The sequence below is a fragment of the Triticum aestivum genome, chromosome 6A (assembly GCF_018294505.1).
Source record: "Triticum aestivum cultivar Chinese Spring chromosome 6A, IWGSC CS RefSeq v2.1, whole genome shotgun sequence".
Lineage (NCBI taxonomy): Eukaryota > Viridiplantae > Streptophyta > Magnoliopsida > Poales > Poaceae > Triticum > Triticum aestivum.
The window spans coordinates 303,287,423-303,359,511 of record NC_057809.1 but is presented as its reverse complement, the minus strand read 5'-3'; positions in this window follow the sequence as shown (position 1 = coordinate 303,359,511).

The window sequence follows — 72,089 nt, the reverse complement described above, 5'->3', positions numbered from 1 at the left end:
TTTTTATGGCAAGCCTAGGAAGGATCACAATTCCATGGCTAACATGTACAAGCCAATCCCTGACAAAGCTTTGGAGACTCAAAAACTTGGATCTATATATTATCTGCTTGCTGGCTTGACCACGATGAACACCATCTTGAGGCACACTCTATTACCCAAGTCTGGATATCACAGGATGATACGTGATCACTCCATCAATTCTCTCCATTTTTTGATGTCCCACAAAAATTTAAAGTCATGAGTTTGATTTTTGAGACAGTGAAGAGGACAACAGCCGACCAGAAGAGGTCTTTTGGATATGCCCCACACATCCAGACATTGATCAATTCCAAGATGGGAACTGGGACATATCTGCTAGACAAAGAGCATCTACCCTTAAGGCCAGACTTTGAGGACAACTAGGTTGTCATGGATGCTTCACATCCTACTTGTCTTGATGCCCAGGAGAAGATTGAGAGAGCTAAGGCTGCAAAAGTAGCAAAGGCAGCAAGTGCCCCAGATGCTTCAGTTTTGAACCTCAAGACCAAGCAAGATCAACTTAGTTATCTGCTTGAGGCTACCGTGAGAATTGAGAAGAGGTTGGCCACCTTGTCTCAAAATCATAAAAGTCTTGAAAGGATCATTGAGACAAACATACATGACCTAGATGTGAAGGTCACTAAGATTTAGACAATTGTGGAGAAGCTTAGGGATGATGCTGAGGATCGTGATGATAGAGCCACAATGAATACATTCTAGAGAGTGCCAAGGGCACAAAAATCATTAGTTGTGTCAGTTGCTAGAGACTCCAGGACTACCATCTCAGCACCTGCAGCCACTACCGCAGTTGCCATTCCAGTGTCAACTCCTCCAGCTCCACAGACTTCCTCAGAGCAATTTGCAGATGGACTCCTCTCCATGTCGTCTATGCACACCGGAGCAGCAAACTAGAAGACCCCTTCAGGAGATCCCGGAGATCGTGCTTAGAGTGTCGTATAGCAGTATTCATTTTCGAACTTTTTGGTAACTTGTGGCCAAAGGGGGAGAAAGTGTATGGATCATAGGCTTCAAGAGAGAGTGCCTCTTGATCTTTTGTTGGTTTCATTTGCCTTGCTACTCTTGCTAATTTGGTTGTTTGGTTGTCTTCCTATGCTACAATTCGTGTTATGCTCGTGAGATACTTATGTGATCATGTGTTTGATCATATTATGCTTAATGTGTGCTTTCATGACTATATCCATAAATGTTTGTGTATGATCAATCACTTGTATCCTTGGTGATGAGTACATGTTATTCAATTCTTATCATTTTGAGCGCTCCACCAAGATGTATGTGACATGGAAGAGTGACCCATGTTCCTAATTGATTGTGCGTTTGCATTCAAAAACAAATTTTAAATAATGCACAAATTTATGGGGATATCTTGCTTATCACATACTTCTCAAAGCAACGATGTATTTCATTCATATTATAATTTGTCTAAGCTTTGATCTATATGTTGTCATCAATTACAAAAAAAGTAGGAGACTGAAAGTGCAACTAATCCCCGGGTAGTTTTGGTAATTCATAACAACATATAGATCATTAAAATAAAATCCATTCAAGTCTAATATTTTAGAAAGTTCAGTGAATGGCATGGCATGGACTGGAGATGTGGACCCCTCAAAATGCTAAGGACACATATTGGCAAAAGCTCAAGACTCTTCATTTATATTTTAGTGATCCAAGATCCCATTGCGTCCATAGGAAAGCCAATACTATTAAAAGGGGATGAGGTGTTGCTTAATGGTCTACTTGCTCAAAATGCTTAGCGATATTGCTCCAAAGCCCTCAACCACTTTCTCATTCCAAATATGTCCAAAACCCAAAGTCAAGCTTGGCCCCACCAAAATCTTCTATCCAGCGCCAATGAGTTCATTTGACATAGCCATTGCCAGAAACGCTAACACTTCGGTCACACCGATACAAATCTCGGTCTCACCAAGATGGCCTTGCAAACTCGCTGTTGCATGTTGCATTTATTTTGATCTCACAGAATTTGCGATCGGTCACACCAAGTTGGCTTGACAACTTCTCTGTTGCACTATTGCTTCACTTCGGTCTCGCTCAGTTGATGCAATCGGTGCCACCAAGTTGGTGTTTTCCCTAAGCCCTTGCACATCGGTCCCACTGAGTTGTTCCAATTGGTCCCACCGAGATTCCTCACGTTCACATTTTGAACTGAATTGGTCTCACCGAGTTCTTCTATTCGATTTGACCGAGTTGGGTCAAATGTGTGTAACGGTTGGATTTTGTATGGAGGCTATATATACCCCTCCACCCCCTTCTCCATATGTGAGAGAGCCATCAGAACATGCCTACACTTAATCATCTGCCCAAGCATACGCGAAGAAGGAGAAGGCAAGGAAGGAGAAAGCTGCCAAGATGCCAACTCAAGAGGAGGCATATGAATACTTCTTGAAGACCAAACAAGAGCAGCTTGGTTACTTGATTGCATCCACGCTGAGGATTGAGCAAAGTCTGGCCACCCTCACTCAGAATCAGCAGAGCCTAGTGAGAATCATGGAACAGAAGTTCTATGACTTGGATGTCAAAGTAACGGAAGTTCAGTCTGCAGTGGAGCAGCTCCAGGAGGACATGCAGGAGAGGAGAGGCAGGACTACCACTCATGCCTTTGCCAGAGTGCCAAGAGGTCCGAGGTCGTCTGCCGTGCCAGTTGCTGACACAAGAGCCACCACCTCAGCACCAGCCACAGCCTCAGTTCCACCAGCTCCAGCATCTACTTCAGCTCCAACTCCAGCGTCTACTTCAGCATCTACCGAAGCCTTCGTCCTTGGAGTGATCCAGACTCCACCACCACCTGAAGATCAAGCCTGAGCGTCGATTTAGCACTATGCATTTTCTAGGAACTTTTTGGTAACTTGTTGCCAAAGGGGGAGAAGATGTATAGATCATAGGCTTCGAGAGAGAGAGTGTTGCTTTTTCTCTCTTGCTTTATTTGGTGGTTTTTTCGAACTTGTTTGCTTTTGAGTGCTTGAGATACTATGCTTGTGAGACATTGATGATCATGTGTTTGATCATAAGCTACACTTTATGCTTGCTTATTGCTATTATCCTATCTATCTTGTGTGATCATTCACTATTGGTGATGAGTGCATGTATTTCATTCTTATCATTTTAAGCGCTCCACCAAGATGTATGTGACATGGAAGAGTAACCCATGACTCTAACTCTTTGTGCATTTGCAGTCCAAAGAAAATTTTAAATATGCACAAATTTAGGGGGAGCTCTTACTTATCACATACTTCTCAAAGCGACAGTATATTTCATGCTTATTATCATTTGTCAAAGCTTTGATCTATATGTTGTCATCAATTACCAAAAAGGGGGAGATTGAAAGTGCAACTATCCCTAGGTGGTTTTGGTAATTCATAACAACATATAGCTCATTGAGCTAATGCTATTCCAAGATAATTATTTCAGGAAAGCTCAATGATTGGCATGGCATGGATGTGAAAGTGGAACCCTCAAAATGCTAAGGACAAAGGATTGGCTCAAGCTCAAAAGCTCAAGACTCTTCATTTTATATTTTAGTGATCCAAGATCACATTGAGTCTTTAGGAAAAGCCAATACTATCAAGGAGGGATGAGGTGTTGCTTAATGAGCCTCTTGCTTCATGTGCTTAGTGATATGCTCCAAAACCCTCAACTACTTTCCCATATCCACATTTGACCTAAACCCTAAGCCAAACTCGGTCCTACCGATTCTTCCTATTCGGTGCCACCGAGTTTCACTTGTCATTAGCCACTGCCAAACCCTAGCAATTCGGTCCTACTGATAGGGATCTCGGTCTCACCGAGATGGGGTTGCAAACTCTCTGTTTCCCTTTCGTAACTTTTCGGTCTCACCGAAAGAGCAAATCGGTCCCACTGAGATTGCAATGTAAACTCAGTGTTTCCCCTTTGTAACTTTTCGGTCTCACCGAGTTCCACTCGGTCTCACCGAAAGAGCAAATCGGTCCCATCGAGTTTGCCTGACCAACTCTCTGGTTAGCTAATTACCAAATTTGGCCTCACCGAGTTTGTGTAATCGGTCTCACTGAGATTACGTTATGCCCAAACCCTAACCATATCGGTCCTACCGAGTTGCATGTCAGTCCCACCGAAAATCTCTAACGGTCACTAGGTTTACATTTTCGGTCCGACCAAGTTTATTGATTCGGTCCCACTGAGATTGGAAAACTGTGTAACGGTTGGATTTTGTGTGGAGGCTATATATACCCATCCACCTCCTTCTCATTTGAAGAGAGAGCCATCAGAACACATACACCATTCCAACTCATATGTTCTGAGAGAGAACCACCTACTCATGTGTTGAGACCAAGACATTCCATTCCTACCATATGAATCTTGATCTCTAGCCTTCCCAAGTTGCTTTCCACTCAAATCTTCTTTCCACCAAATCCAAATCCTATGAGAGAGAGTTGAGTGTTGGGGAGACTATCATTTGAAGCACAAGAGCAAGGAGTTCATTACCTACACACCATTTGTTACTTCTTGGAGAGTGGTGTCTCCTAGATTGGCTAGGTGTCACTTGGGAGCCTCCGACAAGATTGTGGAGTTGAACCAAGGAGTTTGTAAGGGCAAGGAGATCGCCTACTTCGTGAAGATCTACCGCTAGTGAGGCAAGTCCTGTGTGGGCGATGGCCATGGTGGGATAGACAAGGTTGCTTCTTCATGGACCCTTTGTGGGTGGTTGCTTCTTCGTGGACCCTTCGTGGGTGGAGCCCTGTGTGGACTCGCGTAACCGTTACCCTTGGGTGGAGCCCTGTGTGGACTCGCGCAACCGTTACCCTTCGTGGGTTGAAGTCTCCATCAACGTGGATGTAGGATAGCACCACCTATCCGAACCATGGGAAAAACATCCGTGTCTCCAATTGCGTTTGAATTCTCCAAACCCTTCCCTTTACATTCTTGCAAGTTGCATGCTTTACTTTCCGCTGCCTATATACTCTTTGCATGCTTGCTTGAATTATGTGATGATTGCTTGACTTGTCCTAAATTAGCTAAAATCTGCCAAGAACTAAAATTGGGAAAAGGTCAAGTTTTTATTTGGTCAAGTAGTCTAATCACCCCCCTCTAGACATACTTTCGATCCTACACTTGCATGCTGCTTGAAATATTAATGCAATTTTACTTTGCTATCTGATTGTGCATGTGTTGTCGAAAATAAGGTTGTCATGGGATTCTGAACGTATGATAATATTGTTTTGCATATGTATTATAGTTCAGTAGTTCATCTATTCCTTGCTTCAGTTCTATAGACATAGTCATCAGCCATCGTCATCTTGTACCACTTGTACTGAACATTCAGGAATTCAATTTATAATGTTAATTACTGTCCTAATTTTTTGGTACCAGTAACCTTCCTATATACATGTGCAGCAGCAGTTTAGCCGCTGTTATGGTAATAAGTAGTTTAGTAACTAGAAAAACAACAAAAAGTTGGTTCATTTTTTTCTGAGAAGCTTTTCCGGTTCACCTTGTATATGCCTTTTCAGTTCATCGTACATGTTTCAAAAGGAGCTCCCTTAGTTTCAGTAGATGTGGAGATGGGTAAAATCTAAAGTTCAACTTTTCTGATGGGGTACTTCATAAAGCAAAGGAAAAAAGAAAAGCAGAGCAGAAGTGAAGAAAAAGAAAAACAAAACCAAAGTGGTTTGAGAAGAAAATGCCTACCATCCAGTAATACATTCTCTTGTTAGTCTATGGTTATTTGTTCATGAGAACAATACATATTACGTGAGCTGTTCACATATTATGGTTATTTGTTCGTTAGCCGCATGCAGGAAGTTCAGTGGCACAATCCCCGGCCGTTCAGTCTCGCTGTTGTGGGCGTGCCCCGCCACTACAAAAAACCCACTTCCGTGATGATACGTGTTTGTCATAGTAGGTCACATTTTTTGTCATGCATGTATATCCATGACGATTTTATGACAGAATCAGGATAGTCATACCTGTGATGTCGTAGAAGATTTCCATGACATTACCAAAATTATCATCACGGTAGTGTCCACTTCCATGAAAATAAATCACGCGTCATAGAATTACTTTCGTCAAGGGTAACCGACATGTGGCATCCACCGTAACGGGTCACCGTTAAGCTATCGGGTTCCGGTTTCGATCCGATAACCCGATAATAGCCCGGACCAGTGGGATTTTCTATGTGTAAAATTCTGAATGGCTAGAGGAACCATGTGTCGGATCACCGTTGCGACATATGTCATCCACTCATTGGACAGAAGGCGCCTATGATACGTCGACAGATGGCACGGCCCAACAGGGGCCCATTCTAGTGAAAAGGCCAACCCGTTTGACTTGGTTAAAAGGTAGCGGGCCGGCCCACGGAAAGCCTGTTAACGGTATGTTCGCATATATCCCATTTACAGCCCGCTGAGTCACGACCGGTTATGGCTTGTCCGAATTAGGCCCAGTAGTGTCATCTGGGCTGTCCAATATGATTCCAGCTTGTTGTAACTTCCGGCACATGTATGGCCCATGACGTCTTTCGGCCCATATGAGGCCCTTTGTAACTCATGGCCCATTAATGGCCCATGGTGAAATGGCCCGTAATGAACCGCGTATCGCTTTATACCCATTAACGGACCATTAGTCCGTCGGCCGTTTCCAGCCCGTGTTAACTTTTGGCCTTCTAAGGGCCCATTTATTCTTGGGCTCATTCCTAGAATTCGATTACTTACGGTCCGTTACTGGCATGTTCCACTTGTGGGCCAAATTCAGCCTGTGGTGACAGTCGGCCTGTTTGTGGCCCGTTAACTAGTTGGGCTGTTTTCATAGCATCATCAAATACGGCCTATTAACGACCCGTTATGGTTGGGCCATAAAACAAACTATTTACACTCTAGCCCGTTTACGGCCCATTTTGTGCTCCTTTATTGGTCCACGAATAGTACGGCCCATGGTTTACGAAACGATTATACGGCTCATACAAGGCTCGTAGCAGGCCCATGGATCCTACGGCCCGTAGAAGGCCCATGGATCCTATGGCCCATAGAAGGCCCATGGATCGTACAACACGTGGAGGGTCATGGTCACTACAGCAGGTAGCAGGACCATGGTCACAATAGTTCGTGTGTTGCCATGGTTATTGTGGCCACTAGAAAAACGCAGAAAAGAACTACAATGACTACAAGGAAACAACTAAACAAGACAATAGGGAAATAAATAAGCAAGCAACTAACACTAGGCTATTACGGCTATTACACATATTACATCCACTGGGCATCAAAGTTCGCCACCAGTGCAAATATAGGGAACAAAGGAGCATATTACATACACTGGCCGTCTAAATTGGCCACCAGTGCAAAACAAGTCTGTAGCTGAAACAACTTCAGAAGAGCTCAAGAAACACTATCTTGGGTATCCACCATGCTGGCAATAAGATTAGCAATCTTATTAGCTATGTCCTGTTTGGTGCTAAAATCCTCCAACGCTTGTTGTTGCACTAGAAAGTATGCATTTGAATGCTCCAAGCACTTCCGCATTCCTTCGGCTTCTTGTCGGAGCACAGCTGCTCAATGTCTTTTAGCTTGTAGCTGGGACTCAAGAAACTGAACTGATTTAGACAGTGAGTTTGAATAGCTTGTGCAAGCGATAGTGGCCAGTAACTCGAACACTAAACCAAGACAGGACTTTGGGGTTGTCTCACTGTCTTCAAGATAGTTTTCTTTAGCTGTTTTATCAACTTTGTTGGAGACCAACAAGGATGTCTCACTATCTTGAACCTTATCTGCATTACTTCCTTTAGCATTGCTTAATAAGGCACTCTTCCCCAATATTCTTCCAGCATTCTAAAAGAAGAAACAAGCATACACATAATAGGTTTAGCATGTACTAGTATATGAAACTAATTTTGGTGAACCAGTTCATTAGTAAGGTGGACAGGATTAAACTACCAAGTCTTCTATTGCCTAGTAGTACATAATAAAAGCATCGGACAAACATATATCTATGTCCTATAGTCACTGCATTGTCTTGCCAAATGAAAATAGAGACAAGGTTCAAATCATATCAGTTCAAGACAAAGCAGCACTGAAAGAATACAAAGCGTGGGAAACTACACGGCACAACAAGATTTCAGATGGGTACCACAGGTCTACATGTACAACAACACTATTGGCTCTGTTGTGATGCTAGTAATGTGCATGATATGAGAAGTCAACTGTATACACAATTGAGATTGAAATCAACAGAGCTATTTATAAGAGCAAACCTGTTAAAGAAACGTGTGTAAACATACCGATTGTGCCATTGGAGTTTCGGTTGGATCCTTTAATTTAAAAATAAGTTTGTATGAGTAAATACAGTGATACAAGAGCAAAGTAGTATGTACGATAGCAATGGAATCTTAAATGAGAACATTTGTTATTCAGGTTTAAGCACTTGTTCTACATGAACAAAGTACAGTAAAACTCAAGAATATAGTACTAAAAAATAGAAAATGAGCTCATAGACCTTACCACATTGTTGGTTCGGGACCAGTACAGACCAAGGCGTTCCCAGTCATCATCCAGCAAATGTGTCTCAGGAGAACGTAGGGGAATTTGATGAGTTTCTTTGCCAGTGAAGTACATTTTATTCAGGTAATTCGAATACTATCACCAAGCATTCTCGAAGATAGCAGAGGTATTGGCACATGTTACCTCATCCTGAGTTTCCAAATCGGTCCTTCTCAATAGAAAAAATGGGAAAATTTGTTGTATTATAACCATCATTGAGGTAGAATGTATGGGACAAAGCAAAGTACCTGCCATGAATAACATTACTTACACATAACTCCTGGACAAACACCTACAACTAGCATTTTCCTTCATCTTCAATATAATATTTCCATGATGGGAAGATACGCACATAGGATTTAACAACATCAAATGTGATAGATGCTAAACTATGACTGGTTGGTTGTGCTTCCTCCACAGGAATAGGCGTACTAACTGGCGGAGTTGGGGTTCACCGTGGTAGTACTGGCGCTTTAGGTGTAACATCCCAAAATTCTAAATTTTGGAATGTTATAATAAATAAATATATTGATTGTTTGTTTGATTGTGTGAAATTGAGTGACATTGGAAAACTTTTTGAAAGTTAAATGAGAGGGAATAAAAGGACTTTCCCAAACCTTCATTTTGCATTTATGATCTCCATGAATTCAAATTATTTTCAAATACAAAGCCCTAGAGAGAAGATGATATGACTTCTTCCGTTTAATTAAATAAAAAGGGTTTTTGAAAATATTTGAATTCTATTTGGAAATATTTCAAATTCAGAAACTCTAAGCAACTCAATGATTTTCATGAGAGAAGATCAAATGACTTCTTCAAAACATATGAAATATGAGTTGGGAGTTTCAAAGAGTCAAATTTAGAGTCCCTTTGGGGATTATTTTCAATTTGGAGTTATTTGGGTTTTATTCAAATTATTTTTCTCCAAAAATAAAATATATGGAAAATAGGGTAAAATGATTCCCTACATCATAAAATTGGAGAGAAATAAATTTGAAAGTATTTTGGTATTTTTAAAAATGATTTTTTACTAGGTTTTATTGTAGATGTAGCACTCTTTGTTTTATTGAAATTTTTGTTGATTTGATTTGACATTAGAAAAATGTTCCAGTTATAGGCAATCTTTTTTTGAAAATTTTGATATATTATATGCCTATATAATGTTCTTGTTTTTTTTCTTTGTCTAGAAAAATGTCTTTCATAAAAAAAATAGGACCGACCGGACCGGGCCGGCCCAGTTCGCCAGGCCGCGGCCCAGCCGGCCCAGCGCCGCGCCACCGCCCCCATCTCCGGCTCAGGACAAAGTCCCGAGCGAAACCGCCGTCGCTGGCGACTCATGCCGCCGCCGGACTTCTCCTCTCTTGCCCCCTCCTCCACGCACCCAAGGCTGACCCCCCCATATAAGTCGGAGCCCCGCCTCCCTCTCTCTCTCTCCCTCCCGCATCTCGCCGCATCTAAGCCACCACCGCCACCGTCGAAAGTTGCCGCTGCCGCCGCCCGCCACCGACTCCACCTCCAGACGCGCCTCGCCGAGCCGCCCCACCCTGTCTACTCCGCCGGTGTCGCCGAGCCCCGGAGCCATCACCCCGTCCCCGTCTGAAGCCGCCGCCGCCGTCTTCCTGAACTCCGGCGATCGCCGCGGTAACCGCCGCCTCCCTCGCTGTCGGATCTGGATCCAACGATCCAGATCGTTTTGTTTTTTTCCACGAAAAGTTTTCTTTAATTAGTAAACGTCCGCAAAGTTAGTTTCTGTAATGAAGGAGTTCGCTGGTTACGTTTAGAAAACAAGCATTCATTATATAGATATTTTTCTTTTTCTTTTTAATTTCGGCCAGGGACCCGTACATGAATATTTTATTTACAAATTAGTCCATGATCTTCAAACGGTCACAACTTTTTACCCGTTTGTCCAAATCCAACGAAACCAACGCCCACTTCTTCGTTACGATCTCCCCTACCCAGTAAAATAAATTGAACATGTTTTTGAAAGTTTTAAAATTTGAATTCAAACAGATTTGTTTTGAATCTTCTTTTGTTCGTAACTTGAGTTTTATAACTCCATTTGAGTTGATTCTTTTTGCAAATCGAAGCTCTTGACCTAAACTTTTTGTTAAGGCCAAATTCACTTAATTTGGTACTGTTAGAAATTGTTTTATGTTGCAAGAGTTATTTGCTTGGTTTAGATGTTTTCCGAATTGTTTTTCTTCGTTCTTTCCATTCTTTGGAGTGATTGCTTATGTGTGGTTACTATTGCTTGCTCGCGATAGATTGACCGGAGTGTGTCGAGTAGAACTATCAGGAGTTATGAGTGCGAACCATCTTCATCATCAGTACAAGGAAAGTTCACACTTTGATCATATTCTTTCATTACCCAGTTTTTTGTGCATTAGTTTCAACCCTCAAACATTGCATGAGTAGGATTGATAACATATGGGGGTATTGGGAAGTAGTTGATGAGGTAGGAACCTATTGTCCTGCATTCAAACCTTGGGAGTTACTTTTACGTTATGCTCATACTGCTATGCTATGCTCGTAGACGTGGATTGGTTTGAGACAATTCATGAAAGATGTGAGAGATTATTGTTAACTAAGGTTTAACTTAAGGTGGCTACTTTAATACACATTTGGGTGGATTGGTTGGGGCACCCTACGGATTTACTAGTGTTGTCCTAGGAGATCCCAGGGTTACCGTGTGATCATCCTATGGTTTTCCACCCAGGCTCAAAGGGATCATAAGATTATTCATGCTAGAAACTTTAGTGTGCAGCCACAAGCTATTATGGCTCTAGCATAGTTGAGTAAGTTGCATGACCTCTTCAAGTGGTAGGCTAGCAGATGTAGGTGATGTAGGTTGGTACGGTCTACCCGGGGTTAGAGTTAATGCTTCTAAAAAACTGTGTCTCGGTCATCCGTTTCTCAAACACCATGTAGTGCGAGAAATCCAAAGGAGGAGATCGAGTCTTGTGGGGAAAAGTGCGCAAACCTCTGCAGAGTGTTCACACTAATCATGGCTAGTCATGTCAACGGTTATGGACATCTTGAGTATCTGGTTCTTGAATTATCGTGTTGATCTCATCACTCTAATCTAATTAATTTGTTGGGTTGATGATTATTTTAATTTGGGATTCAGATCGGGTTACCATTCTCAATGTTTTAAACCAACTTGGTAGTTAAATAAAATATATTCATTTGCTGTAGGAAAAAATTAGCTTTTCTACAAAAATAACCATAGAGCCTCCACCAGCCAAATATACATGTACTGATAGCTATTATTTCCTCATTGTCCTATGGTGTGAATTTTCCAGTACATTCAATGTACTGACCCTTTGTGGCTGCAACATCTCATTTTACAGGATTTCTTACGACAAGTAAGTGATACGTTAGGGTTACGATTTCTACACTCAACTTTGCCGTTGGTGTTGATGGGAATCCCCAACCTTCTTGTTACTTCTGCTACTTGGATTGAGGTAATAGTATTTATGTTACTTTGTACATGTGATTTACCTCTATTATAAATCCTTGAGTACTGTGTGTGTCAGCATACCAATCCAATGATGACACTTAAGCACAGAGACTTGACCGTCTGAGGCCCGGTCGCTACAAGATGGTATCAGAGCACATGTTGACTATAGGACGTGACCCCTAGAAACTGGCAAGCTCATAGGAAAGATTTTCTCTACAACTTCATTTTCAAAAGGATCTTTTACCTCTCCTCTTTTCTGATCTTTGTCAAATATTTCCTTTTAGTGAGACTATACCCCTTTCCCCTCTTGACCACACGATGATTCGACTGATGAGACCACTTCAAGAAGTACAAGATATCGGACAACAAAGACCACTTCTGAATGAAGAGGATTTTACGGAGCATTATAATAATGGAAACTACAATGGTTGATGACTCCGAAGACTAGGAGAATTTGAAGGCTTTGTAGAATTTCCAGATTTGTATGACCTAGGAAAGCTACCCTTATGGAACTTGTCACACTATTGAAGTTGTCAATACCCGAGATCAAGGTGTCGGAGAGAGATCGGAACATGGAGAGTTAAAGACTCAAAGTTTTGCTCAAGAAAACCCTAAGGCAGGAGATATCAATTATGGAATGATAGCTCATGGCAATGACAAGAGCAGAAACACGGTTATCTGTGATGTCATCGCCACTGATGTTATGGTCACCATGCTGAGTTAAACATATGTTTCTTTAGAATGATTGGATAGTAGAAGGCTGATGGAGCATTTGTCAGCAAAGGATGTAGATTTAGCCTTAGCCGGCGTATCACCAGGGTCTAGAGTATTACATCAAGAGTTTTAAGATGGACCTACAGGAAGCCGTATTTTGACAAGAAAGCAGTTCGTGGAGAACACGGGACCCAGAAGCTGAAAGTAGCCCAGCTGGAGGAGCAAAACCTCGAGATAGCAGAGATTCGTTAGGAACTGAAGGACAGTAGGATCATGGTTTGTGCCAAGGATGTTGAAATCCAGAAATTTGGGACGCAACTCCATAAATGTTAAAGGACGTCACGAGACACTTCGCGTCAACAGAGATGATCTGGAAAAAGGACTTGAGAAAGACAAGCATGATCGGAAGAACCCATTGGAGGCATGAACAAGACATGAAGATTTTGATGACTTTGAATATATGTTGACCTTTATAAGACCAAACCCCTATTATATACCTACGTTAGATGCGACGTTTGTGAGCTGTCATTTGTTTGATGTTTTTCCGACAGACACAAATAAAATCTGTCTTTTCAAAATTATTGCTTGTATTGTGTGTATCCCTCTCTGTCTATCTTATCTCACCCCAAAACCCGTGGACCCAATAGAGGATGAATGGAGAAGAACTCATGTTTCCTGGACCAATAAGTCAATTGGAGACGGACCGATGGATTCAGAACATGGAGGATCACATCAAGAATAACCCTATAGTCGGAAAGGATATGACCCAGCATGCTCTTCAGTGCTTTGAAAGAGGTTCTGCTACTTGGTGGAGGATGTACCAAACCATCAATGTATGGAAGGGAGTAACCACTTGGAAAGAATTTAAGTTAACTCTGCAAAAGTCTCGGCCTGTGTCCCAGAAATTGAAGCCTTATGGAAATTATATGAAGGAACCCTGTGCCTGCAAGCTTTGTGGAGAAATAGGACACACCCATAAGGAACACAAGGATGAATGCCCTAATTGTGAATAAAGTCACTCGGCTGAAGAATGCCAAACTAGGCAGATTACTTGTTTCTTGTGTGAAGGAACTACCCACTACCCTGCTCAGTGTCACATTTACCCCATGTTAGAAAGAACTGTACATCAGAAGAAAGAAGCGACGATGGAGGAAGAGGTGGAGGACAGACCTAAAGAAGAACCAATTAGACCTTGCACCAAGTCTTGCTATTCATGTGGGGAAGAAGGACACATCTCCCAGAGTTGTCTGAATGGGGACATAGTAGAATTCCCGACAGTGGAAGTAGAGTATGACCCACATGAAATAGAAGCCCTAATTGGCACGGAAAAGTCCAGGAAGAGAAATAGATTGGATTCTAGGAACAACCAAATTTCTACAAAGAAGGATCTGAGTCATATCACCTGTTTCAGGTGCAAGAAGTTAGGGCACTACTTCAGCGGTTGCCCAAAACCTCGAGACTTGTCAAAAGTAATATGTTTCCGTTGTAATGAAGTACGGCACTTTTCCAGAGATTGTCCCAATGAGAAGGAGACTTGTGATAATTAGTTGTGTTTGTGAGAAGTATATAGTAGTAGTGAGAACATTTTCCTTTATATTGAGGCGATGAGTTGAGGCATGTAATGGAAATGCAAGAGATTGTAGTCATTGGAGAATCAATAAAGTTAGCTTTGTTGGTACTGATTTGGATTTTATGAGCAGTGAATCTATGAAGGAAGATTTTGACCATTTTCGAGGATATGAGAAATATGGTCTATGGAAGAATTTGTGCATTTCAAGGATGGTAGTACCCTGTGAGGACCCTTGACCCCTGGAAAAGATAATGATATTCCACGAAGTGGACTTCGGACAAAATAAGTACGTGTTTTGTCTCGATATGTGGGATACCCCAAGAGTATGAAAGGATGAAGTACCATTGGAATATAAAGGAGGTATAATGTTGGTAATATGGAGCAATCGTAACTCCATGATGGGTCTGAGTAATCATGTCTTAGTTTGGTACCAATAGAAGGAAGAGAGACAGTACAATTGGACGGATTTAAGAATGATAGGAAGCTGGATGTTGGAATAACGATCAGTTGCCCGATGATGATTTCAAGGTTTGCAAGTGATGACATGGGCCATAACCCACAGGCCCCGGGACTTGCCAAGAAGCAAGCACACTCTTGCTGAAGGAAAAACCCTGGAAGAAGTTACGATTTTAGCAACTAAAGATCTTATAGGAGTTGATGCAAAATCTGAGAGATGTGAAGGAATGATAGATGTTTGTTTGGCTTGTAGAATCAATGGATTTATCCGAACCTAGTTCATGGACAAGAGAAAATTCTGCAATGCTTGTGAGGATGACCGAGTGTTAGAATGCGAGATTCGCTAAACCGTATACAAGGTAATGATTTGGGTGCGGGATGGATTGATCACCATACCGACTTACTCTTATTATTCGCCTTGCTATATGGGATGGTAAATCTGAGTGACTTGCCTATAGTAGAGAGACGACGATCAAAACCTTGTTTAAACCCTAGAATGGCATAAGTATTTTCCCCTGTACAAGGCAGTTGTTGCCAATCGTATTTCATACGGTGAGAATGAAGCCCAGACCCATTTCCTGCAGGAGAAACCATAAATTGATGACTACCATGAGATACCGATAGTTGTTTAGTATTGGCGCCAGACCCGTCAGCTAAGAAGACCCGATCACAGAAGAACCGTACCAAGATAAAAGGACACAAGAATTGAGGTAAAGGTTATGCCACTACTGGAAGAGCCCAGAGAAGGAATTTTCCCGAGAATCTGAGAAGACCGACCCTGTCGACAATAATGGATGCAGTATATGAGTTTTTGGTCGAACTGTAACAATGCTTCTAAGCGTGGTAGCACCCCAGACCCCCTATGACAATCGATGGATTTTGAGAAGACCCCCCAAACCTAACCTATTTCTATCTAGCCTCTCCGAATCTCAAGGACGAGATTCATTTTAAGGGTGGTAGGTTTGTAACATCCCAAAATTCTAAATTTTGTAATGTTATATTAAATAAATAGATTGATTGTTTGTTTGATTGTTGTGTGATTGATTGTGTGAAATTCGAAAACTTTTTGAAAGTTAAATGAGAGGGAATAAAAGGACTTTCCTAAACTTTCATTTTTGCATTTATGATCTCCATGAATTCAAATTATTTTCAAATACAAAACCCTAGAGAGATGATTATATGACTTCTTCCATTTAATTAAATGAAAAAGGGTTTTTGAAAATATTTGAATTCTATTTGGAAATATTTCAAATTCAGAAACTCTAAGCAACTCAATGATTTTCATGAGAGAAGATAAAATGACTTCTTCAAAACATATGAAATATGAGTTGGGAGTTTCAAAGAATCAAATTTAGAGTCCCTTTGGGGATTATTTTCAATTTGGAGTTATTTGGGTTTTATTCAAATTATTTTTCTCCAAAAATAAAATATATGGAAAATAGGGTAAAATTATTCCCTACATCATAAAATTGGAGAGAAATAAATTTGAAAGTATTTTGGTATTTTCTAAAAATGATTTTTACTAGGTTTTATTGTAGTTGTAGCACTCTTTGTTTTATTTAAATTTTTGTTGATTTTATTTGACGTAGAAAAATGTTCCAGTTCTAGGAAATCTTTTTCTGAAAATTTTGATATATTATATGCCTATCTAATGTTCTTATTTATTTTGTTTTTATTATTTTTCTTTGTTTGGAAAAATGTCTTTCAAAAAAAATATAGGACCGACCGGCCCGGGCCGGCCCAGTTCGCCAGGCCGCGACCCAGCCGGCCCAGCGCCGCGCCACCGCCCCCTTCTCCGGCTCGGGACTGAGTCCCGAGCGAAGCCGTCGTCGCTGGCGACTTATGCCGCCACCAGATTTCTCATCTCTTGCCCCCTCCTCCACGCACCGAACGCCGACTCCCCCCATATAAGTCGGAGCCCCGCCGCCCTCTCTCTCTCTCTCTCTCTCTCTCTCTCTCTCTCTCTCTCTCTCCCGCATCTCGCCGCCGCTGTCGCCTGGCTCGCTCTCTCCGCCGCCGACCCCACCTCCAGACACGCCTCGCCAAGCCGCCCCAACCCCGTCTACTCCGCCGGTGTCACCGAGCCCCGAAGCCACTGCCTCGTCCCCGTCCGAAGCCGCCGCCGCCATCTTCCCGAACTCCGGCGATTGCCGCAGTAACTACTGCCTCCCTCACCGTCGGATCTAGATCCAACAATCCAGATCGTTTTGTTTTTTTCCATGAAACGTTTTGATAGAGGCGAGGGTGTCCCGATATTTCGATGAGATGGTAACTATCGATTCGGTGTGGAGTCGACTTTGACGATCCGACTACAAACGTGCAAGACATTGCGCCTTAGCAATCGCTAAACCAATCTCCCGAGGTTACCGACAATGCTGGAAGCACGATCAGCCTGACCACGAAGGTCTATTCCTGCACGCAATCAAAGAACAAGCAAGAATATGATAATACAATCTGTATATTGCGATTATAGATGAAGTATTGATAAAGGTGGGGATCAGTAAGCGGTCTTGGTCTGGTCGTTGGACACAAACGAAGTACACGAAGTTGCAATGGCTAACTTTTAATTAAACAAATCCCCAAGGAAAAAGCTACTAGATGGATCTACTTATATAGGCGCAAGGGGTGGTGGCCAAGGAGGTGGAAGGACGTCCCAAGGCAGCCTAAAACTAAGCCTAGGTCATACAAGGCTCATGGGCCAAAGTGGAGGTGGTGCAACACCTTTGGACTTGTTGCTTGACTCAGATTCTACTGCAGCGTCATACTGTTTTGTCGATAACTCAATGCTCCAGACGAATTTGAAGGTGATTCCAATTGGGTTGGAAAGAGCATGAAATCTACTTTCCAACAAAAAAAGAATCACCCAATTTGGAGCCCGTATAAAAAGTTGTTGACATTTTGAGTCAGGTATGTCTGTGCAGTGCGAATCTGAATGCAGAACGTGAGAGACTTGGACTCTCTCTTATGTTGGCCCAAAAGTGACGTGAGAGGACTTTTTGAACAGAACCTAAACTTCTTCTTTTCCCTTATCTTCATATGTGGATTGTACAAATGTCCCATACACATGCAATTAGACAAAACACAAAAGTGTGTGAAGTATTTTTGTTCTGGATGACATAAATAAATTATTGCATAGTTTGCATTAGAAATCACCTCACAAATATACATGTATGCAATATTTTTTGTCGTATCCAAGGTAGTCATGTCCTCATCACATTTTCTTTAATTAATAAATGTTCGCAATGTTAGTTTCTGTAATGAATGAGTTCGCTGGTTAGGTTTAGCAAATGAGTGTTCATTAGATAGATTTTTTTCTTTTTCTTTTTAATTTTGGCCAGTGACCCATCCATGAATATTTTATTTACAGATTAGTCCTTGATCTTCAAACGGTCACAACTTCTTACATGTTTGTCCAAGTCCAACGAAACCAATGCCCACTTCTTAGTTATGATCTCCCCTATCCAGTAAAATAACATGAACATGTTTTTGAAAGTTTTAAAATTTGAATTCAAAAAGATTTGTTTTGAATCTTCTTTTGTTCGTAACTTGAGTTTTATAACTTCGTTTGAGTTGATTCTTTTTGCAAATTGAAGCTCTTGACATAAACTTTCTGATAAGGCCAAATTCACTTAATTTTGGTACTGTTGGAAAAAAAATGTTGCAACGGTTATTTTCTTGGTTTAGATGTTTTCTGAATTGTTTTTCTTCGTTCTTTCCGATCTTTGGAGTGATTGCTTATGTGTGGTTAATATTGCTTGCTCATGATAGATTGACCGGAGTGTGACGAGTAGAACTATCAGGAGTTATGAGTGCAAATCATCTTCATCATCGGTACAAGGCAAGTTCACACTTTGATCATATTCTTTGGTTACCCAGTTTTTATGCATTAGTTTCAACCCTCAAACATTGCATGAGTAGGATTGATAACATGTGGAGGTATTGGGAAGTAGTTGATGAGGTAGGAACCTATTGTCCTGCATTCACACTTTGGGAGTTACTTTTACATTATGCTCATACTGCTATGCTATGCTCGTAGACATGGATTGGTTTGAGAGAATTCATGAAAGATGTGAGAGATTATTGTTAACTAAGGTTTAACTTAAGGTGGCTACTTTAATACACATCTGGGTGGATTGGTTGGGGCACCCTGGGGATATACCAGTGGACTTGCCCGGACACCCGGGGATTTACCAATGTTGTCCTAGGAGATCCCGGGGTTACTGTCGTGGTTTTGTCACGGCAGATGTCCTAGAGAAAGGACTTAGTTGTGGAGCCATCGCGACGGGTTAGCTTGAAGGGGTTAAAGTGGACACAGGGACGCAAAAGAGTTTATACTAGTTCGGCCCCTTCAATGAAGGTAAAAGCCTACGTCTAGTTGTGATGGAATTGATGGGGTTTCGATGACCAGGGAGCAAACAAGCTTCGCCTATGTCTCGAGTTGTTGTCTGTTGTCCTTAAACCGCCGCTGGGTCGTCCCCTTATATACACGGGTGACGCCCGTCGGTTCACAGATTCCCAATACCGGCTCATAGATGTGTCTGGTTTGGTCTCTACTTATTCCTAACTTACAATACAAGTTAAATACCAACGCCAGTTTACGGCTACATGCCTTAAACCGATTATGGGCCTTGAACCCTCATCTGCCTTCTTGGGCTTTAACATAGTTAACTACTGATGAAGTTAACCCGGCCCAGATAGGACGGTTTACGCCTAGTAGTGATATCCCCAACATGAGGCCCCAGATTGATTTGAACATGTTCATGTCAATCCTTTAGCAAAAATCTTCATCTTCAATATCTTCTTGTAGTTTGTTGAACCGCCGTGATGTCATCTTTTCTGGTCGTTGTAAACCGGCGTGACGTCACCTGTTATAAAGGACCTTAATAGGTCTGCGACAATTAAGGCGACATCTTCGTTTCCAAACCGACAGTCCCTTGATTTTCGTGCCTGACTCATGTCCCTTGCCTTATAAATAGGACCGAAGGGTCATTTCTTTTTCCCCTCCGTGCCCTTGTGCTTCATCTTCCTCGTGTCGCCAGCTTCGGAGCTCCGCCGCCACCGTCAACTTCTGCATCAACCTTGGCCGCTGCATCAACCTGGGCGCACCAGAGCACCGCGGCAACCTTCCGCGTCTTTCTCATCTCCAGTAAGTCTTCTGTTCTTTTCAACACAGATCTGCTCTAGGGTTTCATGTTCTTCTAGTGTTCATCGCCTGTTTTGTGTTCATACGATAACTCCTAGATGCATCTGTGAATCCTTACTCTGTGTAGCGGTAGCTTTTAGCATCCGCCTTCAGTTTCATGCCTCAAGACCATAGATCTATATGTATCTCTGCCCATTGATTCACTATTGTTCTTTTTTGAACCTTGAATTTTTTCCTTATTTTCTGAACTTGCTTTAGATCCGTCACTGTAGAGAAGTCTTATGAAATCTGTTTCTGTAAACTTACTCATCTGCTTCAATGTTTAGACCAGGCGGTTTAACTTTGTAGAAAAAATTGCCAAACCGGTATATACCATTAGTCCCCTTGTTGAACCGCCAGATGTTGTTGCTTCATAAAACTCTGGTTTAGATAGATCTGTCTCTGGTTTAACATTGCACATACCAATGTACCTTAATCAATGTATTTTTGAACCGGGATCATCTACCTTGTAGATTTCATCATGGCCAAGCAAGTATATGAGTGCAACTGGGTTCCTTCTCGCGTCACACAGGCTCAACTGGACGATTTAGTCCTGATCGGCGCCTTAGGCAGCAAAGATACCATCCATTGGAGGGCTCCTGGCAAAGAATGCCCTCCCACACTGTGACGCCCCCGATTTAATCGTACACTAATCATACACGCAAACGTGTACGATCAAGATCAGGGACTCATGGGAAGATATCACAACACAACTCTACAAATAAAATAAGTCATACAAGCATCATATTACAAGCCAGGGGCCTCGAGGGCTCGAATACAAGAGCTCGATCATAGACGAGTCAGCGGAAGCAGCAATATCTGAGTACAGACATAAGTTAAACAAGTTTGCCTTAAGAAGGCTAGCACAAACTGGGATACAGATCGAAAGAGGCGCAGGCCTCCTGCCTGGGATCCCCCTAACTACTCCTGGTCGTCGTCAGCGGGCATCACGTAGTAGTAGGCACCTTCGGTGTAGTAGGAGTCGTCGTCGAAGGTGGCGTCTGGCTCATGGGCTCCAACATCTGGTTGCGACAACCAGGTAGAAGGGATAGGGGGAAAAGAGGGAAAAAGCAACCGTGAGTACTCATCCAAAGTACTCGCAAGCAAGGAGCTACACTACATATGCATGGGTATATGTGTAAAGGCCAAATCGGTGGACTGAACTGCAGAATGCCAGAATAAGAGGGGGATAGCTAATCCTGTCGAAGACTACGCTTCTGGCAGCCTCCATCTGGCAGCATGTAGAAGAGAGTAGACTGAAGTCCTCCAAGTAGCATCGTATAGCATAATCCTAACCGATGATCCTCTCCTCGTCGCCCTGTGAGAGAGCGATCACCGGTTGTATCTGGCACTTGGAAGGGTGTGTTTTATTAAGTATCCGGTTCTAGTTGTCATAAGGTCAAGGTACAACTCCAAGTCGTCCTGTTACCGAAGATCACGGCTATTCGAATAGATTAACTTCCCTGCAGGGGTGCACCACATACCCCAACACGCTTGATCCCATTTGGCCGGACACACTTTCCTGGGTCATGCTCGGCCGTGGAAGATCAACACGTCGCAGCCCCACCTAGGCACAACAGAGAGGTCAGCACGCCGGTCTAAACCTAAGCGCACAGGGGTCTGGGCCCATCGCCCATAGCACACCTGCACGTTGCGAACGCGGCCGGAAGCAGAACTAGCCCCCTTAATACAAGAGCAGGCTTACGGTCCAATCCGGCGCGTGCCACTCAGTCGCTGACGTCACGAAGGCTTCGGCTGATACCACGACGCCGGGATACCCATAACTACTCCCGCGTAGATGGTTAGTGCGTATAGACCAAATGGTCAGACTCAGATCAAATACCCAGATCTCGTTAAGCGTGTTAAGTGTCCGCGAACGCCGACCAGGGCCAGGTCACCTCTCTCCTAGGTGGTCTCAACCTGCCATGTCGCTCCGCCACAAGGTAACAGTCGGGGGCCGTCGGGAACCCAGGCCCACCACTACCTGGGTGGCACCACCTGCCCCTTCAGCCCCCATCTCCGAACAGTACCACAGGTAATGTAACAGTGTAAAGTATATAGCATATGCCCGTGATCACCTCCCGAAGTGATCACGGCCCAGTAGTATAGCATGGCAGACGGACAAGAGTGTAGGGCCATTGATGGAACACTAGCATCCTATACTAGGCATGTAGGATTGCAGGTAAAGGTAACAACAATAGTAACAAGGACAAGCTATGCATCAGGATAGGAATAACGGAAAGCAGTATCATGCTACACTACTCTAATGCAAGCAGTATAGAAGAGAGTAGGCGATATCTGGTGATCAAGGGAGGGGGGGGGGGCTTGCCTGGTTGCTCAGACAAGGAGGGGTCGTCAACACCGTAGTCGATCGGGGTACCAGCAGCAGCGTCAGTCTCGTAGTCTACCGGAAAGAAGTAACGGAGGGGGAACAAAATAAATAACAGAGCAATCAAATGTAACACAAAGCAAGACGCGGCAATAGGTTGCTAGGGGTGACCTAACGCAGGGATAGGTGATATCAGCGAAGGGGGGAAACATCCGGGAAAGTATCCCCGGGGTTCCGCGTTTTCGGACAGATGAACCGGAGGTGAAATGTTGCAGGTTCACTATGCTAGGGACGCGTGGCGGATGAACGGGCTGCGTATCCGAATTCGTCTCGTCGTTCTGAGCAACTTTCATGTACAAAGTTTTTTCATCCGAGTTGCGGATTATTTAATATTAACTTTCAAAGTTTCTAATTCATTTTTAGAACTAACAGAATTAATTTAATTTAAAAAAATGCCATTATGATGTCAGCATGAGATCAGCGTGATGTCATCAGTCAACCAGTTAGTTGACTTAGTCAAACTGACAGGCAGGTCCCACATGTCATTGGCTGAAAACTAATTATCTGTTAACTTTTAATTAGCAGGTTTAATTAGAGTTAATTAGTTAACTAAATAGGGTTAGTTAAGTTAATTAATTATTTTAATTAATTAATTAACTAATATTTTTATTATAATTCCTTTTAAATCTTTTTTTAATAATACAGGGGCGTGGGCCCCATCTGTCAAGGGCCCGAAGGCCACAGTGGGCACTGGGCTATCGGGCGGTGGGTGTGGGCGCCCAGCATCGCCAAACCCGCCTGGGTGCGGGGGCTGGGGAAGGCCGTGGCCGGAGCAGCAGGGGCCGTCGAGAGACGGCGGCGGCCGGAGCCGGGGCTGCGTGGCGGCGCCATCTGTAGTAGCAGTTCCGGAGGAGCGACGACAATGGGTGCAGGGCGACGGGCGTGACTAGCTGCGCTCGGAGGCGGTAGCAGTAGGAGGCGGCAGTGGTAGCGAGCAGGGATGGGACTCAGGCGCGGCGCGGGCGCAGCCACACATGGTGGCGGGCAAACACGGCGAGGCCGCGCACGGGCACGGGGCGACGCGTCCAGGGCGGAGCAGGGTCGGAGCGCGAACGGCGACCTACGGTGGGAGGCGGAGGGGGATTGGGCAAGGGGCTCACAGGGGAGGTCGCGTGCGAGCTCGAGGGGGGGGCGTGGAGGCGTCGGAGCAGCAAGTCGACGCGGTCGTCATGTTGTTGGCCGACGCTGAGGAGCGACGACGATCCGATGATGGGGGGCACCGTGGCCTTGCGCTGGTGGGTTGGATGACGACCACGGGGCGCAGTGAGGTCCGAAGGCACCGGTGGTGGAGAGGTGGGGCAGGACGGTGGCGTCGGCGAGCGGGGGCTCCAGGGAGGAGGCACCGTCATCGGGGGCACAGGGCGGCGCGGGGTGGGGGCGCCGAGCGCTGGGCGCCAGTCGGGAGGAGGTGAGGATGGGGCGGCGCTGGTGTGGCGGTGGAGCGCCGGTGTGAGGCGGGGCGGTTCGGCAATGGTGTCGGGGGCGAGCGTAGCTGGGAGAGAGACGAGAGAGAGTGGGGGGGGGGGGTTCGTGCGTGGGGCTCTCCTGGCGGCGCTGGAGGGAGAGGGTGGGGATCGAGCGATGTGGGGAGGGGGGGCGGGGGAGTGGAGAGTGGGATCGGGCTAGGGTTTCACTCGGGTTGGTTATAGGCCAGGGGGTGGGCCGGCCTGGGGTTTGGCCTGGCTAGCAGCTGGGCCAAGAGGCCCAGTCGGGGGGTTTGTTTTATTCCTTTTTTTATATTTTTATTTCTGTTTTCTTTTGACTTTTCAATTTATTTTAATTTTGTAAAATATAATTTCAACTCCTAGATTTAGCATTGCCACTAAACCCACTGTCATAATAAGATTTACCCTAAACAAAACAGTTTAGTATTTTACATAATATGAAAGGCATTTAATTAATTGTTTTATCTACAGTTTTATTCATCTTACAGTATTTAAATATTTTATAGAAGTGTGGTTTCTCCACCATAATTACATACGCATTATTTGGCACAACCCGAACATTTTAGTTTTGATATTTGAAATTTTTTATTGTTTGACTTAAATTCAAATTTGAATTTGAATCGGTTTTGAACTAAAGCGAGATTAACAACAGTAACCGTGGTGACATGGCATCATTAACGTGGGATTACTGTAGCCTAATTATCCAGGCGTCACAATTCTCCTCCACTACAAGAAATCTCGTCCCGAGATTTAAGAGGGGAGTAAGGGGGAAGAATAGGTTACGAAATTCTAATGATTCTTCTCGGTCTTGGTTGCTTTTCTCGAAGAGGTCGATCCATTACATTGTTGTCTTCATTTCTCTGCTTCAAGTCATCATGATGGAGTCAGCATCGTTTCTTCGGGAACTCCATCGTACTTACGAAAGGATAAGGGGGTATTACGGAAGGACGGACCGCTACAATGTTTACTTATCTAGTAGATAAAATCAGGGAAGGTGGCGAGAAGTAACTCTTGAATTGAAATTTAAGACAATAATGAGAGCAAAGTAAGAGGGTGCAAAATAGAAGTTTCAAGCGCATAGGAAATCGTTCCTTGCCTAAAGCGAAGTGTGAAAGGGGTTCAGAGTAATGGGAATAAGTATTGCGTCTGATACCAGAGTAGATCACTAGGAAGGTGCCTTGCGAATTACATATCAAGTCAAGCGCGAGGAATATCTTTGGCAACAGGGTGTACAGGAGAGTCAGGTTTCGATCCTGAGGAACTATGGGTTATGGGCCCACCATGTGGGTGAAAAGTATGAAGGGCGAGGACATCTTGCACGATCATGTGAGCAAGGCATGTCAGAGGATAGTCCGTTGGTTATGTCGGCAACAACATCGGTACCAAGGGCGAGGGACGAAGAGAACCATTCTCCTGCTCGTTGAAACGAGGCGGACCAATAGGCAAGTTCTCGTCCATCGGTGGTTACCAAAATGTCATCAACAATCGCAACAGGGTCTTGTGGACAGAGTGGTACAACGAGGTGTTTACATAAGCAGGGAAATATTACTGCTTATATATTATAGATCACAAGGAGGTTTAAACAAACCAATGGAAGGAAAATGTGATCATCAGATCAAACAGAACAGTGGAAAGGATAATGTGTTTGACACATATACCAGGGGTATACCCTTCCCAAGGACAAGCAGAGCATGATATCCATCACAGGATATAATGTAGAAAACCTTTTAGGTAGGGGAGAGAAATTTCATGACATTATCCATACAACGATGTTTGGATAATTTGATTAGGAAAATTTAGAATTGTGCTTCAAGTGTTCTTTTCGATGATAGGAGTACCACATACATGCTTTGAGATAGCATTGACATGGTCACTGGGTAAAGATCAGACTTTGGATACACAAAGGATCCATCGTTAACAACTTATAGTCTCCTCATGGAAGAATGGGTAACCTAGCTGAAAAGGACTCTATAACAATAGGGCCTCCGGCTAGGTGTGCTAGGCACGACATCACCTTACCGGGTCTCATAAAGACCATTGTTATAAGTCTTGGAATTATGTTCCAACCATCGTATCTGACCGAGATTCAGATCTGATTGGTCTCAGGATAACTTAGACTCAGGATGCCTGAGAAGAAAGGTGCAACACAAATTAACACAAGGACGTCTTAAGATTCTCGGGAAATGAACCATGGAAGCAAGTTCCAAAACCAGAGTTCATCATTAAACCAAGGAGAGGATGAGGAAGTGGCTGACAGACTGAGCGATAATTCAATGAGATATCCAAAAGGATGCATCTCCTCAATTATGTGGATAAGGAGATAGCATTTGTCAGATCAACTGATGTAATGGAGCATATTCGAGGAAAACATACACAATTGAACATTGGTTGAAAGGTGCACCGAAAATATGGGTTGGGTTGCACGACCAATGTCAGAATGGTGATTCAATAATCAATAGTCTAAGAATGAACGGCCGACCATTAACTTCAAAGCAATAGGGTTGCTAGAAGTGCAGAATCCAAACAACACCGTTCACTTGTTGGTACCCCGGTTGGAATCAACACGAGGACCAAGAAAGAATGGTGATGGTGAGAAGTATCACGATACCAAGAATTCTTAAGAGGTGGTGAAATTCTCAGAACATTCTTGACATAAAAGATGGCAATACTCCAAGGTAAAGGAGAACAAATGCTGGATAGCAAGGATCTCAAGGTATAACACAAAACACGAACAAGTTTGTGTTGAACGGAAGGCAATCAAGTGGTCGATGATAACACAAATCATCGAGGGCAAGGATGGTATTTCTCATTAGGAATTCAATTGATATCCTTGAGGAGCTCGAAATGTTGATGATGATCATGACAATTTCTGTCGAGAGGTTTCATGGAGATGTAATCGGTCGGCGATGACATCAAGTCAAACGAATGATGAAGCAAAAGGTTATTGGAACCATGGGTACGTCACAAACTTGAAATCAAGTTTGTTGTTTGAGGTGAAACGATAAGACAAGGAAGATCGACGTGAGCTTAGCCCATCGTCGAAATTGTGCTCCGGAAAGAAGGACCAGGTAGCACAGTTAAAATTTGGCACGATAATGATATAGTCGAGTTGGCTCGGAATGACATGATCGAGTTCAGACTCGTAAGTAATGAAGGTTACCAAGAGTTGTTGAATCGTAGTGCAGACTCAATTCAGTTGTCGGTGTCCTTGAGGGGTTCTAACAACTGAGAACCCGTTGGAAAAATGGAATCGGCAAGAATATTAGTTGATGAAGAACTCATAAGAAGTTATGTATCCCGTGGTATCCTCGAGATACCAGGGGGTAATACTCGACGACAGATCAAAGTAGATGTTGGACTGGGGTATTGCTCTGCAGAGGACAAGTGCTTAAACTTGCACGAGAAACGGTACCTAAAAGAGAACATGGTCGAAACCACGATTGCAAAAGGCCAGATCCCAGATATAATATGAACTTATACCAAGGGAGTAATTAATTTAAGAGAATCTTTAATAATAAGATCTACATCGTGTCCATGGGCATGAACACAAAGTTCAAGGTCGACTCCCACTTCTTCAATGCATAACCTTACATTTACCTCCCCTTTTCGAAGTTGTAGTGTTGAAAAGTTATCTGACGAAGCGTCAGCAGGGTATAACCCGCATAACTTTCGAGGTCACACAAATTAAGGAAGGCATAGGTTCTACCCGTCAGGGTATCGTGGAAACATATACCACAAGCTTTGAGAGTAAATATTACCAGCTCGAAAGCAGAGCATGGTTGGCAAAAGGAGAGGATACAAATTACCAAAGGCATTATGTATCGGAGAAAGAACTCACACGGTGATTAATTATGAAGGACATGGTCGGATAATAATCCAACAGTGGATATGGTGATCCATAATGGAGCTGATGTGAGTATCGATACCCAATCAGAGGAAGAAAGAATGCAAATGCATCGTTTTACAGAACATCTGAATAATTCAACGTTTAAATAACAAAGGAATTATGATTTTCAAATCAAGGGATCAGGAGCAAACGCTCTGATCAAGGACGAACAAGTTGAATAGACTTAGGGGTACAATCGATGGCAATCTGATTGGCCGAGGACCAGCTCACGTTTTAAATGACATCTGAGCTGGAAGGATGAATTCTATGATCTGAGTGAGGATTGCGAGCTTCGCAACATATTGAGTCAATGGACTCAAAATGATATTGACAAGGTTGCCAATAAGATTACTATACTTATGGGATTAACCATAATGCAAGCAAGCAAGAATTTCAGGAGCAATAGGTTGCTCAGGATTTTCGGAAGACCGAATGGTATTTCGAAGAATTTTGTGAACTACATGAATATCTGGGGATGAGCGGATACTCGATAAATGCGAGTAATTATCCGTAGTGGTATGCATGTGGCAAAGAACTGCAAGGCAGTAGGCACAAAGTATTCTCGGGGTATCTTATAATAACAAGATCGACTGGGAATAAAAGTAAGCACGATAGGTGTAAGTATTTATCCATACAGATATTTCGGTGGAAGGGGATTGCAAAAGCAACGGGCACAAGGTCTCGAGAGAATATCAGAGAGTATCTTCGAAATCTTCTCGTGCAGCCGGCGATCATCTGGACTGAAGGGGCTCTCCGGGAGAAAGTAATTTCGAGAACCTAAAGTTAGATTTTAGTAAAAATTGTTTAACCCGAATAGAAGAGATTTCAGAATCCCGGAGTAAAGATCGAGGAGTAAAAGATCCTAATACCACCCAATGGCGACGTGGGCCCATAGGCCACACAGTCATGTTAGTAAAGGTTTTGCAATGACTAGACTCAACTTCGGCCAAGGAGTTGGAAAGGGGATTCCTAAGGCAGTCGGCTCTGATACCAACTTGTGACGCCCCCGATTTAACCGTACACTAATCATACACGCAAACGTGTACGATCAAGATCAGGGACTCACGGGAAGATATCACAACACAACTCTACAAATAAAATAAGTCATACAAGCATCATATTACAAGCCAGGGGCCTCGAGGGCTCGAATACAAGAGCTCGATCATAGACGAGTCAACGGAAGCAGCCATATCTGAGTACAGACATAAGTTAAACAAGTTTGCCTTAAGAAGGCTAGCACAAACTGGGATACAGATCGAAAGAGGCGCAGGCCTCCTGCCTGGGATCACCCTAACTACTCCTGGTCGTCGTCAGCGGGCATCACGTAGTAGTAGGCACCTCCGGTGTAGTAGGAGTCATCGTCGAAGGTGGCGTCTGGCTCCTGGGCTCCAACATCTGGTTGCGACAACCAGGTAGAAGGGATAGCGGGAAAAGAGGGAGAAAGCAACCGTGAGTACTCATCCAAAGTACTCGCAAGCAAGGAGCTACACTACATATGCATGGGTATATGTGTAAAGGCCAAATCGGTGGACTGAACTGCAGAATGCCAGAATAAGAGGGGATAGCTAATCCTGTCAAAGACTACGCTTCTGGCAGCCTCCATCTGGCAGCATGTAGAAGAGAGTAGACTGAAGTCCTCCAAGTAGCATCGTATAGCATAATCCTAACCGATGATCCTCTCCTCGTCGCCCTGTGAGAGAGCGATCACCGGTTGTATCTGGCACTTGGAAGGGTGTGTTTTATTAAGTATCCGGTTCTAGTTGTCATAAGGTCAAGGTACAACTCCAAGTCGTCCTGTTACCGAAGATCACGGCTATTCGAATAGATTAACTTCCCTGCAGGGGTGCACCACATACCCCAACACGCTTGATCCCATTTGGCCGGACACACTTTCCTGGGTCATGCCCGGCCATGGAAGATCAACACGTTGCAGCCCCACCTAGGCACAACAGAGAGGTCAGCACGCCGGTCTAAACCTATGCGCACAGGGGTCTGGGCCCATCGCCCATAGCACACCTGCACGTTGCGAACGCGGCCGGAAGCAGAACTAGCCCCCTTAATACAAGAGCAGGCTTACGGTCCAATCCGGCGTGCGCCACTCAGTCGCTGACATCACGAAGGCTTCGGCTGATACCACGACGCCGGGATACCCATAACTACTCCCGCGTAGATGGTTAGTGCGTATTGACCAAATGGCCAGACTCAGATCAAATACCCAGATCTCGTTAAGCGTGTTAAGTGTCCGCGAACGCCGACCAGGGCCAGGTCACCTCTCTCCTAGGTGGTCTCAACCTGCCCTGTCGCTCCGCCACAAGGTAACAGTCGGGGGCCGTCAGGAACCCAGGCCCACACTACCTGGGTGGAACCACCTGCCCCTTCAGTCCCCATCTCCGAACAGTACCACAGGTAATGTAACAGTGTAAAGTATATATCATATGCCCGTGATCACCTCCCGAAGTGATCACGGCCCAGTAGTATAGCATGGCAAACGGACAAGAGTGTAGGGCCACTGATGGAACACTAGCATCCTATACTAGGCATGTAGGATTGCAGGTAAAGGTAACAACAGTAGTAACAAGGACAGGCTATGCATCAGGATAGGAATAACGGAAAGCAGTATCATGCTACACTACTCTAATGCAAGCAGTATAGAAGAGAGTAGGCGATATCTGGTGATCAAGGGAGGGGGGGGGCTTGCCTGGTTGCTCAGACAAGGAGGGGTCGTCAACACCGTAGTCGATCGGGGTACCAGCAGCAGCGTCAGTCTCGTAGTCTACCGGAAAGAAGTAACGGAGGGGGAACAAAATAAATAACAGAGCAATCAAATGTAACACAAAGCAAGACGCGGCAATACGTTGCTAGGGGTGACCTAACGCAGGGATAGGTGATATCAGCGAAGGGGGGAAACATCCGGGAAAGTATCCCCGGGGTTCCGCGTTTTCGGACAGATGAACCGGAGGTGAAATGTTGCAGGTTCACTATGCTAGGGACGCGTGGCGGACGAACGGGTTGCGTATCCGAATTCGTCTCGTTGTTCTGAGCAACTTTCATGTACAAAGTTTTTTCATCCAAGTTACGGATTATTTAATATTAACTTTCAAAGTTTCTAATTCATTTTTAGAACTAACATAATTAATTTAATTTAAAAAAATGACATTATGATGTCAGCATGAGATCAGCGTGATGTCATCAGTCAACCAGTTAGTTGACTTAGTCAAACTGACAGGCAGGTCCCACATGTCATTGGCTGAAAACTAATTATCTGTTAACTTTTAATTAGTAGGTTTAATTAGAGTTAATTAGTTAACGAAATAGGGTTAGTTAAGTTAATTAATAATTTTAATTAATTAATTAACTAATATTTTTATTATAATTCCTTTTGAATCTTTTTTTAACAATACAGGGGCGTGGGCCCCATCTGTCAAGGGCCCGAAGGCCACAGTGGGCACTGGGCTATCGGGCGGTGGGTGTGGGCGCCCAGCATGGCCAAACCCGCCCGGGTGCGGGGACTGGGGACGGCCATGGCCGGAGCAGTAGGGGCCGTCGAGAGACGGCGGCGGCCGGAGCCGGGGCTGCGTGGCGGCGCCAGCTGTAGTAGCAGTTCCGGAGGAGCGGCAACAATGGGTGCAGGGCGACGGGCGTGACTAGCTGTGCTCGGAGGCGGTAGCAGTAGGAGGCGGCAGTGGTAGCGAGCAGGGACGGGACTCAGGCACGGCGCGGGCGCAGCCACAGATGGTGGCGGGCAAACACGGCGAGGCCGCGCACGGGCACGGGGCAATGCGTCCAGGGCGGAGCAGGGTCGGAGCGCGGACGGCGACCTACGGTGGGAGGCGGAGGGGGATTGGGCAAGGGGCTCACAGGGGAGGTCGCGTGCGAGCTCGAGGGGGGGTGTGGAGGCGTCGGAGCAGCAAGTCGACGCGGTCGTCATCTTGTTGGCCGACGCTGAGGAGCGACGACGATCTGATGATGGGGGGCACCGTGGCCTTGCGCTTGTGGGGTGGATGACGACCACGGGGCGCGGTGAGGTCCGAAGGCACTGGTGGTGGAGAGGTTGGGCGGGACGGTGGCGTCGGCGAGCGGGGGCTCCAGGGAGGAGGCACCGTCATCGGGGGCGCAGGGCGGCGCGGGGTGGGGGCGCCGAGCGCTGGGCGCCAGTCGGGAGGAGGTGAGGATGGGGCGGTGCTGGTGTGGCGGTGGAGCGCCGGTGTGAGGCGGGGCGGTTCGGCAATGGTGTCGGGGGCGAGCGTAGCTGGGAGAGAGACGAGAGAGAGTGTGGGGGGGGGGGGGGTTCGTGCGTGGGGCTCTCCTGGCGGCGCTGGAGGGAGAGGGTGGGGATCGAGCGATGTGGGGAGGGGGGCGGGGGAGTGGAGAGTGGGATCGGGCTAGGGTTTCACTCGGGTTGGTTATAGGCCAGGGGGTGGGCCGGCCTGGGGTTTGGCCTAGCTAGCAGCTGGGCCAAGAGGCCCAGTCGGGGGGTTTGTTTTATTGCTTTTTTTATATTTTTATTTCTGTTTTCTTTTGACTTTTCAATTTATTTTAATTTTGCAAAATATAATTTCAACTCCTAAATTTAGCATTGCCACTAAACCCACTGTCATAATAAGATTTACCCTAAACAAAACAGTTTAGTATTTTACATAATACGAAAGGCATTTAATTAATTGTTTTATCTACAGTTTTATTCATCTTACAGTATTTAAATATTTTATAAAAGTGTGGTTTCTACACCATAATTACATACGCATTATTTGGCACAACCCGAACATTTTAGTTTTGATATTTGAAATTTTTGATTGTTTGACTTAAATTCAAATTTGAATTTGAATCGGTTTTGAACTAAAGCTAGATTAACAACAGTAACCGTGGTGACATGGCATCGTTAACGTGGGATTACTGTAGCCTAATTATCCAGGCATCACACACACCTCAAGAAGGAGAGGTCGTCGTTTTCGTAGATCACTTAGCCCAGGGCTTTAAGCCGCCTGGTTCTAAATTTTACCGGGACGTTTTAGCCGATTTTCAACTCCACCCACAAGACACTTGTCCCAACTCCGTTACCAACATGTGTCACTTCCAAGTGCTCTGTGAGGCGTTCTTTCAAGAGGAGCCCACAGTGGAGTTGTTCAGAGACTGTTTCCATCTAAACCGCCGTACTGCGTTTTCTGATGGTTCCAATACGGGATTGGGTGGTGTGGCGATTTAGAAAAGGAAAGAGGTCACATACCCTCATGCCAAGCTGCATAGCCACCCCAAAGAGTGGAATCAAACATGGTTCTATTGCAAAGACACCTCCCCTGCTGGTGAAAATCCTTTGCCTGGCTTTCGTCCGAAGCGGCTTAGCAATACACACCCCTTTCCGCAAAGGTTGACTGCCAAAGAGAGAAGCAAATACGCTCCTCAACTGTCTAAGCTCAGAGCCTTTACGGCCAACGGTTTAACAGGGGTTGATCTCGCTCGTTGTTGGATATCATGGAGCATACTACCCCTTAGTCAGCGCTCCGGTTTGATGTGCGACTATACTGGCAGTGTTGATGACCCACTGCGACATGCCAACATCCAGCTCACCGATGAAGAAATCATAGAGGCTATGAATAACATGCTGAATGAACCAGAACACATCTGTGCTAAAACCGGCCTGCTTCCCTTCTGTGCCACCAACAAACCGCCAGCTGTAAGAGTTTGATTTTTCTTTTTGCTGAATCTGTTATTGATATATCTGGTCATTGTTTAATATCAGTGTCTGTGTAACCAGGGCAATGATCCGTTTTGGAGCAAGAAACTGCCGTAGGAGAAACCAAAAAAACCAGACAAATCGGAAAGAGCAACCCGGCAAAAGACTAAAGCTGTGAAGAAGACTGCCCATATGAAAAGAACCACTGCATCCTCTAATCTGGCCCCTGATGATGATGTGGATAATCCGGACCTTGAGGTAGGGCTTGACTCACTTGGCTTATTTTTCATGCGTCTTATTGATGATGATATTTGTCAGGATGATGCCGAAGCCAGCCATGCTGATGCTGCAGAGGTAATTATTCTCTCTTCCGATTCAGAACCTTTGCCTTCACTAAAAATCCGTCAGGCAAACCGGAAAGTTAAATTTTCTCATCCTCTTGCTTATTTGGATCCCAAATTTCTTATGAAGACCCAATAGCACGAAGCTCATCGCACAACCCGGCACAGCGGCCAGGTAGTTACCTCCGCCGGTTTACCGAACAGTCTGGTTCGGAAACGCCATTCAGAGGTCTCTAATTTGCTTGTCAATGCTTGTCCTAAAGAGGGCTGCTTTCCTCAACCTCTTAATCCATGTGACTCCGATTACCAGGTTACTTCCCATTCATCCTCTGGCGAGTCATCGGCTACTCAGCTGCCACCGCTCAAAACGGTGCTTGGGTAAGCTATACTTATCATAATATTTGCAGTACATCACCTTGGAACATATGCTGTATTTGATTTTGTTATTCCTTTCAGGGCCAAACCTAGGCCAAGCAAGAAGGCTCGCCTGGACAAAGCGGCCGAAGAGGATGCCGTCCTTGAACCGGGCAAAACACCAGATCTTGAAGCGGCTATTCCTGAGGATATACCTAATGATCCACCGTAGCAAGACGACGATCTTATTGCTGAAGAGAGACCTATTGATACCTCAAGTCCTGTCAATCAGCCCACAAGCTCCATCCGGATTGAGAAATCCACCGGTCCGACAAAGCCTACTGACAAGCCAACAGCCCCAGTGCAAACCGGCGATGCCAAGGATGATGAGGTTGTCATTACTGGCATTGGCCATACAGAACCAAGCAATCCTGTTGCTTTGTCCAAACATACTGCCAAGGAAGAATTTGCTGCCTTTGGCAAAGGCAAGTGGAATGCTGAACTGGCGACTTACGCTGCTCTGAACGCCCAAGATATCCATTCCGGCTACCTGAACCGGCTGTATACCAGTCGTGACTATGAAGCCGGTCTGGTTAACATGATGAAAGATAAATATGAGGTAACTTCCATATGCTCTTTCCTGCTTGTATATTTCAATTCTTGTTGATGCTCCTAGCCCCCGAGGGTCGGTTTGTAATCTTCTTTCAAACCGGGACTTACTAATATAAATCTTAATGCTTTGAAATTCGCTGATGTAGTTCCCAAGGGCCGGTTCAACTTAGCATAGTTAAACCGGGACTTTAAGTAATTGAGATCGCCGCATCAGAATATATACGAGCAAATAGCCATTAGCCCCCAAGTGCCAAGTTGAATACTTGTATTGATCTTGGGACTTTGTAAGCAATTGAAAGATGAAGATCGAATATGCATTAGCCCCCAAGTGCCAAGTGCATAACTTGTTATGTGGTTGGTACTTCAATCCTTGTACCGTTTTGCTAAATCATATAACTGTCTGCATGCAGGCTGAGCTGAAGACGAAAGAAAGCCAAGTCGCCGATCTCCAAGAAAATCTGAAATCCCAACAAACTGAAACCTCCAAAGCAAAAGAGGAATTAACCAGCGCTTTAAGCGCCATGGAACAGCTTAAGGAGAGCTTCAAGAAGAAGCGGGCGGATTGGGCCACTGAAAAATCTGCTTTAATCAAATGAGCAGAAGATGCCGAGGCTGCACTAAAACCGGTGGCGGATGAACTGACCAGCATAAAGCGGCACGTGCATGCTATGACCACTGCTATCTTTGGTAAGCCGGTTTGACTTCTGAATTGATTCTGCCATCTTACAAAGCTACCGGTTTGTTAACCCTTGGTGATATTTCAGGGACACGCATTGGTCACTTGGGGTCAGATGTGCGGAAGAAACTAAAAGCCGCCTACACGTTGATCAAACAACTGTACACTGGTGCACAACGAATCATCTGTACTGCATCCCACAACAAGCCGATGCCCACTTTGATTCAGGACACTCTGATGAAACTGTCGGTGCTTCCTGCCTGGGTTGAAGAGCTGAAGAAATCTGTTGCTCGAACCGGTGCGATCAATGCCTTAATCCGGGCAAAAGCTTGGGTGCCGGATTTTGACACTATTGAAGCGGTGCGATCAATGCCTTAATCCGGGCTATCCCAGCTTGAAGGAAGACGGGTCAGAGTTTAGTGAAGCGGATCTGCGAGCAATAAACCGGGAGGTGCGTCCGCTAGCTTGTCAATTGGCTGAAGAAGCAGACTTGTCTCATTATCAAGCCCAATATGGCAATCAAAACAAGCGAGTAGCTGCACCAATTCATGAAGCGGAAAATCTTATCCCTCCAATCCGTAAGCATACTTACGCTCCCGATATTGACCCGTCGTTGCTGATCCATGATGAAGCTGTCTTTCAAGCATTAATGGGAATCGACTGGACAACTGTTGATTTCCAGCCGCTGGGTAGAGAAACTGAAGCTGAAGCGGCGCGGAATGACCCACAACCATCAGGTCGGGCTGGTGACCAAGCTTGAAGCGGAAGCCAGTTTAAAACTGCTTCTCCCTTGCGAAAAACAATGATCTTATTGTGGGCACCGTGTTGCCTTGTAATAGGCTAGCTGATACTTTTGATGCTGATATGCCTTCGTGCATAATTACTGCAACTTGCTCTTCCTTTGGGTGATGAACTTTCCAAAGTACTTTCTACAATAAAAATCTTCAAGTGCCACCGCGGTTGTACTGTTAGGCGGAATATGATGTCTGCATACATGAAATCAAAACATCCGAAAATTTTAAGTATATGACCAAATTTTGAGATACATAATACCTACCATCGTTGGACGTGAAGTTGGCGTGGCCAATCTTGAAGCGGAGTTTTATAAACCCACACTGTTGGAGGAGATAGCAGCTCCTGTATATATATGATGCCGGTTTACCATGTAAACCGTGCCGGGTTATAAAAACACCGTGTTACTCCGTAATAGGATGTTAACAAAAAATCAAACCGAGCAAATAGTCTCCGGATTAAAATGGACCGTGTACCGTCAATAGACAGTGTGAACCGGTTTAAAATTTTGTCGGTTTAAAAAACGCAATAAAAAGAAAGAAATATCTTTCAAAGAAAAGTGTAAAGCAAAGGCAATGACAAAACCGTTTGCAAAAAGAGGCTTATTTGAGCTGATCAGATGGCGTTACCATGGTCGAACACGACCAAGCTCCCGATAGGTGTAGCTATGGTTCAAGTCAGCCAGGTCCCCAAATGAAACCGTGGCATTTATGCCGATCAAGTGGCATGGCAATGGTTCGGGTTCGACCAAGCCCCCAAGTGATTCTGTGGCCTTAGGCCGATCAAGAGGCATGACTGGTTCAGACGTGACCAAGTCCCCAAGTGATCTGGTGGCTCTCGCCTATCAAGAGGTATTGCATTGGTTCGGACACGACCAAGCCCCCAAGTGACATAACATGATGCTTTTGAAAAGCTAACTCAAGGGGTAAACCGGAGGCCGCTTTAGAACAACTCCGTGTAACCACACATGATGTAAAAGAACAGATGCCCCGCTTTAGCTGAGGTTCCGGTTTATTATATTTAATCATAATATATACATCATCGTAATATGTACATAAGTAGAGCCAATGGCTCAGGTATAGTAAGGCCGAAGATGAGCTATGTTCCACGGCCTGTTGGCCTCCTCCTCTGATGTACGTGAGTCTTTATGCTCTCGAATATCGATCAGATAGTATGACCCTTTGTGTAGATTCTTGCTGACCACGAAAGGCCCCTCCCAAGGTGGGGATAGCTTATGCATATGAGTCTAATCTTGGATGAGCCGAAGCACCAAATCTCCTTCTTGAAAGGTTCTGGTTCTGACTCGGAGACTGTGATAACGATGAAGATCCTGTTGGTAAATCGCCGATCGGGCGGCTGCTATGTCACGCTCTTCATCCAACCGGTCCAAAGCATCTTGCCGTGCTGTCTCGTTGTCCGCTTCAACATAAGCCGTCACACGAGGTGAATCATGACAGATATCACTGGGAGAACCGCCTCCGCTCCGTAAACCATGAAGAACGGTGTGTATCCTGTTGATCTGTTGGGTGTGGTATTGATGCTCCATAACACAGATGGTAATTCTTCTACCCAACAACTCGGCGTTCTCTACAAAGGAACCATGAGCTGGGGCTTGATGCCTCTCAAGATCTCTTGATTAGCCCTTTCTGCTTGACCATTGGACTGTGGGTGTGCCACTGATGAAACGTCAAGCCGGATGTGCTCCCGTTCGCAGAACTCCTTCATGGCACCCTTGGACAAATTGGTACCATTATCTGTGATGATACTGTGTGGAAAGCCAAACCGGAAAATCACTTTTTTGATAAACTGAACCGTCGTGGCCGCATCACACTTGCTAACCGGTTCTGCCTCCACCCACTTTGTGAACTTGTCAACCGCCACAAGGAGGTGGGTCTTCTTATCTTTGGACCTTTTGAAAGGCCCAACCATATCCAGCCCCCAAGTCGCAAACGGCCAAGTAATTGGAATCATTCTCAATTCTTGAGCCGGCACATGAGCACGTGTTGAAAACTTTTGGCAACCGTCACATCGTCTGACCAGATCCTCCGCATCAGCATGAGCAGTTAACCAATAGAAGCCATGGCGAAACGCTTTAGCTACCAAAGATTTTGAACCGGCGTGGTGACCAGAATCTCCTTCGTGGATCTCATGCAAAATTTCACAGCCTTCTTCAGGAGACACACAGCGTTGAAACGCCCCTGATATACTGCAATGATGCAACTCACCATTGACAATAGTCATGGACTTGGACCACCGGACTATCTGTCGGGCCAGAATCTCATCCTCTGGTAACTCGCTCCGGTTCATGTACGCCGGGTAAGGAAGCGTCCAATCCAGAATGACATGAAGAGCTGCCCCCAATTGAGCCTCCGGATCAGGAATAACCAAATCCACTTCACCAGGGAGCTTGACCGACGGGTTGTGTAGCACATCCAGAAATACATTGGGCGGGACCGGTTTGCGCTGAGAGCCCAGCCGGCTTAAAGCGTCCGCCGCTTCATTCTTCCGTCGGTCCACAGTGTCCACCTAATATCCTTTAAAATGACCTGCAACAATATCCACCTCACGATGATATGCTGCCATGAGTGGGTCCTTGGAGTCCCAAGTTCCAGACACTTGTTGAGCCACGAGGTCCGAGTCACCGAAGCACTTAAGTTGACTTAGGTTCATCTCCTTAGCCATCCGGAGACCATGGAGCAAGGCTTCATACTCAGCTGCATTGTTAGTACAAGGAAACATTAAGCGGAGAACGTAACAAAACTTATCACCTCGTGGGGAAGTTAATACGACTCTAGCCCCCGAGCCTTCCAATTGCCTGGATCCGTCAAAATGGATGGTCCAATATGTGTGATCCGGCTTTTCCTCAGGTCTTTGCATTTCCGTCCAATCATTGATGAAATCAACCAGTGCTTGAGACTTCACCGCTGTCCGAGGCACATACTTCAATCCGTGCGGCCCAAGCTCTATAGCCCACTTGGCAATCTGGCCAGTCGCTTCCCGGTTCTGGATGATATCCCTCAAAGGAGCAGAACTGACCACCGTAATTGGGTTCCCTTGGAAGTATTGCTTAAGCTTCTGGCTTGCCATAAAAACTCCGTACACTAGCTTCTGCCAATGCAGATACCTTTGCTTAGACTCAATGAGTACCTCGCTGATATAATAGACCGGACGTTGAACCGGATGCTCCTTACCTACCTCCTTTCGCTCCACCACAATAGCCACGCTGACCGCACGAGCATTAGCAGCAACATATAGCAGTAACGGCTCCTTGTCAATGGGAGCGGCGAACACAGGCGGATTGGCCAATTGCCGCTTTAAGTCCTCAAATGCTTCATCAGCAGCAGAACTCTAGACGAACTGATCCGTCTTCTTCAACATCTGATACAAAGGGATTGCCTTCTCACCAAGGCGGCTGATAAACCGGCTTAACACGGCAATCCGGCCTGCCAGGCGTTGAACATCATTGATACACTTCGGTTTAGCCAGGGAGGTGATGGCTGTGATCTTCTCCGGATTGGCCTCAATTCCCCTGTTGGACACTAGAAAACCCAATAACTTGCCCGCCGGTACACCAAAGACACACTTGTCCGGATTAAGCATCATCTTGTACATCCTTAGGTTATCAAAGGTTTCCTTCAAATCGTCAACCAGAGTCTCCATCTCCCTGGACTTAACCACGATATCATCCACGTAAGCATGTACATTACGGCCAATCTGCTTGTGAAGACAATTTTGTACACACCGTTGATAAGTTGCCTGGGCACTTTTGAGCCCAAAGGGCATAGACACATAGCAGAAGGCTCCAAAATGAGTTATGAATGCCGTCTTCTCCTGGTCCTTAACTGCCAAAAAAATTAAACGCTCACAACCCGCCGTAGCATCAATGATTTGATCAATACGGGGGAGGGCAAAAGGATCTGCTGGACAAGCCTTATTAAGATTTGTGTAATCCACACACATGCGCCAGGTGCCATTTTTCTTAAGGACTAGCACCGGATTGGCAAGCCACTCAGGGTGAAAAACTTCAACAATAAAACCAGCTGCTAAGAGCCTGGCTACCTCTTCTCCAATCGCCTTGCGTCTTTCTTCGTTAAACCGGTGGAGGAACTGTTTCACCGGTTTGTATTTAGGATCCACATTAAGGGTGTGCTCAGCGAGTTGCCTCGGTACACCTGGCATGTCAGAGGGCTTCCATGCAAAAATGTCTCGATTCTCACGAATGAACTCGATGAGCGCGCTTTCCTATTTCGGATCCAAGTTGGCACTGATGCTGAACTGCTTGGATGAATCACCAGGTATGAAGTCAACAAGCTTAGTTTCTGCTGCCGATTTGAACTTCAGGGCCGGATCATGCTCCGTAGTTGGCTTCTTTAATGGAGTCATGTCCGCCGGATCAATATTGTCCTTATAATACTTCAGCTCCTCGGTGGCACAAACCGACTCTGCGTAGGCCGCATCTCCTTCCTCGCACTCCAAAGCAATTTTACGGCTTCCGTGAACCATTATTGTCCCCTTGTGACCCGGCATCTTGAGCAACAAATACACATAACAGGGCCGTGCCATAAACTTGGCATAGGCCGATCGCCCAAACAGGGCGTGATATGGACTTTGGATTTTCACCACTTCAAACGTCAATGTTTCCGACCTGGAATCATGATCATCTCCAAAGGCCACTTCCAGAGCTATCTTAACAACAGGATATGCTGACTTGCCAGGTACCACACCGTGGAACACCGTATTAGACGGTTTGAGATTTTTATCTGTTAGTCCCATACGACGGAAGGTCTCATAGTACAAGATATTAATGCTGCTCCCTCCATCCATGAGCACTTTGGTGAACTTGTAACCTCCCACCTAAGGCACCACCACCAAAGCCAACTGACCCGGATTATCAACCTGGGGAGGGTGATCCTCTCTGCTCCATATGATTGGCTGTTCAGACCAGCGTAGATAACGGGGCACGACCGGTTCAACAGAGTTGACTACCCGCCTCTGAACCTTCCGGTCTCGCTTGTCCAAGCTAGTGGTAAAGACATGATACTGCCCACTATTCAATTGCTTTGGGTTGCTCTGGTAACCTGACTGTTGCGGCTGCTGGTTGTAACCACCCTGGTTGTTCTGATTATTTTGACTGTTATGTCCGTCCGGATTACCGTTAAATCCTGAACCGGAATTTCCTCCACCGTAACCCGGCCCGGATCCTGAGCCACCGCCGGAGCCGTGATCATACCGGAAAGCATTAGAATTCTTGAACTCCTGCATAATGAAGCAATCCTTCCAAAGGTGGTTTGCTGGCACCTCCTTCGTCCCATGTCTTGGACAGGGCTGGCTCAGTAGATAATTTAGGCGGTCCGGGTTAGGGTTGGGTGCCCCACTGTGATTTTTCGGTTTACCCTTGCGTCACTGGCCATTGTCCTGCGCGTTGGTATTAGCCACAAAGTCCATGTTACCATCCGCTTTACGCTTGCCTCCACCACCATTGCCTGCCCAGTGATGTTGCTGACCTTTGGAGTTGTTGTTCCTCTTTCCCTTCCCTGCCTTGTCATCGTCAGATTCGGGATCCTTGGTACTATCAGAATCAGCATACTTTACCAAAGCAGCCATGAGGGTCCCCATGTCAGTGCAATGGCGCTTCATCCGTCCCAACTTTAGCTTTAGGGGTCCAAACTGGCAGTTGCCTTCTAGGGTTAAGACTGCGGTGTCAGCGTTGATGCGGTCTCATGAATGCAACACTTGTGAGACCCGGCGCACCCAATGAGTCATCGATTCTCCTTCCTCCTGGACACAGGCAGCTAAGTCTACTATCGACATGGGCTGCTTACATGTATCCTTGAAATTATTGATAAACCGGGTTTGTAATTGGGCCCATGAACTGATAGAATTGGCCGGTAAGCTTTTTAACCAAGTGCGGGTCGTTCCTTCAAGCATCATGGTGAAGTATTTCGCACATGTCGCATCATCCACATCCAGCATCTCCATGGCCATCTCATAGCTCTCCACCCATGTCTCTGGGGGTTGATCCGCCGTTTAATTTGGTACCTTGCGCAGGCCCTTGAAATCCTTGGGTAGGTGCACCTTGCGTAAAGCGGGGACAAGGCAAGGCACCCCCAAAGAGCTAGAAGTAACACCGGGTTCGACCGAAATAGTTGGACGAACCGGCGTAAGCTGCCGAGCCTGATATTGTGCGGCTAACTCGGCCTCCCTGCGTGCTCGGGCCCGGTCCACCACTTCCTGAGCGTTATTAGCACCACCCGGCGGGTTGTTGCCGCGGGGTGCTCCACGTCGTTCATTACTTGACACTGCCGGTTCCTCCATACGCTTGCTATAGCTCCGGCTTGGGCGAGGGGTTGAGTGGATCCGGTCGGGGATGTACAAGTATGCTTCCTGTTGGTCCAAAGCTGTCCTAAGAAGCTCCTTGACCCGTCGCGTCTCTATCGCCTGCGGTGAGTCACCTTCAATTGGAATGGCCACCAGCCGTGCAGCAGCGGCGACAAGATTGTCCATTGGGTTGGAGCAGTGACCCGGAGGTGTTGAAATAGCCTGAAGTATAACAATGTTTTGACAAGGCGGATCCATCCGACGAGGCTGAACCGGCGCACCGGTCCCAGGAGCTTCCGCCCGGTTTCCCTCCAGCGGATTACTGGTTCCTGCTCCCGGGGTGTTGAAAAGGTCTTTGGCCTAGAAAACCAGAGGCAAACGGGATCGGTACTTCCTCCTCATGACTTCATGCGACGCGTTCTGGTCCAACATGAGCCTGTAGGCTTGTGCGTCTAGAGCGGCCCGCTCTGTGGCCATCCTGGTATCCTCAGCTGCCAGGTCCGCCTTGGCCTGGGTGATATGTTCACTTACCTTTGCAATCTCTGCGTTGTGGACGTCCTGATCCGACGGATTAGCTTCCGCCATAAGCACAACCAATGCATCAAATAGCTCTGATAGAACTTGAGCCGGCGGGCGCATAGGGCCTCCAGCCCCGGCAGCCGTCACCGCTGCTGAATCGGAGGTTGTTGCCACAGCGGTCGAAGAATGAAGCGCTGCTTGTGTGCCGGCCATGAATATTCCAACTTGGTTGGGCAGATCAGAGGGGTCCGGAATACTGTCACCGTCGGAACAGCCCCCAATCCGGCCATCTTGTAGCTGTTATAGAGATTCGGTTTCTCCGGTTGATGACTCATCGCCGGAGTAAATGACGGTCTCGCCGCCAGATCCCGATCCATCCTCATGACCTCCTCCATGGATGACTCCCACGAAGGCATGCTTCATGGCCGGTTTAACCTGGGCAGATCGCGCATGCTGAGCCGTTTCAACGAGGTCGGTGCAGATATCCGGCTCAGGGCCCTGTTCTCTGATCTTGCCGATGAAAACATGTATGCCACCAAAGGGGACCCGGTACCCGTACTCAACTGAGCCGGCCTCGGGGCCCCAGCCTGCATCGTCGATGTAAAGTTTGCCGTGATGACTCTTAGTCATCCGGCCTACGGCGTAGCCCTCGAGTCCTTCAAAGCAGCCCTCCAAGAACTTGAAACCATCGTGCGATAGCCCCACGGTGGGCGCCAACTATCATGGTTTTTTCACGGCAGATGTCCTAGAGAAAGGACTTAGTCGTGGAGCCATCGCGACGGGTTAACTTGAAGGGGTTAAAGCGGACACAGGGACGCAAGAGAGTTTATACTAGTTCGGCCCCTTCAATGAAGGTAAAAGCCTACGTCTAGTTGTGATGGAATTGATGGGGTTTCGATGACTAGGGAGAAAACAAGCTTCGCCTATGTCTCGAGTTGTTGTCTGTTGTCCTTGAACCGCCGCCGGGTCGTCCCCTTATATACACGGGTGACGCCCGTCGGTTCACAAATTCCCAATACCGGCTCATAGATGTGTCCGGTTTGGTCTCTACTTATTCCTAACTCACAATACAAGTTAAATACCAACGCCGGTTTATGGCTACAGGCCTTAAACCGATAATGGGCCTTGAACCCTCATCTGCCTTCTTGGGCTTTAACATACTTGACTACTGACGAAGTTAACCCGGCACAGATAGGCCGGTTTACGCCCAGTAGTGATATCCCCAACAGTTACCTTGTGATCATCCTATGGTTTGCCACCCAGGCTCAAAGGAATCATAAGATTATTCATGCTAGAAACTTCCGTTTGTAGCCACAAGCTATTATGGGCTCTAGCATAGTTGAGTAAGTTGCATGATCTCTTCCAGTGGTAGGCTAGCAGATGTAGGGGATGTAGGTTGGTATGGTCTACCCGGGGTTAGAGTTAATGCTTCTGAAAACTGTGTCTCGATCATCCGTTTCTCAAACACCATGTAGTGCGAGAAATCCAATGGAGGAGATCGAGTCTTGTGGGGAAAAGCGCGGAAACCTCTGCAGAGTGTACAAGCTAACCATGGTTAGCCATGTCCCCGGTTATGGACATCTTGAGTATCTGGTTCTTGAATTATCATGTTGATCTCATCACTCTAATCTAATTAATTTGTTGGGTTGATGATTATTTTAATTTGGGATTGAGATGGGGTTACCATTCTCAATGGTTTCAACCAACTTGGTAGTTAAATAAAATATATTCCTTTGCTGTAGGGAAAAGTTGGCTTTTCTGCAATAATAACCATAGAGCCTCCACCCGCCAAATATGCATGTCGTGATAGCTATTATTTCCTCATTGTCCTATGGTGTGAATTTGCAAGTACATTCAATGTACTGACCCTTTGTGGCTACAATGTCTCATGTTGTAGGATTTCTTACGACGAGTAAGTGATACGTTAGGGTTACGATTTCTACACTCAACTTTGCCGTTGGTGTTGATGGGAATCCCCAACCTTGTTGTTACTTCTGCTATTTGGATTGAGGTAATAGTATTTATGTTACTTTATATATGTGATTTTCCTCTGTTATAAATCCTCAAGTACTGTGTGTGTCAGCATACCGATCTAGGGATGACACTTAAGCACAGAGACTTGACCATATAGGTCGGGTCGCTACATTGGGCATTGGAGCTGCCTTACTATCTGCTCTTGTTTGGAAGCTCTGTGGTAGAGATGGTGCTATGTCAACAGGAACTGGGTTACTATCTATTGGGGTTGGGGTTAGATTGGGTGAAGCTGGTTCTCTATCCATCGCAGCAGGGATACAATCTGCGAGAGTCTAGGGTATGTGTGGTAGCGCTGGTTCCCATGCATGCACAACCGGGGTGCTATCTCCACCAAGAGGTAGCACTGTTTTATTTGAAGACCGTGTTTTTACTCCGCTAGATACTGCCATCACTCGCTCCAATTCAAATGGCTGATAAACAGGAAACATAGTTGAATGTACAGACATTGTATGAGAGACAGAAGCAATAGATAGTGTGGAAAAAAGAGGGCATGAAATAGTTTACATGTATATTGTTTAACTAAAAAGGATAGCATGACATAATTTCACATATATGTTGTCTATATAAACTGGATAGCATAGCATGACATAATTCAAAGATATGATGACTAACTAAACAGGATGGCATGAGATATTATATGATGTCTTCAGTAAACAGGTTTGCATGCATGACATAATTCACATACATGTTATCTAAGTAATCAGGATCGCATGATTTAATTCACATATGTGATTTATATGCTAAGCAGAGGGCATTCGCATATATGATGTCTGAACTAAAACATGGTGTTGAATATTGTGTATATGATGTCTAAACTATGCAATACAAGACACCATATGCATGATATGAGCAGTATAATTGTGCCAAGTTAGAGCATACACCTCGGTGGGGGAATAGGACTAGTCATCTATCCCTGAATCCATCTCGGAGGAGCTATCGGGACCCAACAAAAGATCTGCTTCGATAGTGTAGCGACCCAACCTCAGACGGTCAAGTTCATGTGCTTCAGTGTCATCCCTGGATCGGTAATAATGACACACACAGTACTCGAATGGTTTTATAACAGAGTAGCAATCACACACTTATTACATTGATAGTCTTAAAGAGAGAACTTATTACAATAAATATGGCTTAAGGCCATCTAAGTAAGATAACAGCGGAAGGCTTGGAAGATAAAGTGAGTCCATCAACTCCAACGGCATAGCTAAGTGCACGACAAACGACCTAGCGCACCTTACTATTCGTTTGAAAAGTCTGCAACATGATACGTTGCAGCCCGAAACGGGATAGCACATGGAATATGCTGGCAATATAACACAGTAGAGTAATGAATAGATAAATGCTTTCACTACATGCATATATGGCTGGTGGAGGCTCTATGGTTATAATGTTTTTGCAAAAAGCCAATTTTTTTCCTACAACAAAGGAATATGATTTATTTAACTATCATGGTGGTTGAAACATTGAGAAGGTTCCTCCAACTCAATCCCAATTAAAGTAATCATTATCGACCCAACAAATTGATTTAGAGTGATGAGATCAAATCAATAATTCAAGTACCAGATACTCAAGTTGTCCATAACCTAGGACACGGCTAACCATGATTGGTTTGCACACTCTACAGAGGTTTGCGCACTTTTCCCCACAAGACTCGATCTCCTCCGTTGGATTTCTCGCACTACATGGTGTTTGAGAAACGGATGACCGAGACACAGTCTTTCGGAAGCATTAACTCTAACCCTGGGTAGACAGTACAACCTACCTCCCCTACATCTACTAGCCTACCACTGGAAGAGGTCATGCAACCTACTGAACTATGCTAGAGCCCATAATAGCTTGTGGCTGCACACGGAAGTTTCTAGCATGTATAATCTTATGATCCCTTTGAGCCTGGGTGGCGAACCGTAGGATGATCACACGGGTACTCCGGGATATCCTAGGACAACACTGGATTCTCCAGGTGCCCGCAACCAATCCACCCAGATGTCTATTTAAGTAGCCACCTTAAGTAAACCATTAATTAATGATCTCACATCTGTCATGGATACTCTCAAACCCAAACCACGTCTACGAGCATAGCATGGCAATAAATAGCATAACATAGAAGTAACTCCCAGGGTTTGTTAATAAAAGGTTAATAGGTTCTACCTCATCATCTACTTCCCAAACGCACAGGTTAAGAGATCTTACACATGCAATGTTTGAGGGTTGAAACTAATGCATAAAAACTGGGTAAAAGGTATATGATCAAAGTGTTACTTGCCTTGCTAACGATCCGCAAAACCTAGAGACTCGTAGTAGCACGCTTTGCACTCCGGGAATTCTATCGCAAACAAACAATAGCATACATAAGCACTCAACTAAAAGCATGGATAAAACTCAATTAAGAAGATCTAACCAGAAACTTCAACTGAAGAACTCCGGTTTGCAAAAAGAATCAAATCAAAGGGAGCAACGAAACTCAAACTACGAAAGAAACAAGATCCGTTTACTAATCTAGACTAAAGTCAAATTTTACAGTACCAAAATCTTGTTCAAGTTGGTTAAACATAAAGAGGGCTTCGAGACGAAGATCTAGGCGCTTGTTTCACCAGATTTGGATAAACAAGCGAAAAGATAAACTAAAACGAAGATCAGGGCAGAAATCGCGATAAAAAATAATCGCGGAAAAACCCTAGAAAAAAACATGACGAACAGGCTAATGAACGAACGTTCGCTGTCTGCGGCTAACTGACGAACAGCGTTCGTTAAAACGAATGTACGGACGAACGTCCACTATTTAACTAAACCGAAAAAACCCGAACCGAAACTAAAAAAACTAGATCTAGGGTTTCAAAAAAACGACGGTTTTCCCGAGAAAACCGAGTCAGCGGCGGCGGCTACCTCGGCAACGGCGGGATCAGTGGCGGCGGGCGGCGGCTCTCGCGGCGGCGAGGCGACGGGGTGGCGGCGGTGACGGGCGGCGGCTTCGCGCGGCAGCGGCGGTGGGGAACGACGGCGGTGGCGCTAGGGTTTGCGGGGGCGGGGCGAGGCCTCGGCCTTTAAAGGGCCGGCCGGGGCAAGGTGTCCGGGACGGACACGCCCCGTTAGGTCGGTTTACTTTTTTTAAATAATCCCAACGTGGAAAAACTAATAAAATAAATACTAAACGGAGTCAAAAAATCCTGAAATAAATTTTCGCAGTCCTCTAATAATATTGCGGACAAAGTGAACATTTATTTGGGCCTCTAATGCAATTTTGAAAAACGCATATTTTTCCTAATTCAAATAAAATAGCAATAAAAGTCCAAATAAAATACTTATTTTATTTTAATATTTGTCCTCCAATATTCTTTATTTGGAGAAGCAATTTTATCCCCTCTCATATATTTTTAATATTGGAAATATTATTTGGAGAGAAAAAATAATTAAAACCAAAGTGATCCCCTTTGAGAAAATTCAAATATGAAAATAATAAAATCCCCAACTCTCTCCATGGGTCCTTGAGTTGCTTAGAATTTCTAGGATCAACCAAAATGCAATAAAATATGATCTGCAATGATGACCTATGTATAACATTCCAAATTGAAAATTTGGGATGTTACAAACCTACCCCCTTAAGATGAATCTCGTCCTCAAGATTCGGGTTGGCTAGAAAATAGGTGTGGGTGGTCCTTGAGTAGGTCTTCCTCTTGTTCCTAGGTGGCTTCATCCTCGGCATGGTGGCTCCACTGAACTTTGCAAAATTTGATAACCTTGCTGCATGTAACTCGGCTGGCAAACTCGAGAATCTTGACTGGTTTCTCCTCATAGGTCAGATCAGTATCCAACTGAATTGCTTCCAGGGGCACTTTATCTCTTAGAGGAATATCGGCCATCTCAGCATGACACTTCTTCAACTGGGAAACATGAAACACATCATGACCTCCTGACAGTCCTTCAGGTAACTCCAACTTGTAGGCAACTTCTCCCATACATTCCAAAACTTGGTATGGTCCTACGAATCTTGGGGCTAGCATTCCCTTAACTCCAAAACGTTTAACTCCTCGCAGGGGTGACACACGAAGATATGCTCTCTCTTCGATTTCGTAGACTACCTCCTTGCGTTTTGAGTCTGCATAACTTTTCTGCCTGGACTGAGCTACCTTCAGTCTGTCTCGAATCAGCTTAACCTTCTCTTCTGACTCTTTGATCAAATCTGGTCCAAACAACCGGCGGTCTCCAACTTCATCCCACATCAACGGCGTCCTGCACCTTCTTCCATACAAAGCTTCAAAAGGTGCCATCTTCAAACTGGCCTGGTAGCTGTTGTTGTATGAGAACTCCGCGTAGGGCAAGTTATCATCCCAACTAGATCCATAATCTAGCGCACAAGCTCCCAACATGTCCTTCAGAATCTGATTGACTCTCTAGGTCTATCCATCTGTCTGCGGATGAAAAGTTGTACTGAATTCTAGCCTAGTTCCCAAAGTCTGGTGCAGCTGGTGTCAAAACTTTGAGTAAACTATGTTCCTTTATCTGATACTATAGTCCTCGGAACTCCATGCAAACATACAATACTCGTCATGTATATCTTGGCCAACTTCGCACTGGTATAGGTGGTTTTCACTCGGATAAAGTGAGCCACTTTGGTCAAGCGATCCACTACTACCCACATAGAATCGTATCTCAATCGGGTCCTGGGTAATCCGATGATAAAATCCATGCCAAGCTTATCCCACTTCAATTCGGATATCGGCATAGGCTACAGTAATCCTGCTGGCTTCTGATGTTCTGCCTTCACTCTCTAACATACATCACATACGGCTACATACTCGGCAATGTCCTTCTTCATACCCATCCACTAGAAACGCTCCTTCAAATCCAAATACATCTTGGTGTTTCCGGGGTGTATCGAGTATGGCGAGTCATGAGCCTCCTGAAGTATCAACATCCTGATCTCCGCATTATTGGGCACGTAAACACGATTCTCAAACCACAAGGTGTTGTGCTCATCCTCACAAAAACCTTTGGCCTTTCCTTTGCTCATCTTCTCCTTTATCTCAGCAATTTCCTTATCATCCTTCTGAGCTTCTCGATTTTTTCCCAATAATGTCGACTGAACCTCCAATGCTGCAACAAAACCTCCAGGGACTATGTCCATATGTAGCTCCCTGAGATCTTCAGCTAACTTTGTTGGCAATCCTCCGCTTATGAGGGTATTGGCGTAACTCTTCTGGCTCAAAGCGGCTGCTACGACATTGGCCTTGCCTGGGTGATAGTGAAACTTCATATCAAAATCATTTATGAGCTCCAACCATCTCCTTTGCCTGAGATTCAACTCCTTCTGTGTGAAAATGTACTTCAAACTCTTATGATCCGTGTACACATCACAATGGTTCCCAATAAGAAAATGTCTCCAGGTTTTGAGTGCATGCACTACGGCTGCTAACTCCAAATCATGTGTGGCATACTTTAATTCATGCGGTCGAAGCTATCGTGAGGCATACGGAACAACTCTTCCGTCTAGCATAAGTACACTTCCAAGTCCTAATCAAGACGCGTTGCAATACACTTGGAAATCCTTAAGTATATCTGGCAGAATCAGCACTGGGGCTATAGTCAATGTTTCTTCAACTCCTGAAGGCTTGCCTCACATTCATCTGTCCATTTGAACTTAGTGTCCTTCTTCAACAGCTCTGTCATGGGCTTTGCAACCTTAGAGAAATTCTCAATGAATCTCCGATAATATCCTGCGAGTCCTAGAAAACTGCAGATCTCTCCAACTAAGGTGGGTGCCAACCACTCAGTGACTGACTGAACCTTAGTAGGGTCTACTGCTATACCTTATCCTAATATAACATGTCCAAGGAATCCAACTTCCTTTAACCAAAACTCACATTTGCTGAACTTGGCGTATAACTGATGTTCCCTGAGCTTCTCGAGAACTAAATGCAAATGCTCCTTATGCTCCTCTTCATTCTTCGAGTATACCAAAATGTCATCAATGAACATCACAACAAACTTATCCAAGAACTCCATGAACACATTGTTCATCATACTCATGAAATAGGCAGGGGCGTTAGTCAATCCGAGTGACATAACCGTGTACTCATACAGCCCGTACCTTGTGGTGAAAGCTGTCTTAGGTATATCTTGTTCTCGAATCTTCAGTTGGTGGTACCCTGATCATAAATCGATCTTGACTTTAGCTCCTTGCAACTGGTAAAACAAATCATTGATCAACGACAGTGGGTACTTGTTCTTGATCTTCACTTCATTCAATGCGCGATAATCAACAACCATTCTCAGAGATTTATCCTTCTTCTCAACCAAGAGCACTGGGGCTCCCCATGGTGACGAACTTTGTCGAATGTAACATTTCTCCAATAACTCCTTAATTTGTTTCTTAATCTCCTCCAGATCATTTGCGGGCATCCGGTATGGTCTCTTTGATATTGGTCCGGTGCCTGACAATAACTCTATCAAAAACTCAATGTCTCGATCCGGGGGCATGCCTGGTAGTTCCTCTGGAAATACATCCGGGTAATCCTTCACTATAGGCACTTCTTCCTGAACAACTCCCGTGAGGGAATTTATGTGAGTACTCTTAGGAGTATGCCTAGATACATACTTAATCCTTTGTCCCTCCGGTGTGGTGAGTAGAATTGACCTACTGGCGCAATCGATGTTTCCTCCATACTTAGATAGCCAATCCATACCGAGTATCACATCCAATCCTTGTGAATCCAAAATTATAAGGTCTGAGGGGAAAACATGGCTACCAATGGTTAAGGGTAACCGACCGCACCATCAGCTGGCCATATACTCTGCACCGGGTGAGCTCAGTAGCAAAGGTGTCCTAAGGGCTAGGGTGGGTAGCTTAAACTTGCCCCCAAATCCGCTTGAAATGTATGAATGCAATGCACCAGTATCAAAAAGAACGAGAGCAGTAAATGACTTAACCAAACACTTACCAATGACTGCATCTAGGTGCTCTTCCACCTCCTCCACATTCACATGGTTCACTTGTCCCCTGTTGAAAGGGTTGGGCTTCTTCCCAGAGCTTCCATTGCCATTACCATTCTTTGCTTCAGAACATTCAGTGGCATAATGTCCAATCTTCATGCACTTGAAACAAGTAATGTGTCTTAGATCCTTCTTGGCGGGCGTTGCTGGGTTAGAGCGGTTCTGATTGTTGCCTGCTCCATTCCTATTTCCGTTCTTGGAGCCACTGTGGTTATGCGAACTTCCTCCATTGTGAGTGTGGCCTCCATGGTTATGGGTAAATCCTCCCGAGTTCGGGGTGAAACGGGGTTTCTGCTGAGCTCCTGAATTGTATTTCCCTTGCCCATACTTCCTTTTGCGGCTCTCAATCTGCTGTTGCTTCCCTTCAAACATAAGAGCCTTGTCTACCAACTCCTGGTAGTTGTTGAATGTTGCCACCATCAACTGCATACACATCTCATCATTCAACCCTTATATAAACTTCTCCTGTTTCACAACATCGGTGGCCACATCATCTGTGGCATAACGGGCTAGCTTGCTAAACTCCTCCACGTACTGCCCTGCAGTACGGTTGCCCTGGCGTAAGTTGCGAAACTCACGCTTCTTCATGCTCATAGCTCCAGTCAAGACATGAGCAATGCAGAATTCTTGCTAAAACTGCTGCCAAGTAGCATTGGCTATGGGGAAAGTGGCTGTGCAATTCTCCCACCATGCGGCTGCGGGTCCATCCAATTGGTGTGTGGCAAAACACACCTTCTCAGCATTTGTGCAACCAGCAGTGGTTAACTCCCTTCCAATCCTACGTAGCCAGTCATCTGCAACTATGGGCTCGGTGCTACTGGAAAACACCGGTGGTTGTAACCTCAGAAAACGGGCTAAGTTGTCAACTGGAGGTGGTGGCGGTGGGTTGTTGTTATTGTTGTTGTTGCCCTGATTCTGAACTAGCAACTGCATCAGTGTATTTTGCTGCTGGATCAACTGAGTGAGCTCCGATGGGAAGGCAAATCCTGGGTCACGTCTCGGAGGCATCTGATGGGTTTAGAGGGGAGATATTGGAATAGAATGAGGTCTAATGAGAAAGCACTACCCATATGCACATGAGACAAACACAATCAATATCACTCCAAAACAAAATCAATCAAGGGAATACAGTCGATCTAACTATCGTTATAGTGCTCAGACTACTAATATATACATGGGGGAATACTACTAATAATATGGTGGTCTCCTAGAAATTTTGATCGGTAGAAGACTCCATGATATATGCTCCAGCTTTGCCTTCATAATCGTCATCACTTGTGTTAGAGTCGGTGTTGTCGATGATGATGTAGTCCTTGGGGTGGTCATCATCTCCTCCTGGCGCAGGGTCTCCCATAAATACTCCTAGCTTCCTTGTCAGGTCACCATTCTTCTCCACTAGTATGATGATTTCATCCTCGTATCCATTGCGTGTAGACTTGAGTTCCTCTTCCAGCTCCATGTTCCTAGTCATCAACTTCTTCAGATCTATCATGCTTGTGCACATCTGATTCTCTTGTCGACGAATGTGTTGGTTTAGCTCCTGGATGAAAGCTGCAATGGACATGTCCCTCCTGGTGCTGACTATCTCCCATTGCTCATCTCGCCGCCCACATATCTGATAGATGGTGTCCTTAAGTTCCTTGTGATAAACTTCACCAATGTGGGCTGCCATGCTCTTTCCTAGACTCCAGCTTGGTGCATCAAAGGAAAACTCTATGGGCTCCGTTACTGGTGTGAATGTCCTTCCTGGAACTTGAACTCGAATCATCCAACACTCTTCTTCTAGTAGTGTGGCGGTGTAGGTCCCGGTGAAGCTTGGTATCCCAATGTTCAGGTACCTAGTGACTTCCTTCAAGTGTCATCCAAAAGGCGTGTCTTCATCCGGCTGTGTAAACGTATTCCTCGTGTCCGCCATCCTATGGTGTAGAAAATGGAGAGGAGTCGGAAATGAGTAGAGAAGAGTGACCTATGGCTCATCTTAGTGGTCGTGTCCTACATTCAGTGTGTGCTCTGGTACCATCTTGTAGCGACCCGACCTCAGACGGTCAAGTCTCTGTGCTTCAGTGTCATCCCTGGATTGGTAATGCTGACAGACACAGTACTCGAATGGTCTTATAATAGAGTAGCAATCACACACTTATTACATTGATAGTCCCAAAGAGAGAAATTATTACAATAAATAAGGCTTAAGGCCATCTAAGTAAGATAACAGCGGAAGGCTTGGAAGATAAAGTGAGTCCATCAACTCCAACGGCATAGCTGAGTGCACGACAAATGACCTAGCGCACCTTACTCTTCGTCTAAAAAGTCTGCAACATGATATGTTGCAGCCCGAAATAGGTTAGCACATGGAATATGCTGGCAATATAACACAGTAGAGCAATGAACAGATAAATGCTATCACTACATGCATATATGGCTTGTGGAGGCCTTATGGTTATAATGTTTTTGCGAAAAGCCATTTTTTCCCTACAACAAAGGAATATGATTTATTTATCTATCATGGTGGTTGAAACATTGAGAAGGTTCCTCCAATTCAATCCAAAATAAATTAATCATTATCAACCCAACAAATTAATTTAGAGTGATGAGGTCAAATCAATAATTCAAGTACCAGATACTCAAGTTTTCCATAACCGGGGACACGGCTAACCATGATTAGTTTGTAGACTCTGCAGAGGTTTGCGCACTTTTCCCCACAAGACTCGATCTCCTCCGTTGGATTTCTCGCACTACATGGTGTTTGAGAAACAGATGACCGAGACAGTCTCTCGGAAGCATTAACTCTAGCCCTGGGTAGACAGTACCAACCTACACCCCCTATATCTACTAGCCTACCACTAGAAGAGGTCATGCAACCTACTCAACTATGCTAGAGCCCATAATAGCTTGTGGCTGCACACAGAAGTTTCTAGCATTAATAATCTTATGATTACTTTGAGCTTGGGTGGCGAACCATAGGATGATCACAGGGTACTCCGGGATATCCTAGGACAACACTGGATTCTCCAGGTGCCCGCAACCAATCCACCCAGATGTGTATTTAAGTAGCCACCTGAAGTAAATCATTAATTAATGATCTCACATCTGTCATGGATACTCTCAACCCCAAACCATGCCTACGAGCATAGCATGGAAATAAGTAGCATAACGTAGAAGTAACTCCCAGGCCTTGATAATAAAAGGGTAATAGTTTCTACCTCATCATCTACTTCCCAAACCCACAAGTTAAGAGATCCTACTCATGCAATGTTTGAGGGTTGAAACTAATGCATAAAAACTGGGTAAAAGGGATACATAAGCACTCAACTAAAACTCAAATAAGAAGATCTAACCAGAAACTCAAACTACGAAAGAAGAAGATCTAACTAGAAAGTTCAACTGAAGAACTCCAGTTTGCAAAAAGAATCAAATCAAAGGGAGCAACGAAACTCAAACTACGAGAGAAACAAGATCCGTTTACTAATATGGACTAAAGTCGAATTTTACAGAACCAAAATCTTGTTCAAGTTGGTTAAAAAGAAAGAGGGCTTGGAGACGAAGATCTAAGCGCTTGTTTCACCTGATTTGGCTAGACAAGCGAAAAGATAAAATAAAACGAAGATCAGGGCAGAAATCGCGATCGAAAATAATCACGCAAAAACCTTGGAAAAAAATGCGACGAATAAGCTAACAAACGAACGTTCGCTGTCTGTGGCTAACTAATGAACAGTGTTCGTTAAAATGAACGTACGGACGAACATCTGCTATTTAACTAAACCAAAAAAACCGAACCGAAACTAAAAAAACTAGATCTAGGGTTTCGAAAAAAATCGACAATTTTCCTGAGAAAACTGAGTCCGCGTCGGCGACTACCTCGGCAACGACGGGATTGGTGGCGGTGGGCGGCGGAAACGGCAGCGGCGAGGCGACGGGGTGGCGGCGGCGACGGGCGGCGGCTCCACGGGGCGCCGGCGTCGCGGCGGTGGCTTCGCGCGGCGGCGGCGGTGGGGAACGGCGGCGGCGGCGCTAGGGTTTGCGGGGGCGGGGCGGCGGGGCTGGCGGGGCGAGGCCTCGGCCTTTAAAGGGCCGGCCGGGGCAAGGTGTCCAGGACGGACATGGCCCGTTTGGTCGGTTCACTTTTTTTTAAATAATCTCGACGCGGAAAAACTAATAAAAGAAATACTAAACGGAGTCCAAAAATCCTGAAATAAATTTTCACGGTCCTCTAATAATATTGCGGACGAAGTGAACATTTATTTGGGCCTGTACTACAATTTTGAAAAACGCATATTTTTCCTAATTCAAATAAAATAGCAATAAAGTCTAAATAAAATACTTATTTGATTTTAATATTTTACCTCCAATATTTCTTTATTTGGAGAAGTCATTTTATCTCCTCTCATATATTTTTAATATTGGAAATATTATTTGTACAAAAAAATAATTAAAACCAAAGTGATCCCCTTTTCAATATTTGAGAAAATTCAAATATGAAAATAATAAAATCTCCAACTCTCTCCGTGGGTCCTTGAGTTGCTTAGAATTTCTAGGATCAACCAAAATGCAATAAAATATGATATGCAATGATGATCTATGTATAACATTCCAAATTGAAAATTTGGGATGTTACAGATAGGTAGCACTGTCTGCTCAGAAGACCTTGTTTTCACTCCAGATTTTTCCATTACCCACTCAAATGGCTGATTCACAGGAAGAGTAGTTTAATGTACAAACATTGTCCACAAATGGAAATGTAATGAAGAAAAGGATGGGCAAGATATCATTCAAATATATGATGCGTGGTTAAACAGTATGGCATTGCTTATTTCACATATATTATAGCTGACAAAAAGATATGAGACTGCATAATTCCCATATATGATATAAAAACTAAATATGTGGCATTATAGAACATGTCTAAACTAACCAGATGACATATATGATGTCGAAAGTAGGCACTGCAAGGCAACATATGCATGATATGACCAACATCATCATGCCAAGTTAGAGCAAACACCTTGGGGGGTAAATAGGAGTGGTCAGCTGTGTCTTAATCCGCCTCAGAACATATATCTTCCTCTGAATTACAATCTGGAGAGGGGGGAGGGTTTGCCATTGAACCCACCATGGAGCGATGTCTGCATGACATTGTATTGCCACACAAAACTCTTCTCTTTTTCTCTACATGTTCAACATGACTGTGTACAATATCTGACATGCATACGAAAAAAATATAGTGAGATTATGTAAGGAGAGCATGCAGAAATCTAGAGTGATGGTAACAACCAGTGGATGTATCCAAAAATAATGATAGCATGCTGATGATAGCTTTAATTTAATAAAAAGACAGATGATGATTGCTTTACTATTTGTTTCCCACCCAAGATGAACAACATAGGCATACCATAGGTGAACCAGATAATAGAGAGAGATACTATTCATAGTTGCCTCGATATGTGCCTCACAAGTAATTTTAAAACTCAGGTTTGATCATTAATTTGGATCTGACTTGGAGTCTAAGAGGTGAACCGGGCGATAAAGTAGAAGGTAATATTAAGCAATGCATAACATAAGCAGAAACAAAAGAGTGCGACCTCTCTTGTGGACCCGTGTACTCCTCAGATTCATCTATTGAGTCGATGATGGTGATGTAGTTGCAGTGGGTGCCGGCCATAGGGAAGGAGATCTGAGGCGGTGAAAGACGGTCATGAGTCATGATGTCTGGTCTGGTGGTTGCTTCTGTCGATGGAGCAGCTCAAGTGAGATGGACGACGTCGCGGCAGGAGTAGGACAAACCACACAAAGTTTTCTTAGACACCTACATGTAACTGAAGTAATACTGTAAGGGATCCTTTGGCTTGCAGGATTCTAAAAATGCAGTGATAGGAAAAACACCAAAATATGATAGGAATGCACATGCAAAACATATCGTTTGTAAACATGGGATTTCTGTCAACTTGGGTGTTTGGTTCACAGTAATTGGAAGAGTAGAGGAATGGAAAGAAACATGGCCAAATTAAAGTGAAACCATATGAAAGCGTGTACAGTTAGAATGTTATTCTACCACTAATGCACTTGGTCTTGTTTTCATGCATAGGATTTTGGAAAGTACATCCAGGTGGATGTTTTGCTCCATTCCTTTCAACAAAATGCATGAATAATTGAATAGTAGAGTGACATAGGAAAATTTCCTATTACTATGATTTTCCTTTGAACCAAAATAGCCCTAATGGATCGACATGAATGTAGAGTAATAAGTGATGCAACAAGTGTACAACCTCTTCGCCATAGCCATGTCGATCTCGGCATCATTGGGTTGGTTGCTGAAGAAGTTGAGGCAGAGGTGGTTGTCGGAGGTGTGGAGGAAGATCCAAGGAATCTGTGGACGGCGTCCAGGGCACTGCTTTGTTGTGATGGATGGTTCCATCATTGGAGCAGCTCCGGCAAGCCGCAAGACGTCGAGGCTGAAGCAGTACAAGACAGACATTGCTAATCTCAAGTGGGATTCTAATAGCATCTCCAATAGATGATGTAAAATACATTATCAAAAGGTGATAGATGCAAAATTTACATCACCAAAAAACATCTGAATACAACAGATGAGGTAAAAACTGTTGACTCTGAACTTAACTATCAAAACTGAAATTTACCGTGGAATCTGAATGTTATTGTCGAAACTGAACGCAATGGTAGCAGAGAGGTACTTCATATGTAGTTTAGGGATGGCCTGCAGTTCATCTCTAACCTGCACCCCCCTAAGCCGCCAGCCACCATCGGCCAAACCGCCGGCCCCCGCCGCCCGCGGCTGGCGGTGCTCGTGTGCCGCCTCGCCGCCCTGAAACCACCCCCCACCGCCAGTCCGCCGCTGCCTCGGCCAGCCCTCTAGACCCCCCCGGTGCCGAGGTTTTTCTCTGGCGATCCCCACGCCACCGCCCCACCACCGCGCCCCATCGCCTCCACCCTGAACCCTAACAAGATAGTGGGGTACCTCTCCGGCGAGTCCCCCTCCCCGATGTGGGTGGTTCTTCCTTAAATCCAGTGAGCTCCCCCACCCCCTAAAAATCGACTGACCCAAAAGTCGATTCAGTCAACTAAGGTGTAACTAAATCAGAGCAGAGTAGCAGCATGAGCGAGGGGGAGAGAAGCAGCAGCAGTGCAAGGGAGCGAGAGCCGAAGCAGCAGTAGCAATGCGAGCGAGTGAGAGCTAGAGAAGTAGCAGCAGCGCGAGTGAGAGCCGGAGTAGCAATAGCAATGCGAGCGAGAGCTGTTGCAGCAGCAACAGATCCGGCTGGTACGGACGTCGTCGCCGAAGGGGCCTTGCACTGGGGGGTAGCCATCATAGAGATGTCGCCCGCGGCACTGGCTTTGAGGTAGCCGCACCATGGGGGTGCGGGATGGAGCACCGTCGGTGCCGGGAAGTCAAGTTAAGGAGAAGGTGTGATGCGATGAGTGTACAACCTCTTTGGTGGCGTCAAGTAGGCCTCGGCTTCGTCCGAGGAGTCGGTGAGGATGTTTTGGTTCCGGTGGAGGAGGTTAAGGCAACCCTGTGGGGATGGAGCAGCCGCGATAGTCGAGGCGATCGTCAGAGCAGCTCCTTGGAGGTGGAGGACAAGGCGGATGAACCGGTGGGACGACGAGATGGATGACGGATCCTCATCCAGGGAGGTGGATGAGGGACGTTGAACTGTTGTGGTGGATGACCTCATCAGGGAAGAGGCTCCGGCTGGGCAGCGTTGAGGTGGCGGACGGAGGAGGGTGGGGTTTCGCAGCTGGAGCAGAGAGGTTATGGCAGCCTGGGATTTCGAATGGCGAAATGGAGGCAATGGGAGGGGGAGCCATGACTTATCGACGCTCTTTTCCAAAATGTAGGGTGTGTTAAAGAAGTACCCCTGCCGATTTGAACTAGCGGCGCTTTCGGCTCAGGGTTAGAAGGGGGCTTTCGCGTGTCGGGATTTGGCAGCTGGAGGGAGTTTCGCAGCGTTGTAATTTCAGGATAGCAAGGCACCGGTGAAGGCGCGAGTTTTGGGAGCATGATATCTGGTTTTTTTGGGATATAACAAGGCGCGGGTTGAATTTTAGGGACAAGCCTAACGTGTAATATTGTACTTGTACGTGCCAAATCAATTCGCACTTCCCTCAATGAAAAAACGAAAAAAATAAAACTATTCACACCACACAAAGAGAGAGTCTTGTCCCGTTTAGTGCATTCAACTTTTAGTTCGTCTTTTACACCTTCACGATCATCTTCTCTTTGTAGCTAGCTAGCTCTAACTTTCTATCGTGCATGCACACGCCCACCCCTCTCTCACCCTCCCTCAACGTCCCCTCCGTTGTGCACATTCGTTATTTCTCTTTAGGTCATTCACCCTCAGTGTGTGTAGGCCCCCCAACTCCTTTTCGGCACATACCGGTCGATATACCTCTCTAGCCAAGTGTGCCTACGACAAACACACACTTCCCCTCTTCTCTTCTCACTGTCCATGCCCCTATGTCCAATACGGTTCCACGCAGGTGCACACTCCCGCCCCTCTTTTTATCGATCTCATACTCGCACACACCTCCCCCCTCGACATAGTAGGCCTCGCGCACCACCTCCTAGCCACACCCCTCTCCCCCTATCAGTCTCTCTGGACCTTATTGCTTCTAACACATGCATGCATGTATACGTACTGATCTCCCTACATATATATAGCTAGGTCGACTATAATTCTTTTTCCCCACGCATCGATAGACTTACCCCGCTAGTTGTGTCTCTCCCTTTCTCGGAGACACGACGGTTGATCTTCCTATGTAGTTACGTCTGCTTACCACAACCATATCGCCCCCCTCAACATCCTTGCATACCTCTTGACCCGTTTCTCACACGCACGTGCATAGACAGGCAGACATCCCCAACCCTCTCTTATTGATATTGCACTCATACCCTCCATTTGTCTAGCAGGCCTCTCCGACCATTTGTGAGAAGCAACTCCACCACCAACCCTCCGACACTCTACCATTGTCTTTCTCCCAACCTTATCCTCTGCTACACATATGCATGGATGCCGACCAATCTCCCTCAATACATAGCTAGGTCTCTCTCCTTCTCCACACATACACTAGTCGATCTACCTCTCTATAGTTAGGTCTCTGCCCCCTCCCCCCCACACACCAATAGTCGAACATTGTATGTAGGTATACATGCCATAGAGAAAAATTGCACCTCTGCACTCTCAAATTCCAGTAGGCCAGCTGCCCTGTATCTTTGACGTGGGCAAACACAAATTTGATGGCACTCTTTATCGATCACGCAGCCACACACTTCATCCCCGTTTTCGATTCTTTCGGTATCTCACGTCGATGATCCCTCCACTCTCTTCACACGGATGGCTCCCTCTATATATGATATATCCATGACACTGTTTCACACACATTGCATATGTTATGTTTTTTTGTTTGAGATATCATCGACACATTGCCTATGTTTCGCACAAACCATCTCTCTCACACCCACCCGTGTACGTACCTGCACCTAAAGAAGAGGTGCACTCACAACGCACATACTCACGTCTCGTTCCCGACTACACCCGCGTGGGTACATGGTGGAGTTCATTTCTGTACGAAAAGGTAGCTCACGTGATAATATGACGCGTGTAGCGGTTGTTTACTCAAAGGAGGGTTGTGTACCATTCGTAGACGAAACAAGGTTCGACTTGACATGTTAGTATTAAATAAAGTTATATTCCTCAATGGCACGTACAAAATATAGAATGATTGTTGTAGGGGAAAAAGAAAAATCCGCTCAACTATATACAATGGAGCCTGCCTGCCGGGGTTTGTCTCTTGTCACACCATCTCACACAAGGCGGCGGTGGCCTCTCTCTCTCACCGTTGGTCACTGATCCGGCCGCATCCCGTCCGCTGGTGGAAAGGGATGATGTGCATTGTTTCTCTGTTTGATGGCGTTGAGGCAGCACGTCCCGATCTGCGGTACCCACCGTTCTCTCTGACCAAGCACCGACGCGGTAGGGCCTTCGCCACTTGCTCGCTGTTGCAGTATGGGCAGATCCCTGCAGCCGGCACCCTCCTAGTTACATCCCGATGACTCAGGTACAACTTCCTCCAGCCTTGCTCCACTGCCCATCTTCCCATGTTGTTGCATGTGGATCTTCTCTAGTTGTTTGCTCAAAACGTATCTCGGCCAGCGTACTTTCCATCTTGCAATCTCGTCCTCAGACCATTTTTGATAAACCACCATGCTGGTATCTTTCCCTTATTACATGGAATATGCTTCTTTTTTGTCGGTGTATGTGTCTTCAACTCGTGTTATTGGGCAGTAATTGTTTCCTTTCTACCTCCTTCTGCAAATAGGGCTATCCATTTCACCTCGTTTCTATTGCGACCTTTTGGTGAACTGCACAAATCACTTTTTTCTTAAGAGTGTTTTGTGTAGTTCCGCCAAAATGTCACATGGGCAATGTTTTTACATTCCTGTGTGACTATAGAAAGGGAGATTGGTTTTGCTATCCCCCTCATCCAACTCTGTGGTTGATCTTCTCCAACAAGTAGTTAGTCCTAAAGAGAGATCGCAGAGGTGATCGACTTCTATTTGTGCGTGTTATGTTTCATCATCTAGTTCCACTATTATTGTAATCACACTGACTAAATATATTTGCAAATAGGGATGATCAGCTCGATTTTAGTGGAGCTGCACAAAATGATCGGATTGTGATGTCCTCATACACCTCTTTTTAAGCTACGGAGCTGGGTGAAACTAGCTGCTAACCAATGAACATTGTGCCCAGGAAATGGAGCCATGCCTACGAACAACATCTATCAATTATATATTTTTCTTTATTTGTACACCTTTTGACAACTTTGTCTTCAGTTGTGATGTGAGTATTGGTGCTGATCTGTGAACCATTGAGATGCATTAGCAGCCATGGTAGTTTCATTTGTATTTGATGGAATGTTGTAACGAGACAATCTTGAGGCAAGAGGAAACATGAATCCTAAGTTGAAACCTTTTTTTCCTGCGGGGACCAAAGTTTAAACCTTCATAGCATCATAGTACAATTTCATTAAAATTATGCGTACATATAAACAAATCCTGAAGGATTGATATCAATGCCAGAAACAATTCAACTTCATTTCACCGACATGTGGGACATCCTTCATCCGGCTCCACCTGCCATGCAACAATATTGAGTGCACAACTACAGGGAAAGATTCACCCCGGTTGTTGTGCCACAGTAGTAATGACTACTGAGCAGTCAAATCACAGAGCCCCACCTTCACTACAGTAAGTTGCTCGGACGAAGCAACCATCATTTCTCTGTTCATTGAATCCGCTTGTACTCCCATATTCCTAGAGTAATAAGTTGCTCGGGCGAAGCAACCATCACTTCACCTTTCCCGCAGTAAGTACTACCTCCTTTTTTATTATTCTAGAAATATCCACACATGAATATTGGACGGTAGCAGCACATCAAATGAATCAAAAATCGAAACCAACCAATGAACTACTACTGATGGTGAGCGTTTGCTAGTATCATGTACTCCGTTTGTCCATGTATATAGGGCTTAATGTGTTTTCAGAGACTAACTTTGGCCCTAATTGGATCCATGGGTTAGAGTTAGTTTGAGCTAGTTGGGTCTCAAATAGCCCTAAAGTATCCAAACATGAGGGTTAAATTGGAGCAAGTTGCACCGAACCCACCAAAAAAACTATCCCACCCAAGAGGTGCTAATTGGAGATAGTTCTCATTGGGCCCACTGAAAAATCACTTTTCTCTCTCTATCCCACCAGCCAAGTGGTGCCAATTCGAGCTAGCTATCATGGGGCCCATTGAAAAATCACTTTTCTCTCTCCATCAAGTGCATTTATTGCCAATCTAACCCTGTCATCCAAACACCTCTTTGGCTACAATTAGTTCAGGGTTATGTGGCACCCCGACACAGAGAAACCGAAACGCCCCATATTCTAGCCCAGAGATCGAGGAGAAGTCTTCTGGAATACGGCACTGCTTAGCATAGAACAAATCAGCTCTTTATTACAGAATATGTGGGTACAAGGGGATTACATCGGCACCGCGACACTACGCATGCCACGGTTGCTCCATGCAAGCAGCAGAACAATATGAAGCAGTGGAATAACTCTAGCAGCGGAACAACGACGACGGTGGTGAACTCCATTCCGCAGGGACTCTGGCTGGAACACTTATCCTAGCTCGCAAACAAGGGATCCATGGCAAACAGGCAATCAAATCCGGCATGACATGCAAAATGGCATGACACGCCAGGTCAGTACATTGAATGTACTTGCAAGCTCACAGAAACCAAGAGCAATCAAGACAGACAACAGCATTGCAATTACAGGTTAACAAGGATTAACATGATACTATCAGATCAATCTTAGCATGTACAACATGATACATCTAGAACAATACGAGCATGGCATGAATATATGAACATCATGATACTAACATGCAACATGATGAAGCTATCATGCATCGACTTACTCTGCTCGGGTTACCTCGTAAGCAATACATGCATGAACTTACCATCACGGACATCACACGATAATCTCAGGATCCAATCAAGCTTGGTATTACAATACCGCAGTAATCATTACATGACCACCAGGAGCTTGATCTTAACTCTTGACTCTCGCATAATACCACAAATATCCACCTACTCGGTATCCACGATACCACTGTGATCCTCTAATGATCACATAAATATCAACCAACTCCTTTCCTCATCAAACTAGGTTTTCATTAATCACATTATCATTATTACTGTTGACTCACGGTGTGACCGGCTACGAACTGGGCCCTTATCCGTGGGCGCGGCTATCGATAGATTTAAACACACACTCTGCAGAGGTTAGCACGCTGTACCCACACCACGGAACCCATGGCCTCGCACTCCCATTCGGGTGGACCAACGACGTTCCGACAAAACCAATCTACTACCATGACACTCTCCCGACCACTCCGACCAACTCCCCTTTGGGCTAAGTCATGGGTGACCCCATGCCTACCAAAGGCATCAACGGCCACCATCGTGGCAAAACAAAACGGTCCCGAACGGGGACAATGGTATACCAATCACAACAACGGGCACACAAGGCTTATGTCGTCCTACCTGATCAGGGTAGCACCCATGCATAACCTTCCCTCGTTGGAGGCACCGGTGAGAGGCATGACAATAAACCCAATTAGGACCTTCCCATAAAAGGTAAATGTGGCTGCACTAGTCAGCTCGATATGGTGGCACCATGACTCAGTCAACAATTGTTCAAGTTCATTTAAGTCCGGTGAAACTTGAATGTAATAAGCTGAGCCATATTAAAATAACATGATGCAACTACAATACATGAGCATGACATCAACATAAGCATGGTTGTGCATCATTACTTCTTAACAATACAACAACAAATCATATATCTGAATGAGCATGGCATACTAACTATCATGAGCATCACAAGTATACACTTCTCAGAAACATAGCATGACCACTAGCATCAAAAATAAATATCATGCAAGAATATATCAACAATGCTACCATGCAAGCATTTAACCAAATGGATGCAATGGGATATGCATAATGACGGCACTCGGAACAGACGATAGTCATGCACCGAAGACCATCACCAACATCAACATGTACTACTAGCAAGCATCAACAATATGAAAGTAATACTAGCAAGTAGAACATGATAATCAGGTACAAGAAAGCAAAGCATATCGGTGAACACCGATCCATAAGCATAACCGAAATAACGATAACAGTAGCAAAACAAACAGACAGATTATTAAAGATTCAAGTTGAAAACCAGTGCTACTGCATGGCTATCATGCAAATGGTGGTTGTGGCTTGCCTAGGGACGAAGGATGCTCCAGGAAGAGGTGCGGTGAAGCTGCAGAAAGATTCGCCGGAAAAGATTATCTCTCGGAGGGGGCTGATTAGGGCAAGGGCATAAAGGTCATTTTCAACATGTGAACACATAATGAAAGTGATACCAACAGAACGGGCTTGACGAGACGAAGAAGTGGGCATTGGATTCACCTCAATCGGAGTCTCGAGCAAAAAGTTGTGAAGTGTTTTATGCCAGGGACCTATCTGTAATGAAAATATTTGCAAACAGGGCCTGGACAAAAAAGCTGAAAGCGCATTAGAAGGGAATACGTTTTAGAGAAGTCAAAACCTATTTTTGGCCGAGGAAGAAGGTAATATGGTTTCTTACGTGGAAAACATATTCCTGGGAATACGCCTCCACTTAAATGACGTGGTGGGGCAGGGTCAACACTGTGCGGCTGACTGGTGGGGACGGGGGCGATGCGGGGCCCGCCTGGCAGGTCTTCTTCTTGCTCCCGCCTGGACGCACCGGGCCGAGCAGGGGAGCTCACCCCGATTGATGAGGACATCAATACCATTGTTACACCCACAGCCCCTGCTACTATACATACTGGACCAATTACTAGAGCTCGCGCACGCCAATTGAATTATCAGGTACTTTCATTTCTTGGTAACGATTCTAATGTTCATGAGAATATGATGCTGCCTAAATTGGATACATTTGTTTTGCTTACAAATGAAGGTCCTAGCTTGGACAAGAAAGATGATCCTTGGAACAAGTTCAAGCATGGAGATGATGGCATGCGCAAGGGGATCAAGAACGGAGTTACAAGTGATGATTTCAGGACTTTGAAGCCACCATAAGGAGTGCATGAATCCTTGGACGAAATATAAAAGATGCCACTTAATAAATTTCGTTCAGAGGCTATTTTAGGTGCTGGGTCACCTTATTATTGGGCCAGGCCCATGTATTTTCGAAATACTTAAGTATAGGCTGTTTTTAGAGTCTGTATGTGTGGGGAAACAAGAGTTAGGGTTGGTTTCGGACCGCTCCACCAAGGGCCACGAAATCCCCCCCTCTTCCTCCATATATACAGTCCTTAGGGCGTTGTTTAGAATTTGGGTTTTGTTTAGATCAAAAGTTCGCCATAGCTGCAACTTCGCGTACTTTGTTTGTGTCCAATGACCAGACCAAGACGTCACAGAACCCCACTTTGATCAATAAAGCTTTCATCTTATATTCGCAATATCCAAATTGCAATCTCAGTTTCTTGCTTGTTCTTCGTTTGCTCGCAGGAAAAAGACCCTCATGGTCAGGTTGATCATGCTTCGGCGTGGTCAATAACCCCTCGGAAGTTGGTTTAGCGATTGCTAAGGCGCGACGTCTCGCACGTTCGTAGTTGGATCGTCCAGGTCGACTCCCACAGAAACGGTAGCCACCATCTCATTGAAACATCGGGACACCTTCGCCTCTATCAAGTGGTATCAGATTTCCAGGTTGCTCGGTGAGATTTTACAGTTTTTCATAGTTTAGATCGAGTCTGTTCTTCATACCTACAGTCCACGAAAAAAAGCCAAAAAAATTTAGGGTTAGTTCATCATAATCCGAACCAATCTGAGCCTTTGCATAGTCTTTTCAGTATTTTGCTTTGTTGAATTTGCGGTTGCATCGTCGTGTCTAGTTGCTGGTCTTTGAGTCTAGTCTTTTAGAGTTTCGAGTTCTGGTCATAAGTTGTCACGCCGCCGCCGCACCATCATCATCGCCCCTGCTATATACCACCACCAATCCGTCTCCCTATATCATCACCAATCCGTATCCATATACCACCACCAATCTGTTTCCATATACCAGCACTGCTGCCATATCCTACCTTCATATTAGGCTTGTTTTCAAGTTCCGTCTAATTTCTGATTCATGTTTCCTTGCCTGAGTAGGTTTCGAAAAAAAAGAGTCTGGAGACCCCCGGGCAGTTTTTAGGCCAAAATTTTCGCAGGCAAAAATATTTTCCCTAGCCTATTTTTAGGCTTTTCTGAGTCTTTTGAGCCACGTGCCATCATAGTGATTTTTTGTCGCACTTTTTCGTCGTCGCTGCCCTGATTTCTGAAAAAAAACAGTCAAAAAAAATTGCGTGCCCATCCTATCAGTTTGACGAGGAAAGAGTTTTGAGACACTCACCATTATAGTGATTTTTCGCTAAAAAAGAGGAGTGCCAAAAAAAGAGGAGCGCAAAAAAAAACAGATCGAAAAAATCCAGAGTGTGCTTTTCCCTTGTTTGCGTGCAGCGCCGTGATTTTGTTAGTGTTCTAGGCTCGCGTCTCTAGCACGGTCTAGCCTAGGACCAGCACAGTACCGTCGTTGAGCGTTTATTCAACATTGCATCCCTGAATTGATTATTGCTGATCCTTTTTGCTACCATATTATAAGCCTTCCCAGCTCCACGTACATCTACGTCGTGCGTTTGACTCTCCCTCATAATCGCTCTATCCAAGCTTTGAGAGTTTTGACTACGACGGTTGCTAATCACCACCTGTTGCTGGGTAAGAACTGGTAAGAATTTGAGATTTGCTTGACGGATTTGTGACATCCACCACCACCTCTTGTTAGTAGTCTGTAGGATCATATCCTTGTGTGTTTCTATTGCTGCTAACCATGGCAGGATAACAAGCCGACAAGACAGACTGGGAGAACATGACGAATAAGGAGTTGCATGATAAATTTCAGCAAATGATGAGTGGACAGGTGCAAGATGTGCTAAACAGATTTGAAGAGACCATGGAGAAGATAGATGGCATGGAGAAGACGTTCGAAACAAAGCTCGATAACAAGTTTAATGAATTGCTCGCGCGTCTTCCACCACCACCACCGGCTGCCCCTAACGCACCTCTCCAACAACAACAACAACAACAACAACAACAACAATGTCGCTTTCCAAATCAAGTGGGACAAGCACAACGCGTTCACATTGACCCTGGGCAAAATTCTGGTGCCGCTGTTGATGCTTCTGCCGCTCCTCCTGCTACTGCAGAGGTGGAGGACCATTACGAGGATGAGGTTGACCAAAATCAAAACTACGTGCAACCACCAGCACCATCACCACCAGGTCATCCTCATGCATATCATCGCAACGGTAGGGCTGCACCACCACCTGAGGTACACGACCATCTTCCTAAACTAAAATTGAATATTTCACCATTTGAGGGTAGATATGTTCCTGATATATATCTTACTTGGGAGTTAGAAACTGAACAATGATTTACATGTTTACAATATCCTGAGGAGAGACGTGTTCCTGCTGCTGTTTGTGCTTTCACTAGCTTTGCATGTGTTTGGTGGTCTGAATATTGTAGATTATATCCTATTCTAGCTACTTGGGCTGCTTTGAAAACTGTTATGCGTACTCGTTGGGTTCCACCATATTATCAACGTGAATTACTTCAAAAATTGCAGCGTTTAAGACAAGGAAAAAATTCTGTAGAAGAATATTACCAGGAATTACAAACTGGCATGATTAGATGTGGTATTATTGAGGAGAATGAAGCTATGCTTGCAAGTTTTATGGGTGGATTAAATAGAGAGATTCAGACCATTCTAGAGTATAAGGAGTATACTAATATCACTCGTTTATTCCATCTTGCTTGTAAAGCTGAACGTGAAGTGAAGGATCGACAGGCATTGGCACGAACTAACTTTTCTGCAGGTCGATCTTCATCATAGACACCACGTGCATCCTCTACTTCCACTCCACCAGCACCTCCATTAGGTGCCACCTCCAGCCGTGATACAAGAAAGCAGGCGCAACCACCACTATCTGCCAAGAGCACACCTGCCGGACCTGCGCAGAGCTCTTCTTCTTCCATGGCATCAACAGGGCACACAAGTGATATTATTTGTTGTCGTTGTAAGGGAAGAGGACATTTTGTGAGAGAATGCCAATCTCAGCGTGTGATGATTGCTACTGAGGATGGTGGGTATGAGTCCGCTAGTGACTATGATGAGGAGAATTTGGCTCTTATTACACATGAAGAACACGGTGGAGAGGATTCTGATCATGAGACGCAATACATGGCTGCTGAAGATGCTGATAGGTATGAATGCGTAGTTGCTCAACGTTTTTTGAGTGTGCAGGTTACACAAGCTGAGCAAAATCAGAGGCATAATTTGTTCCATACAAAGGGAGTTGTGAAGGAACGTTCTATTCGCGCCATCATAGATGGAGGGAGCTGCAATAACTTGGCTTGCATGGAGATGGTGGAGAAGCTATCTCTCACCAAAAGACCACATCCACATCCTTACTACATCCAATGGTTCAACAACAGTGGCAAGGTTAAGGTAACACGTGCTATTCATGTGCATTTTAGTATCTCTACATATGCTGATTATGTTGATTGTGATGTGGTACCTATGCAAGCATGTTCTTTATTACTTAGTAGACCATGGCAATTTGATAAAAAATCTGTACACCATGGTAGAAACAATCAGTATACTCTTGTTCATAAGGATAAAAATATTACTTTGCTTCCTATAACTCCTGATTCCATTTTGAAAGATGATATTAATAGAGCTAATAAAGCAAAACAGGAGAAAAATGAAAGTGAAAACCAGATTGTGGCAAAAGAATTTGAGCAACAAATGCAGCCTAATAATAAACCATCTAGTGTTGCTTCTGAAATTAAATTGAAAAGTGCATGTTTACTTGCCACAAAATCAGATATTGATGATTTAGATTTTAGCAAATCTGTTTGCTATGCTTTTGTGTGCAAAGAGGCATTATTTTCATTCGAGGACTTGCCTTCCTCTTTGCCTCCTGCTGCCATTAACATTTTGCAGGAGTTCGCTGACGTCTTTCCACAAGACGTGCCACCGGGATTACCACCTATTCGAGGGATTGAGCATCAAATTGACTTAATTCCCAGTGCATCATTACCCAACCATGCACCATACCGTACCAATCCATTGGAGACGAAGGAGATTATGCGTCAAGTACAAGAACTGCTCGACGAAGGTTGTATACGCGAATCCCTTAGTCCTTGTGCTGCTCCTATCATTTTAGTGCCGAAAAAGGATGGTACGTCGCGTATGTGCGTTGATTGTAGAGGCATTATTATATTACTATTCATTATCGTCATCATATTCCTAGGCTTGATGATATGCTTGATGAATTCAGTGGCTCTACAATATTCTCCAAAGTTGATTTGCGTAGTGGATACCATCAAATTCGTATGAAATTGGGAGATGAATGGAAAACAACATTTAAAACTAAGTTTGGATTATATGAGTGGTTAGTCATGCCTTTTGGGTTAACTAATGCACCTAGTACTTTCATGAGGTTAATGAACGAATTTTTATGTGCTTCCATTGGACGATTTGTGGTAGTTTACTTTGATGACATATTGATTTATAGCAAATCTTTGGAGGAACATTTGGAACATTTACGTGATGTTTTTATTGCTCTACATGATGCACGTTTGTTTGGTAACCTTGGAAAGTGCACCTTTTGCACCGACTGAGTATCTTTTCTTGGCTATGTTGTTACTCCACAGGGAATTGAAGTTGATAAAGCCAAGATTGAAGCTATTGAGAGTTGGCCGCAGCCCAAAACGGTCACACAAGTGAGGAGCTTCCTTGGCCTCGCTGGTTTCTATAGGCGTTTTGTGAGATTTCAGCACCATTGCTGCACCTCTCAACGAGCTTACAAAGAAGGATGTGCCTTTTGTTTGGGGACGAGTGCAGAGAGGGAGAAGAAGACAAAGGTGCTAGCGCATGTTTGGGGGGCATGACCCGCGGTCACCGCTTGAGCTGGCGTGCGCCGGGCATAGCGATCGGCCAAATCATGTCTGCTGGAAGGACCCTGCTATCCTTAGTCCAAAGGAAGCAACAACATGGTCCAGGGGCAAAGAAGAGAAAAACATAAGGCACCAAACCAGCTCGACAACAAGGTGTTTGATGCCTTTTGTAGAAGATTGGCTGGGAGGGTTAGACTGAGGTTTGACTGGGGTTGATCACTCACTAAGGTGAGTAAGATGGCAGGGTCTCAGCTCAATAGGAGGGGTTTAGCTAGTATTTGCTGTAGAAAGTGCCACACTGTCCAGAAATGTAGATATAGAAGTAGCACTCACATAGTGCATCCACTTGGGATGAAATTTGGCATGGAAGGGTTATTTAGTCACATGAAGACGCTGTATAAATTTCATACCAAATGGATGAACCAAACTGGTACTTGCTTCACACACATACTCTCTGGACAGAAACTTGCAAAAATTCTATAGGAATATTGGCTTGATTGAATATTCCAAAATT